General features: G+C 40.0%; 1 protein-coding gene and 3 non-coding genes across 4 annotated transcripts; all 4 read right to left on the reverse strand.

Moving 5' to 3' along the window:
- Window positions 1-53,639: 53,639 nt before the first annotated feature.
- On the reverse strand, window positions 53,640-56,503 carry RPS12 (ribosomal protein S12). The gene is made up of 6 exons (XM_058566247.1): window positions 56,455-56,503; window positions 56,280-56,330; window positions 56,023-56,139; window positions 54,717-54,819; window positions 54,158-54,259; window positions 53,640-53,732 (listed from the first exon to the last, which is right to left on the reverse strand). The coding sequence occupies exons 2-6, from the start codon at window positions 56,291-56,293 to the stop codon at window positions 53,670-53,672; spliced, it is 399 nt and encodes a 132-aa protein (XP_058422230.1). The 5' UTR covers window positions 56,294-56,330; window positions 56,455-56,503; the 3' UTR covers window positions 53,640-53,669.
- On the reverse strand, window positions 53,850-53,979 carry LOC131420705 (small nucleolar RNA SNORA33). Its single transcript, XR_009223625.1, has one exon. It is a non-coding gene; the product is annotated as a small nucleolar RNA SNORA33 (small nucleolar RNA).
- Window positions 54,334-54,410, reverse strand: LOC131420706 (small nucleolar RNA SNORD100). The gene has a single exon (XR_009223626.1). It is a non-coding gene; the product is annotated as a small nucleolar RNA SNORD100 (small nucleolar RNA).
- LOC131420702 (small nucleolar RNA SNORD101) lies at window positions 55,717-55,789 on the reverse strand. The gene has a single exon (XR_009223622.1). It is a non-coding gene; the product is annotated as a small nucleolar RNA SNORD101 (small nucleolar RNA).
- Window positions 56,504-62,474: the final 5,971 nt, after the last annotated feature.

Below are 62,474 nucleotides of genomic sequence, written 5' to 3' on the forward strand. Positions count from 1 at the left end.
TTTAAACATCTGATCTGGGTTTTCAAATTAGCCAATTCCATCCTTGGGATCTATATTTAGCCCGAAAGTCAATGCATGGAGGCCAAGTAAGCACTCAGGCTCTCCAGTCACTTGTTAATTGTGTGATCTTGGACACGAAAGTTAACCTTCCTAAGCCCACATTCCTCAGTTGCTAAGGGCCACTAATAATAGTGCCTCCCTCTTAGGGCTGTGTGAGGATCATATACGATGTTTTTAAAGAGTTTAGCCCAGTGCCAGGGATGTGATAAACTCTCAATAAATGCAGGTTGCTGTTATTATTGTTGTTCACATTGATTTCTTTATCCATGATTCTGAAATGTCCCTAAAGCTCCTTTGGCACATAGTAGGAGTTCCTAGGTGGTAATTTTATTATTTCCAAGGAGGATGCTTGTTTTAATTAGAACTCTTTTGTTTGCAGACAACAGAGAGCAATATAACTTGATAAGGAAAAAAGGAGAGAGAGAAGGAGAAAAGGGGGGAAAAAAAAAGGAGGGAGAAGTTTATTACAAGAAAGTGCAGGAATACTGAAGTGCTTCTTATCCTAAAACGCATAACTCTTCCAAGACTTCATGCCTTCTTACTGTGTCCAGTCACTTTTCTTCCTTTCTTAACAAATACCTTTTTTGAAGATGGCTCTATTTCTTCTTTTCCAACCCATTTCTCAACCAACTTCAGTTATCTTCTGTCCCCTACAACCTTACTGGATCTCTAATGACTGTTCAACTACCTCCATAATTTTGACTTTGTAGTTGCCAGACAGTCAAGTTTTCTTTTTTTTTATTTATTTATTTATTTTTTTTTTTTGTGAGGAGACCAGCCCTGAGCTAACATCCGCCAATTCTCCTCCTTTCTTGCTGAGGAAGACGGCCCTGGGCTAACATCTGTGCCCATCTTCCTCCACTCTACATGGGACGCCGCCACAGCATGGCCCACCAAGCAGTGCGTCGGTGTGCGCCCGGGATCCGAACCAGCGAACCCCGGGCCGCCGCAGCGGAGCGCGCGCACCCAACCACTTGCGCCACCGGGCCAGCCCCAAGTTTTCTTTTTTTAATTATCATCTTACTAGCTCTCTCTGCTGCATTTAGACATTGATAATGACATCCACCTTTTTCAAACCCTCCACAGCATTTATTCCAGCTATACTGCACATTCCTGGTTCTGTTAATAATTTGATGCCTGTGCCATCTTACCCTCATATGTGAGATCCTATCCTATGCCCGTCACCTCAATGTCCATGTCCCCAGTATACCATCATCAGCTGGTGCTCCACATGGGTGATCTTGTTTTTTACTTATTTGCTAACAATTTCCAAATGTATGTCACCAATCTAGATCTTTCCACAACTCTTCTCTTTGGCAATTTCTTCAATATGACTCTCCAGGACCCTCAGATTCAAAACAGCCCAAACTACTTACCATTTTTGTCAGTCAAAGTCCCTGCAGGAAATTGCTGATACACTTGAAATAGAATAATTTAAGGAGAGTTAATTATAAAGATGTTGTTTACAAACATGTCACTATAGGGAGCCAACAAAGACAGTCCAGTAACCCAAAGCTTACCACCCCAGGCCAAAAGGAATGAGAGCAAGAAAAGTTAATGACATAATGAAATCTGAAAGGAGAAAACGTGTACAATGATAAGAACGTTGATGTCTATTCAGGCCATATAGGTCAGACCTATGGGAGAGAAGGAAGAACAGGAAGTAGATGTGGAGGACCAAACAGAAGAGAGCCAGCACAATACATCCCTTCTGCTTCTCAGCATCCACTTATCCTTTGTGGAGTGAAAAATGTGAAACACCAACACAAGGGATTCCAGAAGTCTCACCAGGAAATGTATAATTGCAAAGCATTACCTATTTGGTCACAACTCCATGTGAATCCTGGAATATTAGATGTAACTGATATTCTTCATATACAGTAGTGAGTAGAGAAGGGATAAAATAACAAGCAACAACAACAACAACAATAGAATGTGCAGCAGCGTCTCATGGAATCCAGTGGCAGAAACACAGCTAAGCATCCAGAAAGAGTCAAGGTGGAGAATGGGAGGCTCTTGGGAGCCAGGGGACTGCTCTTTCCACCACTTCTCACTGCTTCTCTCAGCACATCTACTTTCTTCTTTCTCCTTTCTTCTCTCCTCTCTTTGTTGCAATTTCGTCCACTTGACAAAAAATGACCACACTCCACTAGACTTATATAGCTCCTGTATTCAAGAGACGATGCCAGATGGACACCTAACTTTTTGGTCTCAATTGATATTTCTTCAAACAGACAAAATGGTTATCCCAGCTTGGGTCCATACATCTACCCCTGAACAAATGAGCCGTGTCCGGGGACTCAGACTAGACCACAAAGTTAAGCCTGCTTTGAGACCACCCCTGTGAGTACATGCCAGGGAAGAGAGACTGGGCAGACAACCCGAGCGTGTCCGTGACAGCACTAACTCTAAAAACAGAAACTATGTCTCATATACTCTTGTCTCCCCTGGAATGCATAGCCCTGTTCAGGGTTTGTGAAAATACTCAAAAAGGGTTGGTTGATTTTCATTTTCATAAGCTTTCACATCCAGTCTTTACTTTCTATTCTTAGTGGAGTTGGAAAGTTATTTTACACTTGAGGACTGTGACTCAATTATTCCCCCATCATTGGCTTCTCCACTTTGAGTAATTCTGGTTTTCCCTCAGTGTTCTTCCTGCTTGTGTTTTGCTAGTCTCTAAGAATATTGTTTTCATTTTTGGTAATGGCTTCACTTGTCTCTTCAGAAAAGAACGGGGAAGTATACATGGCATTCTACTTATAATCTGACCACAACTGACCCATGCAAAATATAAGGAAATTGCTTTTCATTACCTACTTAATTCCTCACATTGTGCTTAAATTTGTACCTGCCTACACTTCTCTAAATTGATGCTCTCTAAAGAATTTTCTCCTATACTTGAACATTCCCTAATTTTACTTGTGTAGTCAGTTTACCATCATCTTCAAGTAACTGAAGAGGAATTAAATTAGAGCTTATACCCCAAGGATAAAAAGAATCACACACCTACACATAAACACACACACACACACAAATTAAGCAATTCTCAGCAATTACACTGTCATTGATATTGTTGGTATTATAATTCTGAGGCTGTAACACGGGTAATGTGTAAAAGCAAATTAGTAACTAGCAAATTACATGAAATTCTAACAAACCCTTGAGAACTAGAATTCTCAGCATGAGAGAAAAGAGATACATATGTAAACTAGAGAGATGAAAATCCTGTAGTCCTATGGAAGCATCAATATAAACTTAAATCTTATCTTTTGTGTGTGTGTGTGTGTGTGCACATTGTGTGTAATGTCTAGGGTTTACTTCAAAAGAATATGGGAGAAGGAAAGTAAATTGGATGTAGATGAAAAAAAGATTGGCCATGAGTCAATAATTGTTTAATCTGGATGTTGAGTATATGAGGGTTTCTATACTATTCTGTAATTTCGGATATATTTGGAATTAATAAATTCCATAAGAAAACATTTTTAAAGTGAAAAATAAATAATTTATTAGTTAAAATGCAGTGTGATGCAATGAAGGAAGATGATGGGAACCTACCTGCGTTCTAGCCCCCCACTTACAATATACAAACAAGATGCAAGGCCTAGAGCGTCACTTAACTTCTCAGAGCTTCTGTTGACTCGTTTGCAGAGGTGGGATATAATTTATCAGCCTCAGAGTAGGGACTAAACTAAATTTTCCGTGGAATCCATTTGAAGCTCTCAGGACTATTATTTTACAAACATCTCCAAATTCATCACAACCTTTGTGACTGAAACTAGGCAATAATAGCACAAATTGAAGTTTAATAAGCCATTATCCATTGAATTTAAGTATAAATCCAAATTATTCAAATGAAAAATTGGTAAAGCTTATACCCTCAACTAAAAAATATGGTCAATAAATAGCATACTATTGTAATTTAATCATGAAATCAACTTTCTGTTGATATGTTCAATTACAACCAATTTTGTCTCAAAATCTATACTTAAATCAGTAATGTAAAAATAAATTCAACAAGGTCTGAACAATCTTCATTCTAACCTTAAGGTATTTTAATAATCATAACCAAATGCAAATATAAAAGAAAATACAGGAAACATCTCAAAGTATTCTTTCAGAGTGGCATTTTCAGGATCAACTTTACAAATAACTCTTTAAAAATCTCCTTTCGTAAAATAACTATTAAAGATATTCTCTCAAATCAGGCCTAAACCCACTCAGAGAATGTAGTAAAGAGTTCACCTTTCAAATCTCTCAATTACGTATTTCTGCATCTGCTTAGACAGATCTATATTGTGTGCTTTAAACTGTAGGATTGTCTCCCACTTAGTACACTATGCTTAAAAAATAACCGGGAAAATTTGTACTTTTTTAGCCAACAAAATTAAAAAAAAAACTCACTTTAGGATTTGCCCTCATCCACATACACACTCATTCAGCAAGCACACACACGTGCGAACACACACATTTTAGTTGTACTAAACTTAATGTGAAATTTTAGATTAGAGTTTCATTTATTGGCAATTCTGGGAAAGGGTTTTAGCTTAATCCCCAGTTAATGAAACCCTTGCTGGTGAATTTCCTTTGTCAACACTGCATTTAATGTATAGTGCTTCAGACCTGCTAGAGCGTCAAAACCCACAAAGCGATTAGGCTCAATTGGAATGCAAAAGTTGGAAGGAAGGATTTTTGTAAAGTTTTATAAAAAGATTAGGCTCAGAAATTACATAGGCTGGCTCTATTTAAAAACTGTTTTCCAGCTTCTGTGTTTTGCTATTAAAAGTAATGAATAGTTATGCTTCAAACATAACAAAGCATTTCTTAGAAATCAAGCCATATTGATATATGGTTCCTTAAGGAAAAGCAATCAGGTCAGATACTGACTCAGAAAAATCTGGCACAGCCACTGTTCCTTCTGCTTTTTCAAGGCTGGACACATATGTAGAAATGACTCCAATAGTATTACAGCAAATGCCTACCCAGGAGATTTGGGAAATGCACATATGATAATCAAATATTAAGGTGAAACAAAGCTATCAGTGATTCATACACTATTTTTTCATTACCCATTTTCAAAAAGATGGGCTATAATAACATTCAGTAAACACAAAATGCACGTCACAATTTCTCTTTGGCCATAGAGAGGCTCTTTCCGATTTGGTGGTGTTTTCCAATATGGCAGGCCAGGCAGTTGAAGGAGAAATCGCACGAACAATGGTGCCCATCACAAGGCAGAAACAGGCAGCAGAGGGACCATCAACAGCAACAACACTTGGCTGTTAGTGTGAAAAATCTACAATGAAGTTTAATTTTATCGAATCTTATAAAATACAGCTCTTGGATCATAAAGTTTAGTGAGAATTCCACTCTGATCCCTTCACCTTTGGTGTTTCTTCAAAGAAATAAGTCCATGATTCCTACATGGTATTCATTTAAAATAATAAATATTGGTTCTTATTCAGAAGAAAGCAAGGACCTAGCTATAGGACCCAATGTTTATAGCAAAACAGTAAAATATTATCTATATTTAAAGTCGGTCTGCTAAAAAGACCTCTCTTCTTGTGTTTCTAGGAATGGTTGCCTTATTTAAAAGTTGCACGATATTAAAATGCAAATAGTATGTAGTTCAGCCAAGCGCTTTTCAGAAATTCTTGTCTTGTCAGTTTCATTGTTATCATTTTTATCGGAAGAAGAGCTAAGCAACTGAATAATTATGACCTTAATTCAAAGAGCTCTATAATGTCAGAGATATGATTACTTCGAATGAACTTCTTCAAAGCTCGGTTACATACACACAAAATCTAAAACTTGCAAAGAACAAAAAGTCCAGATGGAGGCCTAACCCCCAGGTATATAAGAAAAATGTCTGCCAGCTTTTCACAGGGATTGGCTTAACCTCTCACGCAATGGTGTGAGGTTTGATAACCCTCTTCTGCCCTTTTAGAAATAAAACCAAACATTTGCCTCCGTCACCTCTGGTCCTGAATTTATCAGCCTGTTACTTCAGCTTGTGAAAAGGTAATCTCCTATTTCCTCTAGCTATACTACTTATTAATGGAAACATTGTCTCGATTCTTTGTTCTACATAAGGGGATGTTATGATAAATATGACATTTGACCTATTATATAATACCAAGAAGGAAGAGGTACATGTACATATGCTCATATACATATATTTATAGCAACTGTATTACCATGAGGATATTAGCTTTTAAAGAAAACTGTTCAACAAAAGAGAAAGTTGAGGAAGGGGGAAAGAGTACACAGCCCTCTCTCCCAACATATGTGTATGACTAGTCTGTCATCACCTTATTCTGTCTGAAGGCAGAAAGGTCTGTGACACGTCAGGAGACTTTGCCCAATGTGGTGAGAATATCCTTTCCCTTCATGCAGCTGTTTAAGGATGGAATCAGAACTCTTCCTCTCCTTGAGCTGACGAGGAGGAAATGTGGTACCCCCCCGTTCTTTACAAGAATATTCTGGAATATATAACAATGCACTGATTTAAGTCTTTGCAATAGGTGCTAGAATATTAAGAGCCCCTGAAGAGCCCTGGATTTTTGTGGAAGTAAAATCTCTATAAATAGCAATGAGGTCGATTCTCTCATGTTTTGAAGGGCGTGAGTGAGGGTTTATAGAAGGAGAGGGAGCAGAGGGAGCCTAGGCCTGGATGTCGTGGTTTTCAGGTGTTTACAACACTTCTGCTTCAGTGACAGAGCAAAGCTAAACTTACAGTCTCTTTAAAATACAAGACTCAAGCTTATTATTACCGTAGTGGGTATTCTCTCCATTCTTTTACTGCTGCCTGAAACCATTCCTTCAGTTTATAGGTAAGTTTGCAATATTTTAAAAAGAAAGGGAAAAAAATGCAAATAGACCAATTAAAGCAGCGATTTAAACAGGCAGCACAAACACCATTTGGATGCAAGTATGTACTCATAGAAGAAAAGTAGTGAAATTGGGAATTTTTAAAAATCATTCATTAATGCTGGTTAAAGACCTGAAGGAATAAATGAAGAAATAAGGTTCACAAATTTGGCTCTATGATTTCAAACAACAAAAGTATAAATTCAAACATCATAAGTTATAAGATTTAGTAGCCATAAGATTAAAACATAAAATTATTTGGGAAAAGTATTCCTAATAGTGAGGCTAGAGAGAAAAGTTTCTCATAAGTTCTCACAAGCAAGACCTTATATAATGTAACAAACAGCATCCTTAACATTGACGTAGCAACAAATTTAATAGGGGCATCTTTTTGATAATCAAAGCTAACAGCTTAATGCCAATGTATAATTCCATAAAAACAATGAGGTCGGATTTGGGCAGAAGAGAGAGGTGGTAATAAATGTTGTACAGAATTGTGGCTCTCTTTAGAATATCTATGACTGGGCAGACAATACATATTTCAAGCAATATTCCATACATATTCACCTAAGCTTTGGAAAGCTATTGAGTGATATTAATATACAGATTAAAATTTCTACCAAGTACCTAATAGTTATCAAGCAGGAGAAATATGTAACTTTAATAAAATCTGGAGGATTACTACAATCTCAATGAAAATATCAATGTGATATTCTTTATACAATGGGGTGAGAAATGTAAAAAGATCCTAACATTTATTTAAGAAACAAAACTTGTGTAATAATTTAAAAAACAGACAATGGAAAATGAAGAGAATGATAGTTAGACTCACCGTCTATTAAAATCCATTACAAATCTAGAATCATTAAATTTGTGTGGAACTAGCACAAGATCAATGGAACAGAGAAATGATCCTGTAACAGATCTCAGTTAATATGTTTAAGAACTTAATAAATGGTGACTAAGGTCTTAGAAATAAGACTTTAGAAATAAGTGAGAAATTCAAGAAGTATTTATAAATTTAACTGGAAGGAAATAAACTATTTAGAAAGAAAAATAATCTGAGATATTTAGCAGTCACCATAATTCAAATAGATTCTAATTGGATATAAGAGTTTGCTGTTAAAAAAAAAAGAATTAAAAAACTAATAGGTGAAACCCATTTAATCTCTTCCTAGGAAAAGACTTTCTTAAGCAAATTTTTTAAAAAAATCTTTAATAAATGAAAGAGACATAAAATAGATGCAATGTATAAAATTTGGTTGGACTTTGGATAAAAAAATAAAAGTATTTAAAAGATATTTATTTGGAGGACAATAGGGGAAATGCAAATATGAACCGGATATTGATATTATGGAATCGTTAATTGTCTTAGGTTTATTAATAGTATTGTATTTATGTAGAAGAGTACTTTTATTCTTAAGAGATACACAATGAAGAATTTAGCAGCCAAGTGTCTGAAGCTTATTTTCAAATAGTTCTACAATAATGAATAAATATCTCTCTCATAGCACACACACACACACATTCATATACATACATATATATGTATGTGTCATAAATTGGGGTAGAAAATGTGACAAAATATTATCAGCTGGTAAATCTAAGTGAAGAATATACAGGGCTCATTGGATTATTCTTTCAATTTTCCTATAAGTTTGAAAATTTTTAAATAAAAAGTTGGAAGGAAAAATTTCTAATAAGAACAATAGATTTAATGAGCTAAAAATGTAAAGTACCTATATGTAAAACAATATGATGCTTCTAAATTATACAAGTGGTTATATACTTCATAAATAAAAGGTTCATAAAAGTTCTTAAAGGAAAACATTAAGACCTCAAAAGAAAGAATGAGCAAAGGTGCAAACAGATGCTCCTCAGAAGAAATCCAAGCCAGAAATAATATATGATAAAAAATATCAACTTCTCTAGTTACCAAAGAAAATGAAATACTATTTTTTCAGCCCTTTAACAGAGAGCTTTTCAGTTTGTTTATTTTCTTTTTAATGATTATACTTAATAGTACCAGGGTATAAGGAGAGACATCTTTTCATTGTTGATGGACTTGTAAAATGGTATAGGTGTTCTGAAAAGAAATTTGGAAATGGTTTCAGGAAGATGAAAAGAGTGTACAACTTTTGACCAAGTAATTATTTTTCATCCCATGGGAATAACAAAAATTTGGACAAATATTGTATGCTAAAAATTTGCATTGTCACATATTGCAGTTATAATAAAGAAAATAGGAAACAACTTCAATGTCCACAGTTAGGGTACAGGTAAACAAAACTTCTTACTGCACAGCACATCCATTGAGTAGAACAGTATGACACTATTGAAGATGTTTGTGAAGCATTTAATGACACAAGAAACTTCATATAATAAAATACTAAGTGGAAAAAAAACAGGGTATCAAGCCACATATGCAGTATGACCTACATTAGGAAAAAAATCATTAAAAAGTACTGAAATAAGGCAAAAAATAAACAATTGGTGCCTGTAGGTAGTGTGATTATCTATGGCTTCTTTCTATTTTTTATACTATTCCATATTCCCCAAACTTTTTGCTATGAGCCCTATATGCTGTTAGTGGGATACAAATTAAGTTCATTTAGAAATGCTTGAAAAGACATTAATAGAGAATAGAGACTCTCCAGAGTACTCAGGTAAGCAAAAACACATGGAGTCCATTTAATGCTAATTCAGTAATATAAATAAATGTTTACATTAAAAGAAATAAAACAAACCATTTGGGATGGACCATACATCTCAGGCAGCAAACATAACTTTTGAAAACTTTCCAAGCAAGCTCTCTTCTTCCATGTTTTTATAAGTGTCTAAATGTTTCCTGGAGTTTTTGTTTGCTTGTTTGTTCTGTTTCATTTTCTTTTTAATTTCAGATTAAAGGAGCTGAAAGTTAAGAGAGTGGGTGTCACTGAGGTGGGGGGAGAAGGAAGTTGTGGTGTTATAACCTCAAACGAAGCACTCTGAGCACATCCTTCCCACTGCTTAACTCCGTACTTGCAAATTAGACACTTCTCTGAGCTAAATTAACCTTTTCGAATCATAATCAAGTCAATTATCCTAATCGATATCCCAATTGACTATATCCAAAAAATGTAATTATTTTATGTCAAAAGTCAATATACTGGATAAAACACTGAGATGATTGATTTAAATTTTTCACATATTTGTGTTTAATCTCCAAATAGGTTTAAAGAGATGAAGTGGAAAACTTATCATTTGTTTGTACATTATTTTCCTGTGCTTCCTAACACTCTTTTAAAGAATCTGCCTGTACTCCATCTCAAAGAGAATGTTCCCACAGCACCCACTGAATGGACAGCAAGACATGACCCAAACCAGGGCCACAGCTGACTGGACAGAAGGACAACTAACCCAAGCAAGTTCTCTGAGATTCTCTTCTCTGGGAATTTGCAGTTAAAACACAAAGAGGCTGAACTGGTTTTCTGAAGGTACTCTACCTGTCAAGGTACTAGACTGGTGAATGAGACCAGTCAAAGACTTTGTGCATTAATGCACCAACCTACAGAACCGGAGCTGATCTATGGGGAAAACCAAGAAAATGAAGTAGAAACACAAAGCGACGTAAAGAACCCAAGTGGTGCAGAGAAAAGGGGGTTGATTAAAGAGCTGTGGTTTCTGAGGGCTTTCTAGTTCTCTGTTCCAGCACCTCCCTCAGGCCCAGTTACACATCCTATCTTTGGTTTCATAAGAGATGCCTGATGTCTTATAAAACTCTCCTTTTATTTAAACAAACTTTAGATGTTAATTTGTTGCTTGCATCCCTTGGTAAAATAAGTACTTTTACTTTCTAAATTACATTGAAAGGTGGATAACGCATGTATTTTTTATCCACCTTTAATAGATCAGGAACTGAGTCAAATCATTTAACATTATATGACTACTTACTGAAGCCCTGTGACTAGAACTTAGATCTTCCAATTCCAGTTCCTCTGCTGTTAACTTCTCTGTGTTTAAAGGTAAATATGGCCAATGCCTTCCTGGTAGCCGTTGAACACATCAGCAGCGATCTGTCTGCAAGGTGGTCTGATTGGATAATTGCTACATCTGGGTTCTGCTGTGGTAGTACCATGCAAGGAGACCATGCATAACAGTTTAGTTGAAAGCATCAGGACCGTTTATAGTTCTACTGTCAAATTTGTAGAAAAACCCAAGGAAATAGTGTTTTAACATTATCTGTTAACCAAAATTTATTACAGCTTCTAGTTTAACTACAGCTATGGTTTCAGTGTTGAATGGTTCTTTTTATCCAGAGAGAAGCCAGAGAAAACACTTTCTAATTCTAGTGTTACAAATATTCTGTAAGCTCAATCAACAAAGAATAAACAGTCGAAGTCAGCTAGAACCTACTCTATGCTCTTAAATCTCTGACGAGTGGTGTAGGTCTGCACCCGGGATCCAAACCGATGAACCCAGGCCACCAAAGCAGAATGCACCAAACTTAACTACTCCATGGGGCCAGCCCCTCTAAATGTTTTCTATAACTAAAGAAATACAGTTAATTTACTAATAACTATTATAATAGCTACCATTTGTTGAGTGCCCACATTGTGCCAGGCGCTGGTCTAGATGCTTTACACACATTATTTATTTATTCATTCACTCAACGAATACTTATTTTATTGAGTATACTATGTGATGCTCATGTTCACGTGTGACACTCAGTGAGAATACAGCAATGAACAAAACAAAGTCCCTGCTGAGGCCGGCCCCCGTGGCTTAGCAGTTAAGTGCGTGCGCTCCACTACTGGTGGCCTGGGTTCAGATCCCGGGCGCACACTGACGCACTGCTTGTCCCACCATGCTGAGGCGGCATCCCACATACAGCAACTAGCAGGATGTGCAACTATGACATACAACTATCTACTAGGGCTTTGGGGAGGAAAAGGGGGAAAAAAAGGAGGAGGATTGGCAATAGATGTTAGCTCAGGGCCGGTCTTCCTCAGCAAAAAGAGGAGGCGTGGCATGGATGTTAGCTCAGGGCTGATCTTCCTCACAAAAAAAAAAAAAAAAGTCCCTGCTTTCAAAGAATTTCTCAGACTTCATTTACTCATCACAGTTAACTCACTGTTGTTACCATTTTTTTAAGAGGAAAACACCCCAGAGATGATAAATAATTTACCCAAGGTTGCGCAACTGACCAGGGCTAGCCTAGTCTTCTCAAAACCTCGGGATCTTTCCATTTGACCACATTGCCTCTCATTAAATCACTTACTATGGAGGGGAGACTTCTTTATAGCCAGGAGAACACTGCTGAGAAGCTGATAATCACTGATAATCCATGCCAGGACCTTCTCACATATATGACTTCCTTGATGCATGTATTACAAATGTAGATTATTTCCCATAAAGTAATGCTCCCATTGAAACCAATATTTCCTAAAATACTTAATTCAACAACCTTTGAAATTTATCGTTGGATTACCATTGGATTGGAATCTAAAATACTCCACGGTCAGTACAAACAACTTTCCAGACGTTCAATATAAGATGAATGTGAGTAATTTTATTAAATCAAATCAGGGTGCTTTTGTTTTTGATTTGATTCATTCTTATATAGCGAGTGCCTATCATGTGCTAGACCGGTTCTAGGTGCCGGGATACAGCAATGGATAAAACAGTTCCTATTCTGATGGCATTCAAATAAAATACCTGTTTTGTCGTATGGTAGCAAGTACAGTAAAAAAATAAACTAAAGCGTGGAAGAGGACTGGGTTGTAAAGGGCTAGGACTTAACATTTTAAACAGGCAGGTCAAGGAAAGCCTCATTGAGAAGGTGAAAATTGAGTAGATTCCTAAGGGAATTGAGAGAGTGAGCCACATGAAGATCCAGGCAAAGGACACACCAAGTTCAGCACCCCTGAGGTGGGCAAATCAAGGCTATCAGGGGTGTGAGGATCAGAGAAGCAGCAGGAACCAGATTCTATAGGGCCTGTATAGGCCGTCATGAGGAGATTGGCTTTTACTCTGAGAGACATGGGAAGTCACTGGAGAATTTTGAACAGAGAAATAATATTACATGTCTTAACTTCTTGAAAGTATCCCTGGCTATGATATGGAGAATGGACTATAGGAAAAGACAAGGTGGAAACAGGGAGACAAGTTGGGAGACTTGTAATAACCAAGGTGGGAGATGATGGTGTCTTCCATTAGGGGTAGAGTTGCCAGATTTCTGGATATATTTTGATTGTAGAGACAATAGGATTTGCTAACAGATTGGATGTGGGGTATGAGAAAAAGAAAGAAGTCAAGAATGACACCAAGTTTTCTGGCCCAAGCAATGGGAAAGATGGAGTTGCCATTTAGTGTGGGAAGAGCATGTTTGAAAGATCAGGAGTTCAATTTGGGGCATGTTAAGTTCAGTATGGGGCCTGGAGGAAGTATTTCACAGAAGTGATCATGTGCATCACTATTGAGGGCTGAGTGATATAAAGACTGAGAATTGACTATTGGATTTAACAACATGGAGGTTATTGGTGACCTTGACAGAGCTGTTTTGTTGGAATGAAAGGATGGGGGTGAAAGATTGATTAGCATGAATTCAAGAAGCAATGGAAAAAGAAGAATTGAAGGCAACAAGTAAAGTCAACTCTTGTAATAAATTTTTCTATTACTGATGTATAAGCAGAGAAAACAGGCAAAACTTGAAAGAGAAAGTGGGGTTGAAGAAGACTTTCTTCATAACAAGTTAAGACTGAAGAAATAACATGTTCTGTGTTGATGGGAATGACCCATTAGGAAGCAAAGAATAGAGGGAGTGTGTTCTTGCATAAGCAGAGCGGATGGGAGACAGTGAAGAAGTTGGTCTTAGAAGAGTGGACAGCTCATCCACACAGTATACATGCTTTTATGATTGTAATCACTCAATACATTACATGATTTTCATCATTATTCCTATACTGTTGTTATTGCAATTAAAAATTTTTCAATTTGCTAAAAAGACTGTGCCTATATTCTTAATTTATCAAGAATGAGTAATCTTGTTTAATTTTTTATCATTTTTCTAAATTTATTCAATAATAAATATATCCATGTTTACACTAATGTTTCCATGAAGTAGTAACGTATGTGTGAATGCTGAGAGGCACATTGTGAGTTAAAAGGGACATGGTTTCCCCCTAGAATCTGGCCCCCCCACACACACTTCACTGCTACGTGGTGCACAATTAATTAACCAGCTTTCAAGAAACCCCTCGACTTTGCCTTCAGCCTACTTCATCTCCTACCTCACTGACCAGTCCTGCTCTGTCTCCAATTAATTCTTTACCTCTCACCACTCTGGGTAGGCATGAGTCCATTCTTAGTACTCTGTAGCTTCTCTTTTTCAACTTCTCCCATTAGAGAATTTACAAGGTGACACACTTCAACTACCACTTCTGGAACGTTTCCTCTCAATTTTAATTCTTGCCTCTCCTGATACTCAGTTGGCAACAAAACATCTACATTTGAAGGTTCTGGAATTACCCTAAAGAAACATACATAAAAGCAAGCAAATCGTCTCTTGGTTTTGCCATTTGTGACACTATGCTGCCAGTTCCTGGGCCTGCAACCTCTAGGTTGGGGTGAAATGTTCCCTTTGTCTCCCCAAACGTAAATAGACAACAGAATACTCTGATTTTTTTAATGCACTTGCTTTTCCTCTCTTATCTGCCCTCTCCATGACCACAGCCCCTTCTCTAGGACACCACTCCTCACCTCCACCTGCACTGATGCAATCAACTTCTAGCTGGGTTCCTGCTTTCAGTCTCTTCTGGATCCAAGCCATTCTGCACACCAAATGTCTGGATAATATCATTAAAACGTAGATTTCACAGTGTGATTGCTCTAATTAAAAAGCCTTAAAATAAAATGCAAACCTTCAGCAGTATGTTCAAATCCCTCCCCCAGGTGGGATTTTACAAATTCAGCCTTACTTGTTCCATCATATTTCTCTTTCTCCATTCTATAATATGGACAGTCCACCCAAGACAGGCCAGGCTCCTTACTTTCCTTACTACACATCATGTATTCTTTCCTCTCAGCTTTTGTTGTCCTGCAGTGCCTCCCTCCCTTGGAGTCATCCATATCCAGCATCTTCTTCATGCCCCAGATTCACACACACGTGCCATGAACCTATGTGACAATTACCTTTCTCAGGCTCTGACTCCCCTGAGCATGACAACAGCTTAAACTTGGAGAACCAGGCCTTGAGTAAGCAAAAAAATCTTGGGCACCAGGATTTCATCAATGACAGAAGTTACGACACGGGCAAAGCTACGGGGAAGACCTGGGTCTCAGTTCTGCATTCAAACTGTCTCTTGATTTCAGACAAAAAAAAAGTTTCAGAATTACTTTAAAAGACTTCGTATGTATTAATTATAGCCAATAAGAGTTACTGAGTTTGATATTTCACACCTTACCGAAAAGAAACTCGTGATAATTAAGAAGATCACAGATTATTTTTGTTTTGACTTTTTTTAACAAGAACCTTCCAAATCAAAACCTATACATATATTTATTTTGAAAGCACAAGAATTCTGTTTGGGATTTTGTAAATATACATAATAATCAAATTTTTTTAATTAGAAAAGAAATCTTACAGCTTTAGAAAGCAAAGAGTGCAGGATCATATATTGTAGCTTTCAAGGGCATATATTTGTCAATTAATCACTAATCTACTCACTCAGCACCTTATCCTCATGTACAATTTTGTGAAATTGATGCTAAAGTGAGATTCATCATGTTATATTTTGACAAAACAGGCCTACATCAATTATTCTCTGTAAAACAGAAAATGTTGCTCTAACGTTTACTGAACATATAATCTTAAGAGATAAGTACAATCATTTATTACTATACTATACATTATTGTATAGAAGAGGTTAGATAAATTGCCCAGGTCACATAGATAGAAGTTCTGAGATTCAAATCAAGTCTGTGTGATTCCAGAAGCCAGCTGGAAACCATTACCTCACATCATTATCTGTAACGTGCACTCCTTACTCTTTCTACCAAATTAAGATAAAATTTTGACACTTCTTTTCCTAGGAAGAATTTATCCACAAAAGAACTACAGTTAAAAATCTATTCTTTCCTTAGGGTAAATGCTACTCTATACAAATGTGTGGATTGTGGAGAATACATTGAAGACTAGAAAAAAGTTAATAGATACAATAGTTGTGTATGTTCATTAATTGAGGCCCTGAGATATGGATTAGGATGGTTTAATTCAATTGGGGGAAATTCCTGGTAAAACATGTTTTGAGTTTTGGAGAATTAGACAGATCTAAACTAGTAGAAGCGACCAGATGAGCTATTTAAACACGAGGGATAGATGGACAGATGTGAATAAAGAATGTGAAGTGGAAAAAAGAGGACTCAGTGCAAAGCACAGGACAGGGTTCCTCTGGCCAAAGCAATGACAGATTTGGCTGAAGGAGTATGAGCAGTTGGCTATGTGACCATAGAGACACATCTAGTGCCATCAGGAGTCTTCTAGTTACTCGAGTGATACCTTTGTAAGATGCTTTTTGGGAAATAAATAGTCCATATATTTTCAATTAATTTTTATTTATGTAAAGCAATAGGGTCTAGAACCTTGTGGTCTAGCAGTTACCAGCAATATCAGAATCACCTGGAGGATTGCTAGGAATACAGAACCTCTGGCCACCCCATCCACCTACTAAATCAAAATCTCCAGGTGGTTCTTGAGAAGCACTGTGCCGGTGTTCTAGTGGTGATTTGGGTGTTTCCTTATCATGTAGCTCTAGGCAAATCCTTTCATCTCTAACCCTAAATTGCTCATCTCTGAAGTAGGGAGGGTTCCTGCCATACTAGTTCAGGGGATTAATAAGATTAAATGTAATGAACCACATGCAAGCACTTTGACAGCTGTAAAGCACCATTAGAAGTCTCCCCTAAAATGGGTGTCTGTGTCCAGGGGAAGTCCGAGGGGCCCGGGATGGGGCCTGGGATGTCTTGGCCATTTCCCTCACAGCTGCCTCCGCCATCCCCGTGTACAGACAGAGCCTCGGAGAAACGTCTCACTGGCTAAAACAAAGGCTCAGGTTTATGAAAGTGTCATGGAACTGAGTTCTCCCAGGAGATTCACGGGGTGATGCCCGACCAGCTGCTCTCCAAGTCAAGCCAAGAGAGCTGCCGTCATCGTGTTAGTGCACCTGCCCCCACTCTGTGACGTTCCTGCTTACTCCGTGCACACTCTTCCCATCATTCATCAGCCGAGAGCTGTGGGAAAGCTGAGGAAATGAGGCAGGGCCGGAGCTGGGATCTTCGGAGGGTCAGCATGTCAGGGAAAGGTTTACAGGCTCCAGACGCTCTGCAACCATGAACGCAAACTGTCACAGAGCACGTCTTTCAGTACGGTCAGAACTGTCACCCTGGAACTTTCTAGCCCAGCAAGCCTCCTTTAAATAAAGTTTTAAAGTTATTAAAAGTCAATATATTTGTTTAAAATTGTATTCCACAGAGGGGCTGGCCCTGAGGTTAAAGTTCCGTGTGCTCCACTTGGGCGGCCCCTGCTCTTGGGTTTGGATCCTGGGTGTGGACTACTCCATTCGTCAGCCATGCTGTGGCGGCGTCCCACGTGCAAAATAGAGGAAGATTGGCACGGTCGTTAGCCCAGAGCTAATTTTCCTCAAGGGAAAAAAAGGGGAGGGTTGGCAATGGATGTTCTAAACTCAAGTAAGTCTGGGATGTGGCACACCATCTCTCTTCCCAGAGGGTCACAAAAAACACCCTGTTGAACGTTGCCTAATCCCACCTTTCCCAAATGTGTTTGACTGTAGAACACCTTCTTGCAGTACTTACTGTTAATACACTGCAGTTTAAGCAGTAGTTACACTAAGAACATACTTTAAAAATCACTGTCTTTTTTTGGTTATAATATTTAATGTAATCTCGATAAGCACAGTACACCGTGTCACAGTGCACTTCTGTGGAAGTGAGTGATTAGACCAGAAGCTCCTTGACTAGCGGAACTATGTTTTTCTCTCCAGCACTTAGCACGATGCAAGGGCTTTGGCCAATTCTCAGTGAATGTTTGTTAAATTTTAATAAGAATTCATTTTTTGCATGATGAAAGACATCCTCACTCTACACCAAAAGGGTGCAGAGAGTCCTGAAGTGGGTTTTGTGTGATGGGTATGTATATTCAAGTAACTTATCTGGGCTCATTATTTGCTGCTGTAAGTAACAAATCAGGAAAGGCACCCCAAAAAGGAATTTTTACATAAATCAACTTAGCCTTCTTCTCCATCATAGTTTCTCAACATTTGGAAAATATCATGTTTCCATATTTCTAAAGAACCAGAAATTACCTTTTTTTAAAGGCAGGAGCCAGTGTGAGTCTCCATAAAATAGGGTAGAAGGTGAATTGTGAATCAGATGGCTTACAGGGACTTCAAATCACTGCTCAAAGTTTATAGTCCTTAGTTATCAAACTGCTGGTAAAGCAGAAAAATACATCCAGGGGGCCCCGATTGTTCTAAATCACATCCCAGGCCTCTACGTTGTGTCCTGAGAGAGGCATTTGGAGTCTACACAGCTACCAGAAAAACAGGAAAGGAAGTGGGGGTGGGGGGTGTGGAGAAATGTGCGTTCTAAACTAAAAACAGAAATGTGGTGCTGATGTAACAAAGTTTCCTCAAGGAGAGAGCCCTAGGTAAGTAGGCATAACTTTGAAGTGACCCACAAACATCTCCCTTGAAAGAACATTCTCCATCTCACCCAGATTGTATTTCCCATAACGGGAAATAAAAACCGTTCGGGTTCTGCTCAAGTGAATGATTTGCCACAGTCACAAGACCAAGTGGCTAAATATTCCTAGCAAGCTCATGTATTTATTGAATGCTGCTTTTAGAGCTTTTTTTTTTTCAAACCTTGGCTTGGAAGGATGAGAGAAATACAACCTGAAAGCAAAAGTCTAGTTTTCTTGGGCTCAGAAAGGGATTTGACATAAATTTCTCTATTTAAAAAAATGCCCTTTGTCACAGCCCCAAGGAAACAAGAAGTTGTCGTGTGCAAAAGCATTTTCTAAAGACTGTCCCAAGGACCCTACCGATTTCTCAGTAAATCTCAGGGACTGCCACTCCATTGTAACCCCTCTACCATTTTTTAACTTTCTATTACATTATTTTCAAGTGTTTTCAATTATTTTCAAGTGTTTCCCTGATGCTACTAATAATTGAACAATATTATGTCTCAAATTCAGATTTAGCATTTCTTTATTACATTTATATATTACATCAGGCTTTTTACACTAAGTAAGCATTTGTATGGTGAGATATATATACACACACACATATTTACACAAAATCTTTCAAACAGTGGTGATTATAACTGGCTTTGAGTTTACAGATATACCTATCATCACTGTAATATTCATTTAAGACAAATACCAAATGGTGAGGAAAAAATCCGAAGGAGGCACAATAAAATACACAACAAGAACGTGGCTGGTCTGGAAAAGATACTTAGCCTCTTGAAACCTCAGTTTCTTTAGCTGTAAAATGGATAATAAAAGAACCTACAACATAGAGTGTGCAAGGATTAAAAGAGGGTTTATTTAGAATACTTGGCCTTAGAAATATTAGCTACTATTATTGCTGTTGTTGTTTTTATTATCATTATCATTATTAAAGCCCTTAAAGTTAAAATGATTTTTAGTGATAAAGTTAAAATGATTTTTGGTGAATCCTTGAAGATTGCTATTCAATAGAAATTATCGATACTAAATTTGGAGAAGCAAAGGAATAGAGCTAATGTCACAGCCTAAATTAGAACTAGGAACAAGGTTTTGATCTGAGTTCCCTTCTTATCTCTTTTTAGAACTTAACCAACACTGAAAAGTCAGCACTTCTGAAAGGAGAATATAAGGAATCCACCCACATATGTTACAGAATTTCATGGTGACCAAAATTACGTGAGTCACTGTTCATACATGAACTGCATTCATTCAATCCGTTCAGTTTGAATTTGAGTATTTACATTAAAATTCATGTAAAATACAAAATTATTTACTATATTGCAAATTTGTATTCACCACACATTACTGTGTCTCATAAGCAGGAAAAAGACAAATACAAAAGAAAAAAAGGTAAAAAGGAAAAATGTATGTATTTTCCCCATACATGATCTTTGCTTTATTCTGCATTGTGTTGGAAAAATCAAACAAAAATATCAACATCATTCCTACATTAAAAGTTTCTCATTGCGTTTGCTGTTGGTCAGTGTCTATAGATTCTGAAACATGTGAAACTTTCACACAATTATTTTGGTAAAATAAACCCAGAGAACTTTCTGAGAGGCTTCAACTTCATATTTTATATTCGTTGGGATTCTCCCCGAGATTTTAGACCAAATACCAAATCTTCCATAAAGTACACAAACCTGGCACATATTAAGTTCTCAAGATATATACTTGCTAAAATAAAGGACAGCAACTTATTGTGAAAGTGCCTATCAGAGTACTTATTATAATAAGCTCTTAATAATAAATGAGTATGGAATCTGAATGTTGTCACTTCTTTACCAAAATGATAACAGAATTGTAATTAAAGCATTATAAAACGGTGGACCACCACTCAAGTGGAAAACCTAGACTGCATTTACTTCTATGCTGTGATAGGAACGTTCGTAATACTCCAGGTGAACTTTGAAGGGCAAATCGGATGACCAGGGCTTAATGGTATTTTTTCAGTGAAGGATGATGAGTAAAGATTTTTCCAAAAACCCCACTTTGAAATACACTTGCCGCACCATCCTCAGGATAATCTTGCATTTTTCAGGCCTTGAGCTTGCAGTGTAGAAAGTAAGGTTTCTTTTCCCATATTACACATGACTTAATTTCTTTTGGCTAGAGACAAAAGTTGTCTCAGGCATATTCAAAGCAAATGCATGTAAGGAGAGTGATAATGTATAATGGTTGATAAATATCATGCCCAACACATTTATTAGCTATCCCAACATACATTTTGAAAGTGCTAATGTTGGAATGGGCAATAAATGGACTAAAGACTGAACATTAGTGCAAAAATTGAGCAGTGCTGGATAGAACTGGAGGGCAGGGAGTTTTGAAAGACTAGGGAAGAAAGGATGAATGGGAAACATAAAAACACAGTGGATTTTTCTAAAAACAAAGTCTTTAGAAAAATATAATCAAACCCAGAAAAGTGGATGGTGAAGTCAGAGGGATTTCTGGTAAAGGAGCCAGAGAATCAGAAAGCTTCAAGTGTCATCCTGAACTTGAGGACTGAGCCTGTTCCCTAGAAGCTACGCCCATGTGAATTTGGCAAAATTACATGACTGGAACTATCCTAAATCTGGCATAGTGGATCTTGATTACAGCAAAACTCTTGATTAAGTCTTTCAGGATAAATTTGTATATGAAATAAAGATCACAGACCATCTTTTATCTATTTCCAAGACCTATCATATTGCCTGACATAGAGTTGACACTTACTAAACTGAAAAAATTAGAAATACGACCTAGAGAATACCACATTAAGTGGATTCATAGCTGGCTGAAATACATTTATCCATCAATGCATTCCTATGGTCTCTGTTGAGAGTATCTGAGGGCAGAGACCTCTTTATCTTTGCATCCCAAGGCTGAGCAAAGGACACACAATAAATACTTTCAGATCAACTGAACTTGGAGGGAGATATCCAGTGGTTCATCACAGAACTCAGATATTCAACATTTTTATCTGTGGTTTGAATGAATAGGGTAGAGGTTTAAGCTAGTCATATGTGTGGATGATACAAAGCTTGAAGGATTGCTATTGTTACATATAAGATGCTGTAAATACTTGATCAATAGAGCAGCACCACAAATCTTAAATATAGCAGTTAATGGGAACTATAGCCACAAGATTAATTGAATGAAGTCGGAACCATTAGAAACAACTAGATAGAAAGGTAATTTTAGGGAAAACTGTTTTGCCTGATCTCAGACAAGATTACTTTATTTTTCCCCTCTGAATGCCATTTGAATAGGTAGTGAAAATTTGAAATAGAGGCTAAGTAAATATGTAGTATATTTAATTATGTCTGATGTAAAATTTTAGATAAATTTGAAAAAACGTTTGAAAACTTGGTCTAAAAGCACATACAGAAGCAGTTTCATGACAGTGCCCAAAAAATAATTTTGCAAAAAATAACATCTGTTGAGTGGTCTCCAAACGAAATGTGCTGAGTGACCATCTAATTCAAAAAACTTGATGTTCAAATTATAGCATAAGTAGGTTTTGAATAGACCCTTGGGTGGGAATGAACCAAATTAGAATACAGGGTCCATCTGGCGCCATCTGAGCTTGGGACAGGGCCGTGAAAACCACCTTACATTCGACAGCAGTTCTACTTTCTAAGCAAGAAGATCTCAGGAGACCTCTGAACGTGTAGGATAGTGGGGACCGAGATGCGGGGGCCCGGTTCCTGGGCAATGTGTTAGCAAGGGATACCCATCTCACATCACATGGTCACATGAAGGTCACAATGATAAAGAAGATGGTTTCAGTTTCCTTTGGTTTTTTTTTTTTTTTGGTTTAGATGGCTTGTTTCCTGCCCTGTCCCACAAAATAAAAAGACCTAGTCAGAGGTAAATTTCTATATTAGAAATAGAAATTTCTGACACATAAAGATGTGCAAAGAGTTAGATTTCTGACTATGTAATTTTATCCTCTGTTTTCAGCAAGAAATTTAGAATTTTCTCCAAACTCATAATTTGTCTAGTACACTGTCATCTCAACATGACAGCAACGTGAAGGAATAAAAAATTTGAGGAAAGGAAAATTAAAACATCATTTTAAAAGAATAAGGATTGCCATGGAGTAGTTCTGAAAAGTTTAGAAAAACAGTCCAGTGACTAGCATTTTGCCAGATCATTTGCCAAAACGTTGACATGAGAGTTCCCTGAAAACTTTGTCTTAAGTTTCCAAAAATTTCACCGAGGAAATTGCTAAAAGAATAAACAATCAGTTCAATTGCATACAATGAAGAATAAGGTCCACGTCCAATATGCATATTCTCTGTTTATAGCAGGGAAGAATTTAAATTACTTTCCGAGCATTCCTTTTTTCTTTTCAAGTATAAACTAACTCAAAAAATTAAGTAAAAATTGATGATCTAGCAATGTTTCTCTGGCTGCCATACAGTATGGGCAATGAGTTCTAGACTCCAATTTATTGGTTTGTCAGAAAGTTTGGTTATTTTCATCAATTTAGCTTTACATTTAACATTCCTCTGCTTAATTGAAACCATGCGGACACATTTGGTTAGCATCCACATTCGTACAAAAGTAAAAAGGGTACTTTGTTTCAAATTCTGCACAGTTTACCAGTGAGTTATATTTTTCTTGCAGTAACAATTAAACACATAGTTGGCACTTCATAGCAAACCCTTCCTAATCCCCATTATCAATGGGTACAGCTCAGCTTTAACAAACACTCAGTCAGCCGGTGGAGGAAAGAGCATTAGCCACAACTTTAATAATTGAACAAATGGTTTTCCAGGGACTAATCCCCGGATTTTAAAACATGGCCCTTGGAAAATTATGACCATTTGTAGAAGCTTATTTAACCCCCTTTCTCTACTTCTTGCCCTCCTGGGGTCCTGCACCAAAGTGCTGGCAGAATGGCGAGATCTGAGAGGTAAACTGGTAAGCGCACAGTTGATTCCCGCCTGTTCTTCCTTTTTCAGTCCCATTGTGGAAAATGACTCTGGATGGGTTTATGAAGTGGAATTAGAGAGTAACAGGTTTCTAGGATTTGTACCTTCTCTGCTTTAGCAAAGTGATTCCAAATAAGCCAAAGATACAGCAGCAGGATAGCTTGTAGAGCTAAAATACAATGCTTGGAGGTTGACTGACTAATGAAAAAATGATGTCCAATCCCCTTTCCCTCTTAGGAAATATGCAAAGAGTAAGGAGGAAAAAAAAAGAAGAAAGTATGATCCAAAGGATGAATTAAAACGACTCCTGATTGACAGGGTCATTATAGCTCGTTCCACACTATCAGTAGAAGTCAGAATTGCCCCCTGGTCTTCACAGACAGAGCTCTCACCCTTGGGCAGGTATTTACTGAGCCGTTACTACTGCTTCCCTAGACACTATTGCTACCCTGGTGCCACCTCCGAAGCCACAGAGAGATGGACGAGATGGAGACAAAGCCTCGCCTCCCACGTCTTGCATTCCAGTCACCCCAGCCTCTTCCTGCACTTCCTCGGGCACCCGCGGAAGAAGAGCGTGGCTGTTCTTCCTGTCCTGCCAGAGACTGGAGCGGGGAGGCCACACCCTACTTGAAAGAAGGTAGTAGGCCCTGAGCAGCTGAGTGAGTCAGGAGAGGTCCAGATGTCAAGCAGGGAGGGGAAGAGTCAGGGAGAGTGCCAAGGGCAAGAGTGAGTATGGGTGACAGGCCAGCAAGCCGACAGTTCTCACAGAGAGCCCACTGGCTGGCCTCCCGCCTCTGACTTGCTGGCCCTTCTTCCCTCTGTGCAAAACGAGAGCTCTTCTAGTGTGTAAATATGATACCGTCACACATTCTTAAAATATTTTATGTGACTTCCCATTCATAGTCCTGAAGATAAAATAAAAAACCACCGCTGACAACGCCTTTATGGTCAGAGCATTTTCCACTCCTTCCTGCCTTCCACCCTAGTGCTTGACACTCCAGGCATTCAGAGCTTCTCTCCCTTAACTTCTGTGCAGTTGCCCACGCTGTCCCCTCTGAGAAGACTAACCTCCCACTCCATCCTGCTCTCCCCGCCTCCCCATCAAGGTGTTGGAATTTCCGGTCTTGGTTTAAATGTTACTTCTTCCGATGACCTTCCCTGACTCTCTAAGTCAGAGTTTCTCAGTGAGTAAGTCTGCAGCGCTTGTTTCAAATATTTCTGGGCTCACTCCATATTAACTGAATCAAATTCTCTGGGCTGGGGCCCAAGCAACTCCATTTTTAGCCATCATTCCACTTATTCTAATGTATACTGACTTCTCAGGCCCAACGACTTAGACTCTGGGATGATATAAATAATAATAAACAACCCATACTGCACAGTCACCAACTAATCAAAATGGACCTAGTGACCAGTCAGGACAGAGGCTATGACAAATTGAAGTAGACTCTGGGTACCGATCGCTCATATGTACTAACAAAGACTAGCCACCCCCATGCTATGTTTCATTGTACCCTGCCCTTCTTTTGGGCTGATACGTACTGAGCACTTCCTTTATGCCAGGTATTGTTCTAAATACCTTTCTTATATCACCTCAATTAACTTTCAAGACAATCCTATAAGTTAGGTGCTATCATTATTTTCATTACAGATGGCAGAACTGAGACACAGAGACGTTAAGTCACTTGCCCAATGTCACCCAGCCAAGCTAGAACTCTAGCAAAGCTAGAGTTCAAAAACGAAGTCTCCTACATGGCATCTATCATGGAATGTCTGAGGCTTTTTTTTTTAATTGCCCGTCTGGTTATTTGGCTTCCTCACTACACTGTGATCTCCACGGGGCAAAACTGATACAAAGTAGCCTCCCAATAAACATTTGGATAATGAATGAGAGCACACTAATTCAGTTTAGGATCAAGAGAAGTGGACGGGTAGGAGGCTGACCGATCACTTGGACTATCTCCTAGGGTTCTGAGGCTTGCTTTTAAAGAACTTCAAGGACAAGGAGCTTGGCAGATTGCAGGAATCAAAGTGCAGCAACCACCTGAGGCCCCTGAAGTCCACGCACCTAGAAAGCACCAGCCAGAGTACTGGCTTTCCTGCTCCAAGCGTTTCCATCCCAAGTGATGAAAGTGAAATTGACATCCATACTCTTGGCAAGAAAAACATGTCGGAAAGGTTAGAACCAACAGAGAGGCGACAGGCTTTGATTCCATGGAGTCAATTTCTCAGAAAAACCTTTCCAGAATGCCTGCTAGTGGAGCCAGTTAAAGCCCACAGCCTCAGTATTGAAACTGTTTGTGCCATGCGGATCCACCACACAAAATCAAGACACTGAATCTCTTTGTCCAAAAGTGTAACGCTGGTTTCTTCTCTCAGGTTGGAGCACCATGATTGTCACTTTCCACCACAAACAGTGACCTGTCTTGAACTTTTCCTAACTGCTGCAACAGAGGAGAGCTATCTCACTTCATCCTCTTACCTGTCTTACCTTCTCTGGGCCTTTGTCAGCCCCACTGGGACTTCTCCTCAATGCTTTCCCTTGCCTTGCCATCAGGGAACATACAAATACCCCTGTTCTTCTCTCTGAACACCCTCAGATCCAGCTAGTGACACCTCTTCCAGGCAGGTCCTGAGATCACTCAAGTCCCTGTAGTTGTTTCTCTTTTCTGAGCTTCCATAACACTCATCCTTTGAGCCAATCCCATGTTGATGTTGATTGTAGTCCACATTGATTTGCAATTGAGCCACACATGCTCAGTACACAGCATGCAGTCCAGTGTCACTCAGGGACCATAATACTTGATGGGTATAATTTAACTTGTAATGAGTCTGAAACCATTCTCTTACAGGCCTCTTGCTATTTTAAAAAGTATTCAGATATTTGGGGGAAACATGACAATATTTATTTCCCTTAATTCTTCTAATAAAAGTCAGCATCTTGGCATCTATCTCAAGGAAGAAGTCCAGAAATCAGTGCACAGAATAATACTCAGCAGACTTCTGGGGCTGCAGTGAGACATGGAAGGAGAGATACTAACCGTGGACCAGAATCAGGAGTTTTTATAATATTTGGAAGTTATTATATGTTCTTCTAACTACCCAGGGAAGCCAATCCTTTCCCTTTCCATCCAAACACCCCATGCTCACACATTGTCATCCAAGTTGCAAATATTTGGGATTAGGTCCTGTTCTCTTTTTTCCCTCAGTTTCCAAAAGAAATGCTTAAGTATCTAGCTCTGCCTCTGACACTCTGGTACTCCTCCTCACCATCATTCTGGACAGCTCCCAGCTGAGTCTTATGAGATTTTCCATTGTTTTCCACACCTGGACTAGACCTGGACTGTATTGTCTTGTCCCTGGTTGAACTTGGTCTCATAATTGGCCCTTTCTCAGGGTGGAGAAACAACTAGGGAGAAGAGAGGTTTGGGGAAATAAAAGTTAAAGGATTCACTTTGACCTGAGAGCCTGTTAACTTCCAGCTAGCCCATTTCCGAACCTCCGTCACTCTCCACCAGATACCTACTCCCTACCCCCACCATTTGCTCCCAGCAAGCTTTGGTGCCCATGCCACCCAGAACTGAGGTCTCAGTCAGTGATGAAAAGGAGCACAGCCAATGTAAACAGAGAACTTGAATGTTAGGCATAATTGAAGTTAGTACATTAAACTGGCATAAGCAAATATCAAAATTATGGAAGTTTTGTTTTTGTTTTTAAGAATGGGTTGTGTTGCTTTCAGAACCAGGAAGACAGAGAGTGTAGGGTTCTAAATGAATAATTCCAATTGGATGAAAAGACTAGATATGACTTGTAAGTAGCACAATGACTATCTTGAAAGATTCACTTAGCCGCAAGTTTTTAGTCCGATTCTAAAGGACACATTTCTGTTACAATCCTGCTCACTGTGTTTAATTAGCTATTTTTTCGTAGATAGAGCAAATATTAACTGAAATTTAGCCCATGTTTCAATTGCCATAGATTTTCTATCTCTGGTCTAAATCAAAACCTGTCACTCTATTAATGACCCAATGAACCAGAGAAACTAAAAACTGGTTGGAGGGACAGTCAACAATAATCCCAAATGCCACTTGAGCTCTCTGATGAATGGCCTTTCCTATAATGCCTGCTACCATCCAGAGTCCACATCTCAAGATTTCCCCCAGCTGACACTTCAGCATTTGATTATCTCTTTCCAGAAGACAATTCTATATCACATATACATTTAATATAAATATGTCTTTTAAAAAGCAAATTATTATAATGAAAAACATATATACATTCAAGGAGTGCTTATGTGACTCAGGTTTCATCCAGCTAGAGTGTCGTTGACATTGATCAGCCACTCAGCTTTTGCTTTTTTAGTTTAAAGGTCATTAGGCTATTTCAGTGGAACCACAATCTGTATGTGCAGTGGGGCACATTTGAAGACTCATAATTTGTCAATAATTAGACTACTCCCAAGAAATATTTTACATTTATTAAGGACTTGACTCCCAAAAGTCTTTCTGATTATATTACCCACTATTAGAAAAAAATCCAGGCAGTTTATCATTGTCAATAGGTTTTTCCCAAGAGAATAATCTTTATGGAAAATAATACAACATATTTATGTTGGTAACTTAGTTCTATTAAGATATGAATAAGAATTTCTAATTTCTAAATTATCTATGTTAGACAGAGGTACAATTAAAAAAGTTTTGGGTTATTTGAAAACTCTAGAGTGAGGGAAAAGGTTGGAATAAAAGATAAAAAGTCAGACCACTTAGAATCTAAAATAAATGCTCAATTAATTTATGAAAAAATATGCAGTATACATTATTGCCACATCCAGTGTGCATATTTAAATGGCAGTTTTTCAAAACTACCATTCTATATTTTTATTTGTGTTTTTGTCCACTTCACTCTCTCAAATCAGGAAATCAGTTATAATATTTTAAAGAATCATGCAAAATACATTTAAAAATTTACTATCTTGAAAATATAATTCCATTTGGGGAGTTTAGTATGGTTTTCTTGGATTCTTGCCTTTATTGATATTTCATAAGGGTTACATCCGTGAGTGAGGTCTTGGAAATCTGGTAACCAACCAATTTTTCATGACACAATGTAACTCCCTTAGCAATATGGTGCTAAAACCAGAGAAGTGACATTTCCTCCATTGTCTTTGGCTGCAGCTATGAGTTTCCTTTCAAAGAGACCACAAAGTAGAACCCAACCAGTTTAATAATCCTGATAGAAGCAGAATGAATAAAAGTAATGAGCACAGACAGAGAGGCTGGGAAAGTAAAACAGTGGAGAAGGAAGTCAGCACATGGGGGCAAAGACAGTCAGTCACCAGCATCCACTTACATGGGCTCATAAACCTGGATGCTGACGAGCGTGGGCGCTGAGAATAGGAGCCGGGTGGAGGGTTGTTTTAATATAGTGTTTTCCTGTCGGTTCTTCCTTTTAATCCTGTGGCGTTGAAAGCACAGCTTTCTCAAAGACAATCTGACCTATAGTCAACGTTATAAATCACTCCCCCAACCTCATAAGCTGAAGGTCTGCAATGAAGATATGTAATCAACACTGTAACTCATTCTTCTAACCCCAAAAGTTTAAAAAGAAGAAAGAACTTCTAACATCCTTATGGTCAAGTCTAGGAAACAAATACCAAGATGTGGTGCTTCTTTTTTTCTCAGAAAACTTTAGATACATCAACACTATTTGAAGCTACTACTTGCTAGTTCAGGGCTCCATGTCATGAACATGAATCCCCACTGACATTTTCTGAAATCGATAGACATAGGGAACAAAATGCTGAGAGTATTATTAACAGTAGGGTTAACAATTGGGTTACCACCTTAAAATCTAAAGCTATGAAAATTTTGCTTTTAAAATTCCAAGTAATCAGAGTTTTTCCAGTTATCTAGAACCATTCCTGCGTGTTGCCTTCACATCAACCTACCAACTTACTAGCAAATAGGCTGGTGTCTGCATATCACTTACACAACCAACCGTGAATCTGTAGGACAGATGTAGCAGTCTAAGATTCAGAGCAGCCCACGTGAGGTGCCAGAAAACTGCCAAAGACAACAGCTCTGAGTAAGAAAATAAATAAGAAAATACATGACAAGATTGCGAAATAACTGTATGGTTCCGGATTTAGAAAACTTTCAGTGTCATGTATTGTATATCAGTCAGAACACTGCTAGATTATCGTGGCTGTATCAGGGTGTTACATTTTTAAATGGACAGTACAAAAGAAGACAGTTCCTACTGGAGACCAATTGGTTTAGAAACTATGAACTATGAAGAAAAGTTGCAAAAACTAACTTTTGTGACAATTTGGGGAAAAAAGATGAGGGTAGAATATAATTGTATATGTCAAAGATTGGAAGAGTAGACTAGTCTCTGTAACTTCAGAAAACACAATCAGGCAGTTTTGGTAATGTAATATTTTACTCTGCATAGAGCAGAAACGGAGTGATAAAAGGAAATCCGAGAGGCTGCGTACCACTTCGAGTATCCAAGCTGAGACTGTGTGATCATGTGCCAAGAGGGATGATGAAGAGATTTTAACTTTTCACCAACACTGTGATTTTGTAGATCTCAATGCATGATCCTTTGCCAAACATAACTTTTTATTTAAAAATTGTAGGGATCAAAAAGTCAGAAATCACTTAAAAGTTTAAATCCAGCATATGACAGGATGCACAGCCATCCTTTAATATTCATTAAGTTTATCCTGGGCTTACGACACAGTTCAGTGCACATTAAATATTGTTAACAAATTATACACTTAAGATAAAATAATAAGAGAAGGCAATAGAGTCAGACCCCACTTATACTTTTAAACGTGTTGATAACAGCTTAGTAATAATATATCCTAGCAGGTGAAAACTATATTACATGCAGTATAACATGAGAAAAATGTTAAATACAAACAGTGGCACAGAATTTGAAGTTGGCAAGACCAGTGCTCTCACTAACACTGCACAGAAGATTTCCATATGCCATTTCTGCATGTAAAAAAAGGCCATACATTTGCTTAGGTTGGACCACACCTACAGAGGGGATAATTCAGATTCCCTGCTACTCTCTCTGTACTCTCTTCTCCGTGTCACTAATTAATCCACTTGGTCATCATTTATCTAAACATATGTTTATGTCCTCATTATAGAAGGGCATAATTTAAATCCATCTCCTTGGACGCCACATACTTTAGGAGCACTAATGTCCTACTACATCAGGCCATAATTTTAATAATATTTGCCATTGTGTTTAAGAAATTACTTGGTGGGAATTGACTAGAAGTTTTGAAATAACTCGTTTTTTTTAATGATTTATTTGCAAAAACCCCTCTATCCTCAACTGGTGACTACATTTCCTCATCCCATACGTCCGTGACTGCTCCCCAAGTTGGATGCATGCTGAGAAGAACCATAACAATCACTAAGGTTTAGAATTTATGTAGCACTTCCCATTTTTGTCTAGCCTCTTACCTTGATTAAATTTTCTTCCTAGCACTTTGCGACCCTTATTACCGGTCTGCAACCCTTATCTAAATCCCTGGGGAGCAACCATGTTTCAGAATTCAATTTTTTAAAGAATTTTTATGAAGGCTTTATGGCATCAGGGTCTGTGACAGCTCCCCATAATCAAACATTAATATTTCTTCAATGCAGTGCATGGGGATTCATAGAAGAAGAATAAACAAAGACTACAAATAGCTTCACCTTTCCCCAGGTCATGTTTTGCTGCCAGAGAAGTTCAAGTCAGGTCAGATTTTGCTGCCAAGTGAGTTAGGAAATATCTTTCAGTTTGAAGAGCTTTTTGAATTTCAGACTCGTGATAGAGATTGTGGACCTGTAAATATTTACTCATTGTCTATTTTCTAAATCCCAACTAGGATTTAAGAGCTGTAGAGATCTGAATATTTTGTCTGTCTTCTTCACTGTGTCTCCAAAGTCTAGAATAATGAAATACACAAAATCTCAATACGTAGTTGTTGAGTGAATGAATGAACGAATGAATGAGGTGGTCTGGCACTAGAGCTCTGCCAAACGGGGAACTCCATAATTCATAACAGAGTCTCTCTCTTAGGGACCATAAATAGTAACACGCAGAGTGCGATACAGGCTGTGGGCTGATGCGGAAACTGAAAACCAAGACAAAGCAAAACTACCAATGGAAAGAAAAGACATTAAACAAAAACAATGAGGCAATAAAGATATAAGTAAGCAGGAGCCATGAGGCAGACGCGGAGAAGAGAAGGTCGCTAGTCAGAGGTGTTAGAAATAATAGAAACAGCGAAGGAGAGACGCCTGAGTCCCAGAGTCTAAGACTTGATATCAGCGATACCTTACAAATCCTCACAATAAATGTCCATTCGCTAAATGATTACTGCCTGACTTTGTTCCTTGCGACATGAAACGACACCTTAGATGAACCTCATAACTTCTCTGAACCTCAAATCTCCACATATTAAATAATGAGTTTGGAGAAATGATGTCAAAATTTCCCTCCATCTAAAAGAATTGTGTCTGGTGGTGGTTCTCAAACATTAATATACAGAATCACCTGGAAGGATTGTTTAAACTCAGATCACTGGACCCCATCCCCAGAGTTTTTATTTTAAGAAGGCTTGGGTGATGCTTGAAAATTGCCTTTCTGAGATGAAGGTGTGCTGATGCTCGTGGTCTGGTGACCACAGTTTGAGAACCACCGGTCTCCTACATAAGCAATATTTACTTCACGAGACACGCGTGAGCCATTATCCGAATTCCAGTGCCTTCTGCAAATTACTTGAGTTTGTCCATCTATAGAGACATGTGCAAGCTTCCCATCCACTCTTGATATCCAATTTGATTTCCAATCCTGAAAATGCAGATCTTCTAGGGAAAACGACGATAGAATCTCTTCTCACCGGGAAGCTGATTTAACCGCGAAGCTAACTTTTTTGAAATTAAGTGAAACTCAAGTTTAACATTGTCTCACAGACACCCAGAGACAGACCTGACAGAAGAGAAATTTCAGAAGAGAAATTCCCGTTCCCTCTGGACCTACTCGTGGCAGCTGTTTATTTTCTGGCAGCCAGAAATCTTTAATTTCAAATGACACGGTCCAGCCAATCGACGTCCAGCCCAGTTGAAGGCTCTAACAAAGTTCCTCACTTCCTTGCCAGCAAGTTGTTATGAACTGAACACTTCACAGAATAATTTTGATTGCTCTTACCTGTGCAAAAGAGAAGCTACACAGCTTGTTTTTTAACACTCAGATCAAAATTATTATTAGGAAAAAAAAAAGTTTCCAATGTGGCAGGCTCAAAAGTAAAGTCTCAGAAAATCTAGAACCACAAAATAAGTAGAATGACTTCTTTGGGCCTAATTATACTTCAAAAAAAGTAAACGCCATTCTTCACTTGCAAAGACAAGAAAATAGGTGTAAATCGTGGTAAGTGCTTCATAGATCATTGGAAAACATCTTGGAAAAATATTTTATTACCAAATGATACCTTGGCAAAGCTACCCACCCGCTTTCCCGTGGGAGGAAAACTGTGGTAGGGGCAGAGAGATCCTGGGGCAGTATTGTAGGGGGTTGACCCGTGGGTGATTAATTATCACATACAAATACGGGTGTGACAATGCATATAAAAAGCACTCCCAGTGCACCTCTGATGCTCTTTTAGAAATGAACAATGGATCCCTGAAGACTGAACGATGCATGGTACCATGGTCAGGAAAAAGAAGATGGAAAAGGAAGGATTAAAAGGTTGACAGTTTTTTTTTTTTTTTTCTGAAGCCAATTTATTTTTCTTTGAGCTAAAAGGACTCTGCCTCAAGGCTGGCGTGAAGCAGCCTTTCCAGGAAGCCACATTCATCACACCGAGGAAAAGCACCCCAAAGGAGACAGCATGATAAATACCTGGTTTCGGGACCCCAGGATAGAGTGTCCAGAAATGAGGATAAGAATTTATTCATCTCCTTGAAGCCTGGGCTCTTGCTCAAATAATACTCTCAGCAAAGTTTGCTTGTAAACACCCAATCTATTCATTGGTTTAAGACATTAGATATATTAATTACACAATGCTTCATCATATTCTAAAAAAGTTTATAGAGTTGTCCTCTGATCCAGGACACACATGCAAGTTATTTGTTATGGTGATTACTTGCTTTGCAGAGTCTCTGCCCTTGACCCAGTCCCATAGATCAATGTCAGGCCAAATGAGGTCTCCAGCAAGGGACAACGTGAACCCTCTCGTCAAGGTTAGGCTTTCGAAGCTAAAAGTTGGTCCCAGATTCTGGGGTCAGACTACCCTAGGTTTGAATTTTATCTCCAAACTTAAAGTTGTGTGACCTCAAGTGACTTAACCTCTGGAAGCCTCGATTCCTCTTGTGTAAAATGAAGCTAATTATAAATCATGCCTCAAAGGATGCTTGTGAGTAGCCTACGAGGTATTATATACAATGTCTACGTCTAGTACATTGCAAGTCTTCAATAAATATCAGTTACTATTACTATTATTTTTTATAGTAGAGCTTCTCTGAATGACCTTCAATGAACTGATTTGCCAGATGAATTCACCATGCTATCCAGTCTTTCTGTTAAGCATACCTACTGATGCCCATGGCATTCTAAATGCTCTCAACAGCAGACTGCACCTGAGAAGGCTTGTACAGGACTGCTCCCACCAGTTGAGTTTTATGCTTAACAGAGATCAAAGAAGTTTATTGCCAACCCTGATTGTGACAGCTGTAATTGTTATTGGAATTTTGTAATTTAATAAATACTGTGTAAACTTAGGAAACATAAGAGCAGAAACAAAGAGTTCTTATCTCTGTGGAAACGAAGTTATATGCTTTGAAAAGATAAGTAGAAAAATGATTTCTGCCAAATTAAGTGACAAAACTACGGAAGTTTAGGGAAAAAAGTCACAATAATCTAGAAAGTACTGCACCTAGGTTGCCTCCTAAGTATATTTAAGACCGTTCTACATTTTAAAGAAATGGAAGTGGACATTGTAAAGGAGGCATTTTGGATGTTGCTTATGGAAGAAAGATATTGGAGAGCTCTAATCAGCAGACCACTATGTCAAGAAAACTCTCCGGCCCCATATTAAAAGATTGATAATGGAAAGTCTGCACATATTTTTTAAATTAAAATAAAATGTTTGATATATGAATATATCATGTCCCCCCTCCCCGACAATAGTGTTTTTAAAAGCAAACAATACAACACCAAGAGTAAACCCTAATATAAACTATGGACTTTGGGTGATAATAACGGGTTAATGTAGGTTCATCAATTGTAACAAATGTAGGTTGTTAGTGGAAGTTGGAGGGGGATGTTGATAGTGGGGGAGGCTATGCTATGCATGTGTGGGGGCAGGGAGTATATGAGAAATCTCTGTACCTTCCTCTCAATTTTGTTATGAACCTAAAACTGCTCTAAAAAATAATAATAATAAATCTTAAAAAAAAAAAAAAAAAGTAAATGACCATTGCTGGTCCCAGCTAACTTAGATAAAAGGGTTTCTCCAGCATTATGCAAATATTCTTACTCATTAAGCCCCTTCTTAGACAGTTCTAAATTTAAATAGGTTAAAGGAAGGGAACTACTTTAGCAAGCAGGTAGAGACTTGTTTTTTGTGATTTACCCACAACGGAATTCAGTCACATAAAAGAGGACTTCCTGTGGTGCATGAGATCCGGGACTTAAAGTGTTGTCATGAGGTAGCAAAAGAGAGGCTCTAGAGTAGATGTTCTCAAATGTTGCTCTGCTAACTGGCTGCCTCAAAATTATCAGCGGAGCTTTCTAAAAGTACAGAGTCTTAACACCCATGCCCAGTCTTTGGATTTAGTAGGTCTGGGGTAAGACCCAGGAAACTGTGGGGGTTTTTTGAGTTTCCTACATACTTCTGGAGAGTAACCAGGTTTGAGCAAGATTGATATTGAGTAGTACTGTCTAATCTAAATATAATGCAAGCCACAACGGTGAGCCACATTTTCTGGTAGCCACATTTGAAAAAGAATTTTCTAGTAGCCTCATTTAAAAAAGAAAAAAAATAAAATTTCTTAATAATACATTTTAATTTCTTAATAAAACATTTTATTTAAATCAACAAGCCCAAAATATTACCACTTCAACATGTAATGAATATAAAAATTATTAATAAGATGTTTTACATCCTTTTTATTCTTACTATGTCTTGGAAACCCAGTATGTGCTTCACACTTACAGCACATCTCCATTGGGACTAGCTCCACTGCAGTGCTCAACAGCCACATGTGCCTACCGGCTGCCAGCCTGGGAAGCACAGACACAGGTGTAAAGGGGTAGACTGTCTTAGTGACGTGGGCTGTTTTGGTGATGGTACTACATTTTGATGGTTCACAACTACTAAGTGCTTGATGAAAGACGGTAACTAGGAAGGTCAAAAAGGAGAATGAAGCAGCATGGAAAATCCAAGATGAACATGACACTTACCTGGAATGTTTGTGTGTTGTAAGTTAAGAAAGCACACATAAATATTCAAAGGAAAACAAGTGAAACTGATGTCCATGTACACAAGAAGGGAGAAAGTGGGAGAACTCAGTTAGGCAAGAACAGAAACTGTCTGCCTTCCAACTCCAGTTTTTAAGTCCCAAAATTGGATTCCTCCAGAGTTCGTGTTCAACTTTTGGAAACTTTGGGACAGCAGGGTACAGAACAGAAATACCTTTACAGAAAAAGTACACTGCCCAGTATAAGAGCAATTTGTAGAAGCATTTCCAAATGTTGAAAGCTGTGCACACACTCTTTGCATTTATCACTCTATTATGTTAGTGAAAACACATTTTGGAGGCTGAAATAATAATTCTGAACAAAGAGACTAACACAGAGCTGATGCACGTTATCCTCTGGGAATTCAACTACTGTTTTTTTTTAAAGATTTCAACAGTGAAGTATTCTAACCAGGAATATCACAGCCCAAAATGCTATAAATCAAACAAAACATTTGTGAAGGAAAGCTCCTAATTCTTCACCAAACACTTGTATCAATGAAAAAACAATCAGAATAGAACAAATTCAACGTCGGAGGTTAATGGAAATGTGTGAGGTATCAGATTGCAGACTTTTATTATACAGTATGTAAAAAATTCCATAGGACCCCAGCGTTCCATCTCACGCCTAAAGGTGCACCTAAATTTACATGCAAATCTAACTTACGAAATGTATTTTCTCATTTTTCCTCTTATCTAATGACCACAGATGGCACAAAGTTAGTTTTTGAAGCAACTGTAGAGGCATTGATAAAATCTAATAATTCAACCTAAAAGGGAATACTTTAATATGCAAATTCATAAGTACACAAAGATGGTGGCAGTGAGCCTCCATCTGGGATAAGTCTTCTACTTGTCCATCGGATGAGGGCTCTGGATTTTCGCTGTTCTGTCATCTGTGCTTTTGCTCAGACTAGACTGGCCAAGGAAATGTGGGATCCAAATCAGAAGCAACTTGACAACATGAGCATCTACTTTGTATATTTACACACACAAGTCACGATGGCCATATATAAATGATTAACAAATTAATAGATTTTTTGTAACTCCTTTAGAGATAGATCCAAAAGGTGTTTGAAATCCCAGCAACTGATTTTTAGTAAACAGACACTCAACTATCTCTTTGATAGGTTTAACAAATACTATTGTCAGTTAATAGATCCCAATCAAAACAACAATCAGTTAAATAAGCAGAACGTTACACCGAGAACAAAAGTGTTAATTTATTAACATGCTAGTGGCTTAAGGTCGTTTTTCAGCAGATTCATTTTTGTTCACTCGTTCAACTAATGCTTGCATTTTCAACATGCAAAGCCCTTTGTCAGGTGCTGCACTAAGCAGAGATCATAACAAAGAACCATAACTTGTTCTTTCTGTTCAGTCCAGAAGCACTGTGCACACTCGCAAACACCAGTGCAAGACCACGGCGCACGCATTTGAAAAACCGTGCCTACTGGTCCCTGAGTGCAGCCTGCTGTCTTCATCACAGGTGAACGTGAGATTTTCTTCTGCGAGTTCCTCTATCATCGTACAGTTGGCATACAAATTGCTTCCCAAATTCTGCGGCATCTCAGGTTTATTTTTTTTTCCTTCTGTTTGTTTTGGATTCCTCTGGCTGCATAAGTGCCCTCTCATTTATCCACCTGGGTGTCTTTCCCTTTTTAGCTATTTCAACACAGGTGAACTGGTGGTGGCCTGTTTGTTAATTCAATTTTATACATCAATATCGTGCAAGGGTCACAGGGCATGCTAAATAAACGTGACAGCGAAGGAGACATTAAAGCTGCAGGGCGTAGATGCCAAGGGAATAGAGAGAGTGCCTTATTATCATCACCTTTCCGTGAACCTTTGACTGTCTGGGGCTCGATATTGCAGAAGGGGCATCATTCGCCTGTAAACTTCTCCACAATGTATCCGGATTCGTCTTTCCACTCTTGTGATGATCAGCGTGGACTCGGACCATTTGCCGCCAGGCTGTTTCTTCTCTGACTATTTGCAGATGTCTAGATTCAGTGAGCGTGAGTGTTCTCTGCAGGGCGGTTTGCATTAGAACTTCAGGCTCCTCAGGTTTGTCTCTGTGCCTCTGTACAAACTCCACAAAACAGTCTGCAATCTCCCCAATCCTCTTTAACTCCCTAAAATAGTTCAGTCCTTATTAGCAGTCTGGGTCCCAGCAGGAAATAAATGGCGGCACTCAGACTGGATAATTGAGCAGAGTTTAATAAAGGGGTTGTTTACAAAAAGAGTGAACAGCGTTTGGAGAAGTAAGGAATGGAGTAGGATCCTAAGATCAGCAATAGCAGAAAGCTGTTACTACCCTGGAGAGAGCAGGGGCTGCCCTGTCGTCCTATAGGACCAGAGTGAACCCACAGGGAGCCCCATACTAAACACCCTGCCTCACTCCCTCCCCACCCTGCTGGTCCTCTCGTGGGTAGGACACAGGGATGCCCATGAACACAGTTTATTCAGGTAGGTCTCTCCACAAACTCAGATAACGGTGGAAAATGGATGTAGAGAGGCAAATACAAAGCATTGAGCACAAGTCCGAGACGATGCTGAGAGCTGAAGGGAAAACAGTGCTAGCACTTTCCTGATGCTCGCCTGTCACCTTCCTTTTCTCTCTCTTTCTGAAAAGCTCCCACTCGCAGGTCAGTTGGCAGTCACCATCCATCATCCAACAGCTGCTCCTGCAGGTTTCTAGCTTCTATCAAACCACTTCTCCTCAAAGAGGACTCACCCCACTTTCTTCATCCCATCAGGCCCTATTAACACAAAGCTTTTATATGCATCCGATTTCCCTGGGAACTGCACAGGGTATTTATTCAACTTAAAACTGACTAAAATATCACTGCTCTTTAAGTTTACTTGCCATTTCCTGATACAGGAAATTTCTCCTAAGGTTTTTCCTTCCCAAAGCTCCAACACGGTGTCATCTTCTTGCCTCCCTGAACACTACGTCCCCAACCTCTTGATTCTTGGACCACAAAATGTCCCTCCTGTACAGCTACTGCAGTGGGCATCCAGTGCCTTGGCTGGTCCCTGTAGGATCCTCATGTCCTATCGAGGAAACGTGCCTCTCCACTCTGTCACATGGGGTTTGAGTGGCAGCTGCTGTCTTTTCACAGACCTCACCTCTCTGGCCACAGGGATTGGTCTCGGGGTGAGGAAGTGACCCAAGCTGGCCCAGGCATGCTGCCTCACCTCTTCAATTAGCCCCCTGACCCAAGAGACCCATCAAAGTTCTTCCCTGGAATTTTTGAACTTGGGACCAGAGAGACTAACAGTTACTTTCTGGTCATCAGTGTGTTGAACTGAGCCTGAGTTCCCAGTGGCCCTCATGCCAGCCATCAGGAAGGCATCCAGTATGAGGGAATGAGGCCTTCGTGTGTCCCTTACTCTCACCATCTTTCCTCCCACAGGAAGGAAACCTTTGCACACGAATTTCCCTTTGCCTGGAAGGATCTTCTCTTCTCTCAGCCTATTCAGCTTCTCCTCCTCCTCTTCCAAATCTCAGTTCAAGAATTACTTCTTCAGGAAGTCCTCCCTTACCTCCCCTTTTATAAAAATGAAAATTAAATTTTAGCATAGGGAGACATATAATACACAAAGAAGTAATTTAAATATCGGGTGTCAGTTGGCAATGAGTGGTACAGGGACAAATTAAGGAAGAAAGTGGAGAAGAGAGAAAGGAGTCATTAATATGGGGAGGCATTTCTATTTTAAATAGGGCAATCAAGGGAATTCCTTCATGATAAGGTGTCGTCTGAGCAAGAACCTGAGGGAGATGAAAGAGTGAGGCGTGCAGATACACAGGGGAAGAATGCGCCAGGCAGAGAGGACAGCAGGTGCTAAGGTCCTGAGGCAGGAGAATGCTGGGTACTGGCAGAGGACAGCAAGGAGGCCAGTGTGGCTAAAGTGAAATGAAGGAGGAAAGAATACAGAGAGAATTTGAGCAGAGGAGTAAAAGGATCTCATTTAAGTTTTCAAAGGCTCGCTGTGGCTGCTGTTTGGGAGAACAGACTGTTGGGGTCAAAGGTGGAAACAGGGACACTCGTTGGAGAGCTGCTGCAGCCATCCAAGTGAGAGATGACAGCAACTTGGACCAGAACGGAAGCAACAAGGTGGTAAGAGACCACCACACGTTGACTCTGTCTTGAAGGAAGAAACAACAAGATTTGCTGGCAGCGTTGAACATGAAGTATAAGAGAAACAGAGGAGGCAAGGATGACTCCCAAGTTTTTGGCCTGAACAATTAAGAGCATAAAGTTGTCATTTACTGCAATGGGGAGGAATCAGGAGTAGAGCAAGTTTTTTGCAGAAAGATCAGAAGTTTGGTTAAAGAAGCCTGTTAGACATCCAAGTAGAGATGTCAAGTGAGCAGCTGGGTCTATGCATTTGGGGTTCAGGGGAAAGGTCTGTGATGGAGGTATAAATTTGGAAGCCTTCCACCTATGTATGGATGAGACCACCAAGAGAGTGAGTGTGGACACAGAAGAGATCCAGGGAATGAAACTTGAGTTCTCCAATATGTAGGCCAGAGACAGGATGAAGAATTGGTAATGTAGACCAAGAAGGAGGAGCCCGTGAAGCAGCCACAAAACAGAAGACAAGCAAGTGTTTTACAGAGGAGGAGGGAACTGTCAGATGCCACTGAGAAGTTCAGAAAGTTAAGCACTGAGAATTGACCATTAAATTTAACAACATATAATTCACAGTGACCTTGACAAGAGAAGTTGCACAGGCATTTTGAGTGAATACCTGATTACAATGCTTTCAAGATGAACTGGAAGCAGAGCTGAAGACAGGGAGTATATATCACTCTTTGCGGGAGTTTTGCTGTAAATGGGAATTGAGAAAGGGGGACAGTAGCTGAAGGAGATGTGGGACCACATGCTTTGCCCATTCACTCTGTCAATCTCCTGGATGTCTCCTCTCACCTCAAATCTCCATCACATCCTTCCTCATCCTGATCCTGGCTGGTGACCTCACTTCCTTATCTCACTGAAAGAACATAGAAACAATCAGAAAGAAACATCAAGTGGCCACCATGACTTCTAACCTCCTACCTGCATCCTATATACTCAACATGAAACCAGTTGGTTTGGTTGCGTGCATTTCTGCAATGGTGTTCAGCTGTGTGGTGCAGGAATGGACCAGGAGAAGTATTACATTGACTACAGTTGGGGTTTTGCGAGGTGTGGATGATGAAAGGTGCTGGGAAGAAGGACAAAATAAGTATAAAATTAAAACTGATACATTCCACTCTTTGTGACTCCTGAGAGCATAAGAACTGCCCTATTGTCAAGGCCAGGGCCCTGCCAGTCCAATAGAATGGCTCAATCATGGCAGAGATGCCAAGATGGCGGCTGCTCACATTAGCTTCAAAGTTCAGAGATTCACTCAAAACATGCGGCTTCCCTTAACTATTCATTCTCCATCTTGCCTCTACATTTATCCAAGCTTACTCTTTTCAGCCTATATCACCCCTTGGAGTAACGTGTTATCTACTCAGTATGTAAAGTAGCTTTCTGTATTATTTAATTCTTTCATAGATTAGCCTAAATTATAGTGGGAAAAAGACTGTGTTTGTTCAATCTGTACCCTACATGATCCCTGTCAGAGTATTCAACTCTCTTCTTTTCAGAATGAAGAGCCTCCATTTTAGCCTAATCATAGTTGGCAGTGCTTGTATCCCCACTACACAAAATATGACCACAGTTCATAACCACGTCCTCATTTTTTTAAGCACCTTTTGAACAAAACATCCTATTAGGCATTGAGGAAAGCACATACGAAGAATGTTCCCTACCTTCAAGAAACTCTTAATCAGGTATGCAATCTATAAGCTAATACAGGCTGTGCAAATAAGGGGCCGGAGGACGTGAGCAAGGGCAGGGGGAAAAGAATGCAGAATGAGGGACGAGATGATCTGACCTCCTTGCTCACAGACCTAAATTGTAATTGAAAGAAAACATAAAAGACCCAACGTCAAAGAGTTTTCAAGGCAGAGGGCCTAGATTGGGAAATATTTAAACTCATTTTGTTTCTTAGATAACAAAAAAATTCTACAGAAATAAAAAGTAACACATTGTGTTAAACATCCAGTATGTAAGTAGTGTGCGAAACTGAATGCCTGTTTGGGAAATGCTGTTCAGAGTAACAACCCTAAATGTCCACGGCCGATGCTCTTAAGATGCATGCTGTCTATGGAGGCACAAAGCCACAGTCGAGAGCTGAAGCCAAGAGCAGGAGTCTGAACAGACATAAACTCCCATTGGGCAGCACAGTTTCCTATAGTCTTTCTAAATAATCCTTAGACCAGCTTCTATGAACCCCTTAGGACTGGGACTCTAATAAAGTCCATGGCCTATGAAAGCCATTTGTAAAACTTTTCTGAGAAGGTTACACAAATATATTGTCTCAAGCACCGTGTAACTAAAAGTTATAACCTATTCCTTCGGGGATATCCGAGTTTTTAACAGATCTTAAAACTATCTTTATATAGGTTAGAGCTTTGCAAAGAAAAAGTAATCTGGATTGTATTTTTTTATATATATATTTATATCTGCTGTGATAATTCTGTACCATCATGATCATAACCACCACGATTTATGCTCTAGACACTGGGTTAAGCACTTTACACATATTATCTCAGTTAATCTTCACAAAAAGCCTCTAAGAAACTGGATACAGTATTAGTATTCCTATTTTAGAGAAAAAGAATTGGGATTTATATAAGCTAAATGACTTCTCTAGGGTCTCACAACCACTAACTGGCAAAGCCAGGATTCATACCCACTGTAGGTATGGGCTGAACAATGCTCTCTCTATATATATACACCCACACACATATATTTAAGCCTTTGCATTCCCTTTTCCGAGTTAACGCTTTTCAAATGGATTGGTATGCACACCATAATAATCTTTACTAACAAACCTGATGCCCAGCAGTAGGCCCTACAAACACACCAAAAGTCTCTGTCAAATCCCACTTTAAAGTCCTTAGTATGTCAAAAGGGATGAAAATTAATACCAGTGTCTTTGTTCACAATTATTTATTGAGGAGACGCAGCTATTGAAAAACAAAGGTGAAACAGCTTGTAAGATCAGATATTCCTTCCTACCATTTACAGAGGCCAGGATAAACCTGTGACTGCATTACGATTAAACATCTACGGTTCTCATTCATTCAAACTCACACTCAGGTCATTATTTCTGATATAGTAACCCTGCCAGTGATATAAGCTGCCCATTGGTAGGCTAAATTTCAGGTTCACCTTTGTGTCTCTGGTGAACCCACAACAGCTATATTTAGGTATTTGTTAACTTAGGATTTTAATGGAAAAAGAGTTAGCGTATTAATAAAATCTTCTGTTTAGTACACACAAGTCAAATTTATGACATTATGGAAGGGTTGCTTTCTCAAAATAGATAAAAAAAAACATAAGCTTTGCCCAAAGCAGATTATATGCAGATATGAGGAAATTAAAGCTCAAATGTTAATGAAAATGGGCAACAGAAATCCATCTTTTAAAGGTAGGGTTTAGGGAAATATCTCCCAAATAAGACTTCTAGGAATATGGAATTTTAAAATGAAAGGAAAGGCTGGAATGCTACTCTCCAATTTAAAATAATCCTTTGAATCTTTTCTTTCTTAACCAGGGTAAAGACCGAACACAGGTAGCAAGAAAACTTTTCTTTTTTTTTTTTTAGAAAGAAGCCACCTGGATTTCCTTTTTTTTTTTTTATAATTTTATTTATTTATTTTTCCCCAAAGCCCCAGTAGATAGTTGTATGTCATAGCTGCACCTCCTTCTAGTTGCTGTATGTGGGACGTGGCCTCAGCATGGCCGGAGAAGCGGTGCGTCGGTGCGCGCCCGGGGTTCCGAACCAGGGCCGCCAGCAGCAGAGCGTGTGCACTTAACTGCTAAGCCACGGGGCCGGCCCAAGAAAACTTTTCTATTTTGGCCTTCATTTTCTCCTCTTTTTCCTTAAAGCCCATAAATTTTGATTCTTCAGGTACTCTTCCAATAGCTGGTTAAATTTTCTAAAGGAAGCTAAGAAAGAATATTACAAGTTCTTTACACACACAACATATGTAAATTTATTTACACATATATATTTTTTAAAGTATTTCAGCAAAATATATCCAGGTTGCACATGAGGGGTTTGTATTCCTTGGAAGTTGCCTCTTCAAGGAGAGGTACCAAACTGGATGCTAAAAAGAAGCTGAGGCCTTGAGACCTTGAGGCCCATGGATTTACCAACCTAATCTTTTCTCTCCTGTGCTAACATCTTAACAGAACAGATAGGAGAATTTAGCTGCATGTATGTATTTTTACTCACCTGAGATCCAAGCTCCTTATTCACTATTATTAAAATCAGTTAGAAATTTGAGAAGAAATAAAGATGATGAGTGTCTAGTGTTCTTAGAAAATTACTACTCCATAAAAAAAAATAGAGATTAAAGATCCCACAGCTGTAGAGGCAAGTTCTTTGTTAGGCATGTACAGCTTTCTAAATCCTACAAAAATCGCAACATCTGACCCACTTCATTTTTACAAGGAAAGGGGCTATTCCACTGGAAAATATGCGTAAAAATGTGCAGCATTCAGAGGCATTACACAGCTTTGTTTCACATTTGTTTCCTGTGTCTCCTGCTTGGGAGACACTGGCGCACCTGCTGCTGTCTCTCTTCCCCATCGGCTCCCAGCCTTCTCTTCTAAGCAGGGGTTCATTGGAGGGTCTTTTCCAATGGCTGAAGTAATGCTGCCATCTCCTGTTCGCTGCATAGAATGGGATGAAATTACCCTCAGAAGGAGCGCAGAGAAATGAAATTGGATAAAACTACGAACTAGAGACTATTGGCCCGTTTATACATCTTTTTAGCCAATAGATTAAAACCAATTTTATTCAAAATGGCACTGCCATAATAATTTTGTTTTAAATTTGATATTTTTTAGATTGAAGTTATTCTAGAGAGCTTTTGGAGTCTTTATCTAAACATTAGATTGGTAGTTCTCCTGATTTTTCTGAATATTGTTTTCATGGACCTAAATTTCAATGATCTGTTTTGTACAATGTAAATATAAATAAAACATTTAAAAAACATTAAAAGTAAAAATCATATAAATTGAAATTCAATATTAGCTAAAGTGTTCTCAGGAAATTGATTTCTCTCCAACAATTCCAAATGTAGAAACCCTCAGAGAGAAGAGTACTTGGAAGACAAAAGCTAATGACAACAGACATTACGGTCTTGTTGTGGAATCTAAAGCAGCACAGACAGGAACTTTTCAAAAGTTTCTTTTCATCTCTAAATTTCAGAATCTGAAAACTATCCACCAGAGAGTTCCACGTCTTCAAAAGATAGTTTTTCCTTTGCTCTTATTATTGCTATAAATCAACACCACCAGCATGTGAAGGCAGTTGTCTCCTCAGATGTGTGTGGATAGGAACTGCGTTCAAGCCTAGGATGAGATGGAGTCTCAACGCTCATTTGTAATAAAGACACCCTTAAAAGGCAGGCTCTTCTCTGACTGCAAACATTAGCAACATTCTGCCAACAGTTTCTCAGAAGAATGGATCCCTAATCCAGGATTATTTTTAAAAAGAAAAGTCCAATTCCCCCACCAATCACTTATGATGGCAACACTCCTCACTTAAAGTTATGTATAACTGCTTCTGCAAATTAAGACCAATTGATTTACTTTCTTTAATGGCAAGGCAAGCTTCTCTCTATCTCCATCTCCTCCCCCACGCCTCTCTCCTTTTCTCTCTCTTCTTCTCCACGCCGCCCCCCGACACACTCTGAAATACAGCTTGCTTTCAAAATGTTACCTTCAAATGTTACCTTCATTTGCCACAAATAAACTGAACCCTTAAAGTTGTCATTATGCTGGAGGGTGCTGGGGTCATTGGGCAGGCAGGTTTCTGCTTCTTCAAAGGTCCTGTTATTGCCCACTGCTCTGCTAGGACAGGAGAAACGCACTCAGCAGTTTTACTGAAACACAGAAGTTTCTTTAAAGACCAGATCATTTCTTACCTGTTTTATTTTTACTGGCACCCAATGACATAGTTTCAAACTGTAACTGAACATTCGCTAAACTTAATCTGTCCTGCATCCTGTTACGCGGCACTCCAGGTGGCAGCAACGCAGCCTGGGATGCTTCGAACGCAGCTCACTTCACAAGACAACACTAGGCGCGGTAAAGCTAACAACAAATATGATTTTTATTCCTTGATCACAGTTATGTAAAAATCTAAAAGATTTAACACACACTGTTTCCTTTCTGCATAGCCTCTGAATTCCACCTCTGCCCTTTCCCATCATTCACATTATGTTACCACTTTCATGTTTATCTTAGAGTAAAATTTCTAGACTCTTTACATGACAGAAATTTGGAATATAAAATTGTGAACTGGATGGTTTTATTTCAAAATGCAGCTTGTGGGTGGGAATAGAAAAGGGTTTAATGTCTTCTTAAAAATTACACATGTACTCCCTCCTGAAATAACGGTCCTGCGTTGCTTTATGATCCACGTGGGGGAGAGCACCTCCCAGCAAGACACACCAGGCACCCATTTAGCAAAACATCTGCTGACCCCTGGAACTCACCAAGCAGATCCAGCATCGAATCAGAAAGAGAAGACAAGGTTTTAAATTTGCAGCATTTTGTATGTTAATATTTTATTTTCCCCTTATGGATCTCATATGTATTTATTTTTTTATGAGCATTTTGCTCCTTTTAACCTAGTAGCAGCACTGTGAAATATCACAGGCCTTTTAGTCAGTATTTCTCTAACAAGCCAACCAGGTACAAACAGGATTTTTATATCCGTTTGTAAATTTTAGTTGGGGGCAGTCGAGACAAGGAAAAATAAAAAGAAAAATACTACATTTGTGTGAGGTTTAATTCACGTCACTCGTACAATAGTGTGCTGTTGGCATGTGTCTCAATAAATAGGCTTCAAAAAGAAATTACTGCAGTGTAAAAATAGTTTCCCTGAATTCACGTGCTTTTTACTGTTCCCAGGTCTCAAAATGGCTTTTAAAACTATTTTTTCAGACTCGTAGAGCTATGTACCCCATGTGTGATAGGATATGTTTCTCCGTCCTGCTCTCTGGAGTGCGTGGAGTGAAGGGAGGCTGAGACAGCTTGGCACCATTCTAGTCTGAGAGAGGCCCAACTTGAGACATTCACCTTTGTTGCCAGAAAAAAAGGACCTGAGAAATTAGTGTCAAAGAGGCTGGGGAGTTTAAGTCTGAGAAGAAAATCTACAAATTAACTAACTAACTAAATAAACCGAGATGTCCAATCTACTCATCCAACAGAGAATATTGTGCCCACCACACCAAGCACTGTTCTAGGCACCAGAGATCCAGCCCAGAACAAAGCCAGTGCTCCCAGGGGGCTACTGTGTGCAGATTATACTCTCTCAAGGACTTTCATTGCCATGATGCTCTCCAAATTATGCCCCTTTTTTCAGAATAAGCTTGCTCTGAAATTCTCAACACAGTGCGAGAGAAAGGGACCTCACAAAAACATTCCGTCCCCATTATAGTTCAAAATCCTTCCCTCCAGGACTATGCTGTGGAGTTTCAATTTCTTAGTTGTATATGTAACAACTGCGGTCTCCTCAGCTGACAAGCTCCCAAAGCACATGACGAAATGACGTCACCAGCTGGGGAGTGTGGATTCTGCAATATCAAGCAAAGGCAAACGCGTCCAGAGGTAGTAACTAAAGCCCCACTGTCGTCAAAGAGCGGGGGAAGAACCATGTCCGAGGGGAGCTGCTGTAGTCTGTGCTGCTGGTCTCGGCGAGCGCTTTCCGGGAGAGGCCCGTCACCAGCCGCCAGCTCTTACTGTCCCCTGCTGGCGAGGTCTGAATTCAGTCTGCTTAAACTGTTCCTTTTCTCCAAGTGCTATTTTCCTAGACAAGTAAATAAATTCACTTGTTCACAGAACATAAAAATTTTTTAAACTTTTATATTAATGGGACTTAAAATTAACCACAAGAATGTCCTGCACCATTATTTCATTTCTTTAATTAAAAATATGTTCTGTCAGTGCTGGCAGCAGAGGACAGAAATGCTGCCCAGCCCACCTCAATGAGATTTGCTTTTTGCCAAATGGAAGGAGTTCTAAAGCAATCTCTAGGTAAAGAATGTTCAACAATTATTAATGCAGACTGCAGAGACAGAGGCAAAGTTAACCAGGATCAGAACAATGGAAAATAAAAAAATATGACAAAAAAAATGTTCTGTTACTACAAAAGCAATATGTGTTGGTTAAAGAAAAACAAATAAGCAAAAGGAAAACCAAAATACTCACTTTTCCAGAAACAACCATTAAAACCTTCCAATCTTTCTTCTCTTTTCTGTAGGCATGCACCCTTATATTCTTTTATTTCCTTTTTTTTTTTTTTAACAAAATGTGGTCCTATTGTACATGTTTTGAATATTGTTTTAAAAATATTTATATTATAAAGTTTGCTGAATGTAAGAAGAGTTTATCACTTAGGATACAGAATTTTTTTAGGGGTTGGGGGAGGGGCTCTGTCAGGAAATTGTCTATAAATAAAGATTGTCTTGATTTGATCCAAAACATAAAACTTGAAGCTATTCTTGAACTAACATGGAAAAATAAAATGGCTGTTGTTTTAAAAAAAAATGATAGAAACATATTGTCGATAGGATATGAATTATTTTCTACAAACTGTTAACTGATGAGGGCATGGATAATACCTTCATGTTTCTGAAAAGTAATCTATACATGGGTAATAAATAGAATATTATTTCTAACCAAGAAAAAAAAATTTATATTAACAAATGTCCTTCCATACTGTCTATTTTTATGGCACCATAATATCTCATTATGTAAATGTACCATATTTTACTTAATCATTCTCCTCCTTCCACCAACAAAAGTATTACTAACAGCCCTGAGATAAACATACTTATAGCTACATCCATTCTTTCATTCGTAATTGGTCAATGTGTACTCTTAACTAAAGGCATTCTGAATTTTTGCCTGCTTTATGATTTTCCTCTCCCTTTATCATCAAAATGCAAAGTTAATAGAACCTCCTGGGGTGCCAGGGCCGCAGGATGACCACCAGGGTCTCCAGTTTGACATGTTTCACAAGTCCATTTAGTTCCCATGGAAACAGGAAAGGTGAGAGAGACTGAGTTTTTCCCTAGAAAAGCACTTCCCTGCCTCTTCTCTGGCACATTCCCTCCCAAAGCCGCTTTGCTGTGGAAATCAAATTAGGAATGTGGTGAAGATGGTCGGTGAACACGGAGCAAAAGCAAAAAGTGGACAAATGCTCTTAAGAGATGTTTCGCGTAGACTAGGAGAGAGCTTAGAAAATCGCCCCTTCAGCGTAGGTGAAGAATCCTTCGGATCACCTTCCTCCCTCCTTCCTAAGCCTTTCCAAGCCAAAGCTCGATGGTAAGGCAACTTGAATCAGCAGGCTGTGATTAGACTCTGCAGGTTTTAGATAAAAAGCTGGCCCAGGGGCCAGCCCCGTGGCCGAGGGGCTAGAGTTTGGCAGGCTCCCCTTCAGCGGCCCAGGTTCGCAGGTTCAGATCCCAGGCACAGACGTACTCCACTCATCAGCCATGCTGTGTTGGTGACCCACATACAAAGGAGAGAAAGATTGGCATAGATGTTAGCTTAGGGCGAATCCTCCTCAGCAAAAAAAGAAATCTTGCTGAAACATCTCACTTGTGATAAAGCAGCTTGAATTTAGAGTTTAGCTGTGCTTATACTATTTGAAGTGTAAGCCATGTTTTTAAAGAATGACTCATGATTTATTTTTGCCTGGGGATCACCAGGCCCAGTCCTTCTGAACACTCTGTTAATATTTACGTGGCCCAAGTCCCAAATACCTGATCACCCTCTGTAAGTTTAATCTTCAGCGTTAACCTTGATGACCCCTCAGCCCCCAGCACTGGGCCACCAGCAATGCGAGTCAGACTTCACCCAACAAGTTGTCTTAGGGGGATAGGAGAGCCTGGTGGCCTCTCTGGAGCACCTCCTAGTCTAGCCATGAGGCCTCCATTGCTCTTGCTGGAACTTACTGCTGGAAGGTCTGTTTTTCTGGCTTGTGGATAGGACCCTGGCTTCGAGGACACTGCCCTACCCCTCAGCCATCAGCCTGCTCCATCCTCAGCCTGGAGGGGTGACAGCTGTCATCTTATTGCCCCTTCTCGGCTAAATATCCTCCCCTTCCTCCTCTACGGGTCTCAGGAGTGCAGGGACAGGCATGAAAACTTACTTGTGCTTAACGTATTCCTCAAGCCCGATGCTATGTACACTCATCTAAAAATAAAAAAAAATTCAAGCTCCCTTTTAAGGGCTAGATTAGTCTTTACTAAAGACTGATAGATGTCTGCACACTTTTCTAGGGTTTATAACATGTCCGCCCATATGACTCCATTGCCTCAACAATCCAGTTCAAGATGGACAAATTCTTATTTTTAATAGACACCACCATAAAATACAGCCTTTTTACAACTTTTCTATGGATGTCCTGGCTCTTTTTAAAGCATTTTAAGTGGCTTACCAAAAAATACATATAATAGAAATTTCAATAAAATCAGGACCAGGCAAAAATAAAAAAGTAGAGCAGAGTTAAGAACAGAAAGAAAATGGATCATTCAGCTTGGAGGCTTCTTACAGCCACAGTGAACAGAGATGCACGAGTTCTCATTGTCCACGGGATCAAGAGAACGATTATCCAGTGCTTGGCTCAGATATCTGTTCGGGGTACACGAGAGCCATCCTCAACAAGATTCTGATGCACGCAGCAACTGCTTTCAGAAAACAATTATTTTCCCCAGTAAAAAATGAAGACAGCCACTTCTGCCCTGGCACTTTAGCGTGGGTGGGCCTCCTGGTGAATCCCACCATAAGATATACAAACAAGTCACGACTCTGAGGCTGAAGTTACATTTGAGCTGGGTTTGAAGGACGAGTAGAAGATTGCCAGGTAGAGAAAAGAAAAAGGCCCCTCAGACAGGAGGAGCAGAAGGCTAACAGCTGAAGTCATGGAGACGGGCATGCTCACTTGATTCTTGCACTATGACTCTGAGAGCAGTGTGGATGAATAACTTGAGTAGTGACTCACGGCATGAAAATCTGTTGGGAGGCTGTTGGAATCTTCTGGAGAGGCAGGAATTGAGGATGTCCAGGCCCCTGGCTTGGGAAATGAGAGAAGTAACACATAATGGATGTACACACTTAGCGCAGAGACTGTTTCACACACACTAGATGTTCAATACCTCTTTCCTTTGCTCTAACCACAAACATTTCAAGAGGAAGACGAGAGTTCACTTTGAGGCATACAAAATTCAAGGCGTAGGTGGGTGTTCACGGGGTGCTGTCTAGCGCACACCCCTAGTCTAGAGCTGACCAAAGGCAAACCGATGAGATCTAGAAACCACAGGAATCTAGATCACGGAAGCTACGGGAGCAGGAGCGTGTTCCAGGAAGGCTGTAGTGGAGTCAACAGGACCACAACCTGAACAGTGGAACTATTAGAAGGGAAAGGTGAAGGCAGAGGGAGAAACAGCAGGGACAGAAGAGTGTGGCAAGGGTCCAAGGGTGGACCAAAATAAAAGAGTATTTTTCTAAAAAACACCAGCAAGAGGTCAAGAGGAAAAGGCTGCAAAGGAGCTACTGGATTTGACCATAAGGTGTTGGTGACCACATTAACATTCTAGCCAAGTAGTGCGGACAAAAGCCAGAAGACTCAAGGTGAAGGAGAGGATGCAGACTATCCTGAGCAGCGTGACTGAGCAACAGACAGCAAGCAGCACTTAGGGAAAAAAGTGGGGTCAAGGGCAGGATATTCCCTCAAGAGATTTGAGCATGTTTTGCAGCTGAGGTGACAGTGGATTAGGAAATACCAAAAACCAACGCCGGTGTAATTCCAAGCCTGTGGGAGGAGGTGGTATTCAGTGAACAGATTAGCTTCAGTTTTCCTAACACTCATCTCAAAAAGGGGCCAATGAGTGAAAAAATGGAAATGCCGAGTGCTGTAATCGAACAGCCACTTTCTCTAACCTGAATTACGGAATTTCCCATAAAAGATCAAAGTTAAAATATAGAAGGTATGTTTAAAACATAATATGGTCTTTTTCTACTGCATTAACAGTACCAGATATAGAATAGGGACTCATTTTGTTTGCTGAGTCGATTCTGATACAAGGAACTAGAACTTGAAGTAAAAAAATCATTTTCCTTAGAAAAGCCAAATAGACCAGGTTGACATTTAATAGTAACAGATAATCCCAGGTTACACCAAGGGACCTATCCACTTGCCTATAAACGACACTAGCTCTAGAGCTTACATCTGAGGCCTTTCTCTCCACCAGTGGACACTGTGCTAAGGACAACCAGCCTTTGGTGATATTAGAGCTTGCTATGTGTTAAAAGCAGATTTTCGAGGAAGCCTTAAGCCTGTAAACTCCCATGATGCAAAAAACACTAGTGATACAAGTGAGCGTTCAGAACCAGACCAGATCTGGCTCAAGTTCCCAGCTTCAGAGCACGTGCCAATAACTCTACACCAAGACTGGCAAACTAGTGGAGGGCAATTCCCAGAACCTCAGCCAGTGATTTGCCAGAATTCCAATTTTAAGACTTCCGTTAGTCCTACCTGTCTCAAAACTTCATACTTGACACCAACATACCAAACTTGATCCAGGCTTGAAAGTGACGTGCAGCTTAACAACTCACTCAACGACATGGCATACAAGACGGCAGTCCCCTAAGATTAGCAGCACAGCTGAGGTGTGCAGTAGACTATGCCATCTAGGTTTGTGCAAAGACACCAACGTTCCCATGACGAAATCACCTGACACATTTCTCAGAATGCATGCCCGTTAAACACGACTGTACATGAGTCACCATTCCTTCTCCCTGAGATCTTCAGGGACTAGAGGGCATTGAATTGGAGCCTATCTTGCTTCTGTGCCTAACATTTAGGTGATGACAACAATGGACACCCTGACCTTTCCCAATGTCATGTCCATAAGCACTCCTGGACATCACGTACTTTCTAGCGCCTGCAGGTTAAATGCAACCCCGCCCACGCCTGTACTTTTCTATTGACTTGTCCAGCTTTTGCCTTAATCCACTGTCCAGCCATAGGATTCTAACTTATTAACTCACACTTGACTAGCCTCAGCCCCTTTCTCCAGGTTGTAGGTTGACCTACTCAGTCATGATAAATGTCCACACCCACAAAACCCTGGGCTGTCACCAATATATCACTGCAAGCCTATCTTTGCTTAGGCCACTCCGTTTTAATGGTCAATACCGAAGTTACTTACTGGTTGCGAGAGTAGGCTTTCATTTAGAAACCAGGAGGGGACCAACAGCACTCTTCCAGTTATTTTGCAATGAGTATCTTTTGTCCTCACTAACAGGGACCCTTTTTTTCCTGCCCCAAATAAAAAATCAGAGATGAGGAACAAGAGTCAAGTTTTTTATTTGTTCATTTCTTGCACTTGAAGTACTCCTCGATGACATCCTTGGCCTGAGACTCTTTGCCATAGTCCTAAAAAAAAAAAAAAATCATGTGACTTTTTACTAACATTTAGAAACTTCACTAAGTTGTTAGCACCTAATTATAACAAAGCTCTAAAAGGAAAATGCCTCCCCCATTATTAAAATTTCTTGTAGCCACTTTCAGGGACCTTAATGACTTCAATGTCTCTAAGGCTCGTAACATGGCTTTCCTATTGCCAGCTTTTTCTAAATTTCTGCAGAAACACATTCAGGTAAGCAGATTCATTGGCTGGCTTAATTATGGCTTATTTTCCTTTTCTGAAGGGCAGAGAACTGTTTTTAAGTCTGTTGAGAATCACTCAATTTTTCCCTTCAGAGTTTCTTGACTTATTTAACAATTTAGATTCAACACAAGGTTATGCATGATTACCCAGCAAACCTTCATCACAGAGATGAGGCCACCTTCTGACTTACCTTCACCACCACACAACTGCAACCAACCACTTTCCGGGGTTTTCCCTCTCTGTCAATTTTACAGAGGCCTACCCATTCCCCCAGTTTCTTGTTGTCATCAACCTATTGGGGAGAAAAAAAAAATCACCTTCCTAGTAGACATTCATGGTACAGACAGTAAACTAACCCACAAGGTAGCTGTAGTCAGACAGGGTGACATGGCAGTCTCCTCAGAGCAAGTCAGTAGAGGGAGCCAGCTGTCATCATGCACAGCACCAAGACCCCCCACAGCACTCTCCCCTGGTTTCGCCCTTCACCAACATCAAACGTAGCACTAAATCCTGCAGGAATAAAATGCTTCTGTAACTGGCTTTAACACAGCCAACAATGTCTAGTTTATGTGATGCTTTTCACGCCTGCAGAAAGCAGCAAGCTCAATACTTTACCAAATTTGCTCTGGTGTGACAACAATCACTATGGATAGCATTAATCCAGACACATGATCCTGAGTGGCCCAACCGTCATTCAGCTATGGTGTCTACTAACAGTGGACATAAATCAGATTAGGTGGGTAACTTACCTTAATTAGGTTGATTTGGTGTTCAGCACAGAGGGCTTCCACCAACTTGACATACATAGGCTCATCGCAGTTGGACGCAAGCACACAAAGATGGGCCTGGCGCCTGCAATGCAAAATCCAACAGCAGGAGCTAAAACTCAGGTATAAATCCACTACTCTTGCACTTTACAAGGGAGTTATCTTTTCACTGGCTACTCTCGCAAAACAAGCAGCACAGCCCGTTGGAGAAGACAACTGCTTCAGTTTGATGAAGCTGTTACAGAGCATTTCGTTTTACTATATTCATTAACTCATGAATAATAAATTATTTGTATATAATTTATTCAAAAATAAGTGAATAATCAAATTTTTAATTACTATATTTATTTAACTCTCCTATAGCAACACCAAGTCTTCAGCAACTCTTAAAAATAACAAATTATAAGGGGGAACTAGTTTACCAATTTGTGGCCAAAACAAAAACATGCCTTCTTGCAAGCCAGTCTTACACATCCCAAGACTGCTGTTATGTGAAGCACAAACTGCCAGATCAGAGCTGCTACCCGCTACAGGCCCAGAGGCTGAACTAGCATGAGCAGCGCTGCTAAGCTACAAACAGCGCAGGGGATTCATACCGGGACCTGCCAAAATACTTCCAGCAAGGAGTGCTGTTTCCATTGGATGCAACTGCCCAGTCTACACCAAAGTGAACTGAACTGACTTCAACTTCTCTGTCTTAGAAATCCTTAAAGTGCATTCAAATTCAGCTCTGTAGTTAAGGCATGCAGTTGTTTTGCTAATGTAACCAGCTCAAACACTAAACCAAATATATTGACAAATATTCCACACTCACATTGATTTCTTCAGCTACCACACTTACTAAATCGTATACAATTACAGATGCTTCTACAACAAACATTAACTAAAAACTCCATTAACTAATGGTTCAGTTCTGCAAACTGCTAAACGAGGGTTCCTATCTGTCCTTTAGATACCGTGAAATTAGCCCCGCAATCTACAGGTCTGTCAGACTCTTAGGTTTCACTCATAAAGGGAGTGAAGGGGTATCCGACAATTTAAGTCATCATCCAAACACTGTAGTTTTCGTCTGATTAAGACTCAAGCGCTCATCCACACTCCAAACATAAACCCACCGACTCTCAGTGGGCTACACAGATCTGAGTTCTGATACCTTTTCCTCGGTTTCCTGTAGAACCGATGCCCTTCAAAACTCTTGTCCTAACACCATGAACGTCACGCTTTCTTCCCTCGGCTGCGGTTTTGTTCCGGTTCCAACAACCCACAGTATTGAGACTGATACACGTACTTGTCTAGGGCTTTGGCAGCTTCGCGGATTCCCCGTGCCAGGCCGTCGTGGATGAGGGCGGTCTTCAGCACCTCTTGTAAGGCGGTATTAACGTCCATTACACCTCCAGCAGCGATGCTGCAACCAAGAGCGCAGGCCCGCCTTCATCCCCCGCCCGCTGCCCGGGACCCGCCGTCACCGGGGCGCTCCGGCAGGTGCGCTCGGGGCGCCCCAGGGCCCGCGCCCCACCCGCACCACGACCCCGGCCCCGGGCTCACCCTTCCTCGGCCATGGCGGTGGGTTACGGGTGGAGCCGAATCTTGAACGCACTGAAACACAAACAAGTCATCGGGTGTCACCACAACTCAGTCTACGCCCTGACGCTCATCGCCAACCCCAGCCAAGCACGCCGCGCCGGAACCCGCACCGCCACGCTCGCCCGACCCCACTCACCGCGCACCTCCGCCTCCGCGCGACTCGGCGGCGGCAGGGAAAGAGGCCGGAGGCGCCCGCAAGATCGTATTTAAGGGCGTTCCAGGACCCCTAGGCGCATGTGCACGCCCCTCCATGAAAGAGGTGGCTGTGGTGGTGCCGGGCCTCGAGGAGGTCTGTTTCCGCATTGAGGCGGTTCTGAGACGACGGTCCTGCCAGCCTGCTGACTCCGCTCCGCCCGTCTCTCGCACGCGCAACAGGCACCAACGCGGGCAGCCTGCAGCGGCGCTCCCCGCCGGGGGCGGGGCCAGCGGGGGCCCGGAGGACCCCCTCTACGGAGCGCGAGAAGGGCCAAGCGCGCCAGTCAGCGTGGTCCTGTGGCGCCGCGGGAGCCCTGGCTGCCTCCCACCCCTGGGTTTAACCCTGCTCGCTCCGTGTTGTAGTTCCTGCCGACCCCACGAGCTGGGCCCTCCTGAGCGACACGCTCTCTCCCCTGGCCTCTTAGTCACTCCCAGTGTCCGCGAATGTGCCACTCTCTGGGTGACCCTCATCTGTGTGTCTGTGTTCACAAAACGAAAGCCAACGCGTTTCACAACTTGTAAGCACATCGCCAATTCCGCTTTCCCGCGTCATGTTAGTAAAGTGGAACCTCAGCCAGGGGCTTGGTTCTAAATGAAGGTTTGTTTTTTTTTTTTTTAACGCTAGATTGTCCCCTGCATTCGTGATCCCGCGCAAATCGGGATTCGACAGGTGCATTTACAACACCTGCAGTGAGCCAGACCCAGGGATGGGGTCTGGGAAGAGGAGATGAAAACGTAGCCTTCGAGGAATGCGGCCTTGATTTCGCCCTCCAGCACTGGCGGAGTCAGTGGAATCCAAAAACCCTGAAACTCGGACTTGCCCAGGAGGCAGCATTTTGAGTTTTGCAGATTAGCCACTCTCCCAGCCCTATTTCCAACGCAAACACATGGTATACACTGAGTATAATCAGTACATACAGTCCTTCTCCTTCTGTTGTAACTTCCTCTCCTGACAAGTCGCCGAGCCAGTCAGCAATTCTTAAGGGTTTGCTAGGTGGCAGCGCTGGGCATCCAGGGAACAGCGAACAGATGATGTCATGCTGCGAAGGAAACACTAAAAATGGGTAACCTGGTAAGAGTGCAAGGGACAATTAACCAGAATAGACATGGACTCGGATTTTAATAAATTAAGCTCATTTTTTAGCTTTCCAAATGCTTCCAAATTTTCTTCTTAAAAGTTTTGAATCTGCTTCTTTCCATCTAGATCTCATCCTAAAAAGTTGTTCACTTAATTAGTTGTTCATTTAAGTAACTATTGAGTTTTTGCTTTAAAAAAAAACCTGCAAAATTTATAAAGATAATAAAAGTTATTGTACTTGCTCTCATGTTGGTGGGATTAGGATTTGAGCCAAAGATCGGAGCACCTAAAGACCACAGGGGAGGGACAAAATGGCTCTGGGTTAATGAGTGGGGATCATGAGGAAAGGGAAGGGAAGGACTGTTGGCCGGTGGCAGCTTTTGAAATCGGCTGAAAAAAGAAAAAAGGATTCCAAATGGAGGGTGGGAGGAGAGGAGAGCGTATTCTAATTGGAGGAAAGAGTGAGGGCCAAGGTGTGGATGCCTCCTTGTCTTTTTTGAAATTTACCTTAACACATTTGTATTTTTGAAAGAAAATGTGGCAAATACTGTTTCAGCAAATTTCTCATCTAAAATTAATAAAATTAATATGATAACCATATTAGTAGATTTCTAACCCTACTCCCCCCAAAAAAATCTTAGGGAGGAGGCAGGGAATTTGGTAAAGACTTGGGAAACATCAATGGGGAAAATAATCATTGCCAAACAGCATATTTATATAGAGAAAATGATTACATATCTTTTAGCCTGTGCCATGGTTCCCAGTAGTACCAACCAACTCGGACTTGGTTTGTGTCTTCTAAGCAGCTTGTAATCTAGTCTGTAGACTCAAGTATCGTGGACCTATGCCTTAATATTTCATCTTAATAAATGCCTTTTCTGTCAGTTGCAAACCTCGCTTCTTAGAACTGGAGCTACATTTTTTTGAAGTCCTAGTTATATAACTGGTTCTAATCCCAGGAATGAAGTTCGAGGGCACACTGGCGATTCAAGGATTCTTTTTTTTTTGTGAGGAAGATCAGCCCTGAGCTAACATCCATGCCAATCCTCCTCTTTTTGCTGAGGAAGACCGGCCCTGAGCTAACATCTATTGCTAATCCTCCTCTTTTTTTTCTCCTTTTTCTCCGCAAAGCCCCAGTAGATAGTTGTACGTCGTAGTTGCACATCCTGCTAGTTGCTGTATGTGGGACGCGGCCTCACCATGGCCTGACAAGCAGCGTGTGGGTGCGTGCCCGGGATCCGAACTCCAGGCCGCCAGTAGCGGAGCGAGCGCACTTAACCGCTAAGCCATGGGGCTGGCCCCTCAAGGATTCTTTAATATAGATTCTCCTAGTTCTCTCGTTTAAGGTTACCTCCTCTCAATTTTAGATATTGCCAAAGGTGGAAGACAATACTAAATAGAGGCTACTGGCTAGAGTCACCCTTATACCAGCAGATTATAGTACTTACATAATGTATGCAAATGTCCATCTGAAATACATATGAAAAATAAATGAATTCTAAAGTTTGTTTTAGAAACAATAATGATAGTAATAGGTAATTTTGTTTAGCACTTTCTATATGCCGGTTAATGTGCTAAATTATTCTCATATATTTTCTCCCTTGATGGTCATTGAGACCTATGTGGTGGTGATGGTATTAGCCCCCTTTAACAGGGAAGGAAAACGAGGCTTAGAGAGTTGCCCAAGATCACACAGCTAGTCAATATGGAAGCTGGTATTTGAGCCCAGTGGACTTCAAAGCTCATGCTTCCAGCCCTTCAGCCATTTGGATAATTGCCCAAATGTGGGAAGGAGATCACTGAGAATTCAAAGATAACTCTTTACATCTCGCTTGTGGCAATAATATAACTAGTTCTACCTCATTGTGCTAAAAAGTTGCATAGATGGAGATGGAATATTGCAGTGTTAGGCAGAAAAAGAGAGAGCAGTTGAAATTTGGGTTTCTGAATCGTCTAAGTGTAGATGTTATATTAGTTTGCTAGGGCTGCCATAACAAACTATCACACACTGGGTGGCTTAAACAACAGAAAGTTACTGTCTCACGGTTTTGAAGGCAGGAAGTCTGAAATCCCAAGTGTCTGCAGGCTTGGTTCCTTCCAAGGCTGTGGGGGAGAGTCTGTTCCGTGCCTAGCTTCTGGAGGTTCGCCAGCAATCTTGGTGTTCCTTTGCTTGTGGCAGCATAGCTCCAATCTTCATGTGACATTCTGCCTGTGTGCATGTCTGCCTCCGTGTGCAAATTTTTCCTATCTTATAAGGATACCAGTGGTATTGGATTAGGGGCCCACCCTACTCCAGGATGACCTCCTCTTAACTAATTACATCTACAACAACCCTGTTTCCAAATAAGGTCTCATTATGAGGTGCTAGGAGTTAGGACTTCAACATATGTATTTTGGGGGAACACAATTTAACCCATTACAGATGTCAAAGAAGGAAGCAATGTACAACAGATTAAATCATAGAAAGGATCTTTGAGTTGAACTGTAAAAAATTTATTTGGAAGACCAGAGCTGGGAAGGGCAGCTGGGCCAGGGCACATTAAAGATTTTATACCTTGGAGGGGGCCGCCCAGCTGGGCTGAGTTCAAATTCCAGCTCACTTGGTGGCCTTTGGCAAATTACTTACTTTTTTGAATCAGTAAAATGGTGATAATACTATAATATTGTTGTGAGGATTAAATAAAATTGAATCCTCATTTAAAGTGTTTATCACTGGGTCTGTGAAGTAGTTATTTCCCTTATAAAAGAACTTCATATGAAAATATATGGAAAGGGTCTTAAATAATACCTTTCTTCTGCCCTAAACCACCCAGCACTTAGTACAATGACTTGCATATTGGAGCCACTAAACTAATCTGCACTGAATGAATTCATCAGGTAAAATAAGATTAAAGAAGCATCTAGGTGGGGATGGCCCAGTGGCGCAGTGGTTAAATGCGCGCTTCTGTGGCCTGGGGTTCATGGGTTCCGATCCTGGGCATGCACCACTCACCCACCGCTTGTCAACCCATGCTGTGGCAGCGTCCCATATAAAGTAGAGGAAGATGGGCACGGATATTAGCTCTGGGCCAATCTTCCTCAGCAAAAAGAGGAGGATTGGCATTGGATGTTAGCTCAGGGCTGATCTTCCTCACCAAAAAAAAAAGAAGTATCTGGGTAGATGGCATACTTACAGGAAAGCCATGCTGAGAACTACTGTCATAAGCATCGCAGAAATCCACTTTTAATTTGAAAACTTTAAAAAATGTCCCTACTTCAAACCATCATGCTGTATGCATTAAACTTATACAGTGATGTATGTCAATTATTTCTCAATAAAACTGGGGGAAAAAAATGTCCCTACCTTTGGGGGTAAAAATTAATATAATGGATGGAAATGGGAGCTAAGAAATAGGAGAAAACTCAAAAAATATTATCCTGCTGCAGCTCAGGAACATATAGGGCTGGCCTTGGCTTATGTAGCATGTAGTTTTAAACATACTGAAGAAAAATAGTGGTAGCCGAAGAACAGTTTGGGCCAAGGAAGGTAGAATCCTATCATATCAAGGAAAGACTCAAAGGAGAAAGAAAGAGAACTTGGTACAAGTTCTCTTGTACAAAGAAAATAAGAAAGTAGATGAATAAGAGTGGAATAGATTGATAAAGGCTATAATTACTAGCTTGTAAAGTTAATATGTAAGGCCTTTAATTGGAAAACCCAGTTTATTAAGGGGAAAAAAAAGTTATGTGGGAGAAGGAGGCTAGATTATTGTATAGCCAAGTATGAAGCCTATGTCAATACCTTATATATTTTGAGGGTTTTGTGTAATTCTCTTCTAAGTTTTCGTAAGTTTTACTAAGAATGTTTCCTCAGCCCTTGTTTTTATTGCTATCAGATTCTAGTCAGAGCTGTCTGGGTGCTATAGCTGCTCGCTACAGGGCTCATTCAGAATTCGTGGGAACTAAACATACTGAGGAAGATAATTAGAGATAGTACTTCAAGTTTATGAATAAACTAATTATAAACCAGCCACACAGGCCATTTACAAATGAAATAAAGAGTAGTGGCCAATAGAGCAAACCCTAAATTAACATTAAATTTATTCACCTGGGGTACAAGGAGGACCTGAATGTGTAGGACTCCAGACCCCAATGCTGGAGACTGGGTCTGCTGTTTTCTGTGTAACGTTTCTTTGAAAAATGAGTCCTGATGCACGAACGTGTTTGATAACTGCAGTTCTTATTAGAGAATCATTGGAATGAAACCAAGACCACTCCTGTCCTTAGACCTACAATACATTAAAGGAAAAGAGAGTCCTGTCATGTAACTGGTTCTAACCCCAACAATGAAGGTAAAGGGCAGACTGGTGGTTCAAGGATTCTTTGTACAAATTTCCTCTACCATCTTCTGACTCTGTCACCTTGGGCAGAGCACACCTAGTCTTTGGGCCTCAAGAACTTCATCTGCAAAATGAAGTAGGAGTTGAATGAGGCGTTCTTAAACACTCTTTCAGTTTGAACATTCTATGTCATCATTTTGAAACAATAATTTTAACTTTCAGTAAATGTTGAATATCTACAAGGTCTGCCATATTCATTTTCTGATATCATATAGCTTCAGCCCATGACACTGGCCTGTAGCTGATGCCAGCTTCCCTCCTCTGTCTCCAGGTTACAGATGATCTCTATTTGTAAACGAGTTGTGGCTTTTTTATATTAGGACAAGTAAGCATGTTCACTGTAGAGAATTTGGATAATACTGTATCAATTATAGTTCTTTGCATGCAACAGAATGACCTATGGCCAACATAAAACAAAAGAATGAATTTACTGGAAAACTGTTGGATGGCTCAGAGAATAAAAGAGTTTGCTGTGCAATCAGATTTGGGGAATGGTAGGAAAAG

Source organism: Diceros bicornis, chromosome 23 (assembly GCF_020826845.1).
Source record: "Diceros bicornis minor isolate mBicDic1 chromosome 23, mDicBic1.mat.cur, whole genome shotgun sequence".
Lineage (NCBI taxonomy): Eukaryota > Metazoa > Chordata > Mammalia > Perissodactyla > Rhinocerotidae > Diceros > Diceros bicornis.

Bases quoted from the DNA above. Each gene is read 5' to 3' on its own strand.
- RPS12 (XM_058566247.1), bottom strand. The intron at 54,820-56,022 runs GTACGTGTATCA...TTTGCATTGCAG, and splicing joins GCTGCCAAAGCCCTAGACAA to GCGCCAGGCCCATCTTTGTG. The intron at 54,260-54,716 runs GTAAGTTACCCA...TCTCCCCAATAG, and splicing joins ACCAAATCAACCTAATTAAG to GTTGATGACAACAAGAAACT.